At 44.2% G+C, this 71,897-nt stretch overlaps 4 protein-coding genes across 4 annotated transcripts in view; 3 read left to right on the top strand and 1 right to left on the bottom strand.

Annotated features, from left to right (window-relative positions):
- The window catches only part of LOC116976788 (EEF1A lysine methyltransferase 3-like), a 16,250-nt gene extending 9,027 nt beyond the window's left edge, over window positions 1–7,223 (top strand). Inside the window, exon 4 of the mRNA XM_033026694.1 lies at window positions 5,358–7,223. Coding sequence (XP_032882585.1) covers window positions 5,358–5,737 — 380 coding nt within the window. The 3' untranslated portion in view covers window positions 5,738–7,223. The remainder of the gene's footprint in view (window positions 1–5,357) is intronic.
- Window positions 7,224–10,745: 3,522 nt separating this feature from the next.
- LOC116977296 (EEF1A lysine methyltransferase 3-like) lies at window positions 10,746–18,610 on the bottom strand. The gene is made up of 3 exons (XM_033027794.1): window positions 18,479–18,610; window positions 16,664–16,775; window positions 10,746–11,143 (listed from the first exon to the last, which is right to left on the bottom strand). The coding sequence occupies exons 1-3, from the start codon at window positions 18,608–18,610 to the stop codon at window positions 10,746–10,748; spliced, it is 642 nt and encodes a 213-aa protein (XP_032883685.1).
- Window positions 18,611–27,875: 9,265 nt separating this feature from the next.
- Window positions 27,876–35,845, top strand: LOC116977311 (EEF1A lysine methyltransferase 3-like). The gene is made up of 3 exons (XM_033027803.1): window positions 27,876–28,065; window positions 29,274–29,385; window positions 34,019–35,845. Exons 1-3 carry the CDS (start codon window positions 27,898–27,900, stop codon window positions 34,411–34,413), a joined length of 675 nt encoding a protein of 224 aa, XP_032883694.1. The 5' UTR covers window positions 27,876–27,897; the 3' UTR covers window positions 34,414–35,845.
- Window positions 35,846–44,307: 8,462 nt separating this feature from the next.
- On the top strand, window positions 44,308–69,829 carry LOC116977295 (EEF1A lysine methyltransferase 3-like). The gene is made up of 5 exons (XM_033027793.1): window positions 44,308–44,352; window positions 45,431–45,542; window positions 48,607–48,935; window positions 66,462–66,573; window positions 69,435–69,829. Exons 1-5 carry the CDS (start codon window positions 44,308–44,310, stop codon window positions 69,827–69,829), a joined length of 993 nt encoding a protein of 330 aa, XP_032883684.1.
- Window positions 69,830–71,897: the final 2,068 nt, after the last annotated feature.

Here is a 71,897-nt window from a genome sequence, read left to right as displayed (position 1 = left end):
GAAATTAGAAATGCGTGCGACAAAGGCAAAACCGTTATAATGGGTGACTTCAATCTACATATAGATTGGGTGAATCAAATTGGCAGGGGTGCTGAGGAAGAGGATTTCTTGGAATGTATGCGGGATAGTTATCTAAATCAACATGTAGAGGAACCAACGAGAGAGCAGGCTATTTTAGACTGGGTATTGAGTAATGAGGAAGGGTTAGTTAGCAGTCTTGTTGTACGTGCCCCCTTGGGCAAGAGTGACCATAATATGGTTGAGTTCTTCATTAGGATGGAGAGTGACATTGTTAATTCAGAAACAATGGTTCTGAACTTAAAGAAAGGTAACTTTGAGGGTATGAAACGTGAATTGGCCAAGATTGACTGGCAATAAATTCTAAAAGGGTTGACAGTGGATATGCAATGGAAGACATTTAAAGACTGCATGGATGAACTACAAAAATTGTTCATCCCAGTTTGGCAAAAGAATAAATCAGGGAAGGTAGTACATCCGTGGATAACAAGGGAAATCAGGGATAGTATCAAAGCGAAGGATGATGCGTACAAATTAGCCAGAAAAAGCAGCATACCGGAGGACTGGGAGAAATTCAGAGACCAGCAGAGGAGGACAAAGGGCTAAATTAGGAAAGGAAAAATAGATTATGAAAGAAAACTGGCAGGGAACATAAAAACTGACTGCAAAAGTTTTTATAGATATGTGAAAAGAAAGAGATTAGTTAAAACAAATGTAGGTCCCTTGCAGTCAGAAACAGGTGAGTTGATCATGGGGAACAAGGATATGGCGGACCAATTGAATAACTACGTTGGTTCCGTCTTCACTAAGGAAGACATAAATAATCTGCCGGAAATAGCAGGGGACCGCGGGTCAAATGAGTTGGAGGAATTGAGTGAAACCCAGGTTAGCCGGGAAGTGGTGTTGGGTAAATTGAATGGATTAAAGGCCGATAAATCTCCAGGGCCAGATAGGCTGCATCCCAGAGTACTTAAGGAAGTAGCTCCAGAAATAGTGGATGCATTAGTAATAATCTTTCAAAACTCTTTAGATTCTGGGGTAGTTCCTGAGGATTGGCGGGTAGCAAACGTAACCCCACTTTTTAAGAAGGGAGGGAGAGAGAAAACGGGGAATTACAGACCAGTTAGTCTAACATCGGAAGTGGGGAAACTACTAGAGTCAATTATTAAAGATGGGATAGCAGCACATTTGGAAAGTGGTGAAATCATTGGACAAAGTCAGCATGGATTTACAAAAGGTAAATCATGTCTGACGAATCTTATAGAATGTTTCGAGGATGTAACTAGTAGCGTGGATAGGGGAGAACCAGTGGATGTGGTGTATCTGGACTTCCAGAAGGCTTTCGACAAGGTCCCACATAAGAGATTAGTATACAAACTTAAAGCACACGGCATTGGGGGTTCAGTATTGATGTGGATAGAGAACTGGCTGGCAAACAGGAAGCAAAGAGTAGGAGTAAACGGGTCATTTTCACAATGGCAGGCAGTGACTAGTGGGGTACCGCAAGGCTCAGTGCTGGGACCCCAGCTATTTACAATATATATTAATGATCTGGATGAGGGAATTGAAGGCAATATCTCCAAGTTTGCGGATGACACTAAGCTGGGGGGCAGTGTTAGCTGTGAGGAGGATGCTAGGAGACTGCAAGGTGACTTGGATAGGCTGGGTGAGTGGGCAAATGTTTGGCAGATGCAGTATAATGTGGATAAATGTGAAGTTATCCATTTTGGTGGCAAAAACAGGAAAGCAGACTATTATCTAAATGGTGGCCGACTAGGAAAAGGGGAGATGCAGCGAGACCTGGGTGTCATGGTACACCAGTCATTGAAACTAGGCATGCAGGTGCAGCAGGCAGTGAAGAAAGCGAATTGTGTGTTAGCTTTCATAGCAAAAGGATTTGAGTATAGGAGCAGGGAGGTTCTACTGCAGTTGTACAGGGTCTTGGTGAGACCACACCTGGAGTATTGCGTACAGTTTTGGTCTCCAAATCTGAGAAAGGACATTATTGCCCTAGAGGGAGTGCAGAGAAGGTTCACCAGACTGATTCCTGGGATGTCAGGACTGTCTTATGAAGAAAGACTGGATAGACTTGGTTTATACTCTCTAGAATTTAGGAGATTGAGAGGGGATCTTATAGAAACTTATAAAATTCTTAAGGGGTTGGACAGGCTAGATGCAGGAAGATTGCTCCCGATGTTGGGGAAGTTCAGGACAAGGGGTCACAGCTTAAGGATAAGGGGGTAATCCTTTAAAACCGAGATGAGAAGAACTTTTTTTCACACAGAGAGTGGTGAATCTCTGGAACTCTCTGCCACAGAGGGTAGTCGAGGCCAGTTCATTGGCTATATTTAAGAGGGAGTTAGATGTGGCCCTTGTGGCTAAGGGGATCAGAGGGTATGGAGAGAAGGCAGGTACGGGATACTGAGTTGGATGATCAGCCATGATCATATTGAATGGCGGTGCAGGCTCGAAGGGCCGAATGGCCTACTCCTGCACCTAATTTCTATGTTTCTATGTTTCTATGTCATGTGTACCGAGATACAGTGAACGTTTTTTGTTTCCGCGCTATCCCGTCAAAGGATAGACTAAGCACGAATGCAATCAAGCAGACGACAGTGCACATATAAAGGATAATGGTACATCATTTAGTGTAAGACACAAAACATTTAAGTATTAAAGATAGTTAAAAGATCTCCAATAAGGTAGATGGAAGGCCAAGATCGCACCCTAGCCTGATAATTGATGGGAAGAAACTGTGCCTGAGTCGGGAGAGGGACACAAAGTGCTGGAGTAACTCCGCGGGTCAAGCAGCATCTCCGGGGGAAAAGGATAGAATCTGGAGGTATGCGTTTTCAAACTCTGTACCTCTTTCCTGATGGTAAAGAGGAGAAGAAGGGGTGACATAATTAATTAATTCCTTAATTATGTCACCCCTTCTTCTCCTCTTAGTGCATATTTATCCTCTATCAGTGTATGCTTAGTAAACCGATTATTACCAATATAATAATATTATGGAGTCACTGGAAGGGAGGTTGTTTTGTTTAATTGTCTGGGCTACGTCTGGGCTACGTCTGGGCTACGTCCACAACATTGCAATTTCTTGCTGCCTTAGATGGAGCTGTTCCCAAACCAGGCTGCGATGCATCCTGATAAAATGCTTTCTACGGCGCATTGGTAGAAGTTGGTGAGGGTTGTTGCTGACATGCCGAACTTTCTAAGCCTTGTAAGGAAGTAGAGAGGTTGCCGTGCTTTCTTGGCTACAGCATCGATGTGGCTGGTCCAGGACAAATGACTAGTGGTATTTATCACTATATCATATTGGTCATATCACCATATTATTATATTGGTAATAATCGGTTTACTAAGCATACACTGATAGAGGATAAATATGCAATGACCATTTTCAACAAATTTAAAAAAAGATTATCTATCCTTGTGACCTTGCCACCAACATCAACATCAAGTGGAGACAGCCAACATCAATATTCTGCAGTTCACAATTGCCCGGAAGGTCCCTTACAATAAGCACCAGTTCCTAATACAGAGACAGGGATAGACAGCAATATATTATTCAACCGGATGAGTTCTTAGCGTTCATTACATTTTGTGAAGCTTCATCTTTCACTCTTTTTTTTTCCTCTTCCGCGTTTTCTTAAATATTAGATCAATTTCACCCTTTGCTACAATACCTCAAATAGTTCACAACTGATTTTTTTTTTTACATTCAAGGGTGTTTAATCCGAGACTATTTAATAATCCGAATTTTTAAACCGCGGCATTTGCTAGGATACTCCACTGTTAACCGCACCAAAGGTAAAAATATCTTTCGGAATTGAAAGTGTCCAACACCGTAGAACGTGTTGAACCTGATCGTTCTGCCATACCTTGTACCCCTTGATATTCCAGCCTTCTTGAAATGGAGGGAAACGTTCCAGAAGCCCTCGAAGTTATTTTTTAGAATCTGTTCGTTGAGCTTTAATGATTATTGAGCATGAATTATTCAATCACTTTCCCAGTTGACAATTCCAAACTTGTTAATATCATTCCATATAATTACCCACATCTTTCTTGGATTCGGGTTGACGTCATACCGCCGAAAATGTTAACTATGTTTCTCTTTTCTTGGATGCTGTCTGACGAGTGTGCTAATATTTTCTCTTTTTCTTAATTCAATTGCATTCACGGCAACCTCAGTTGAAATGAATCTCCCAAGGTCGTGGCTACTCAATCTACATTCAGTTATATTGTTTACCAGAATATTCGTTCTTGGTTTTCTCTGATCTATTAATGTTTGTCTATTTGCTCTTACAGTCAATACTTTCATATCGAATGTTCATCGCAGCTGACCTTATAATTATTAATCACTGATTGAAACCAGTAGCATTGTAGTACAGCTGGTAGACTTGCTTGCCTCACAGCGCCAGAGAATCGGGTTCCTTCCTAACTTCCGATGCTGCCAGTGTGGCGTTTGCACGCTCCATTTATAAACCCGTGGGTTTCCTCCGTGTCCTCCAGATCCCTCCCATGTCACAAAGAAGTGAGGGATTGTAGGTTAATCGGCCGCTGTAAATTGACTCGTATGTTTCGGGAGTGGATGAGAAAATGGAATAACACAGAACTAGTCTGGAAGAGTGATGGATGGCCGTCGTGGGCACGGTGGTAGTTTCAACGCCGTATGTCCATAGCTAAAACTAAAACTAAAAACTAAATGGTATCTTTCTATTCGTGTCGCAAATTATATCAATTCGCTGCTGTAGTTGTTATTTGTTCTGCATACGCTCACAATTCTACTAACTGAGCACATTCCTCTAGTTACCCTTCCTCGTACACCCGTGTGCTTTCATTTCAGCCAACTACGGCCCCGAGTGATCGTATTTATGGGGATACTGGTGGCCTTCCCTCGCATGTTACACTGCCAGCAGTGGAAACCCAGATGCACGTTCTCTTTGCTTCGGGCATTCAAATTAATTGTAATGTCTATTTCATCACCGATAAAAATGTCTCTTCTTAATCAAACGTCAACGATGACAGGTACACAAAATTGCTGGGGAAACTCAGCGGGTGCAGCAGCATCTATGGAGCGAAGGAAATAGGCGACGTTTCGGGCCGAAACCCATATTTGCCGTATTGACAGTCATCTGCTAACAAATCTCACATACACACTGAATGATACGGTATTGGTTTATTATGGAGACGTTATTTTCCCTCCAAATGCCCTTGCAAGAATAATGCCACTTGAGGAACAGCATTTATACATGTATTATGTTGCGACGTTATGAAAAGTAACGACTAAAAAAGCATGATCAGTAATGATGTTTACGATGTTATTATTTTGCCAGGCGGGGATGTCACTCTGACGGACAAACCGTACGTTATGAAGCAACTCGAATACAATGTCTCTGCCAACATTCCTCCCGATGCCAAACACCGGATCAAAATCAGCCCTTTGCTTTGGGGGACTGATCAGAAAAATTACCCAAACGATTTTGATTTCATCCTGGGCTCAGATCTCGTGTACTGCCCAGTGCAATTTCCCCACCTTTTACAGACACTGAGAGACCTCTGCGGCCCCAACACGGTCATTTACTTGTCTACTGATATGAAGTACAGAGAGGGGTCGGTCGACTTCCACGAGACCCTGTTGCCAGAGCAGTTTAACAGCGAGGTCGTCAATACCAACAGAAGTAATTGCATTTACAAAGTGACCAAAAAGCACTGAGCACCAGTTTCTGGAAGCACACAAAGTTCACTATTTTGCTTCAAAGCAACTTTCCGCTCCGTCCTATTCCCCTTCGTTGATCAGGTTTTCCCAAATATTTATGATTCTTTTTGTTATAATCTATTAATATATTTAAACAACCCGTTTTTAATAAGAGGATGGGAATACAATTAGAGCAATCCACAAAGAGTCGTGTTCCGAGTAACCACTAACACACCATTTCACCAGAGCCATGTAATTCTCAGATGCTACCGCGACTGGGTTACCGCAATAGTATAAGATGCCAAAGTAGATATCATTCTAAGGTAGACACAAAATGCTGGAGTAACTCAGCGGGACAGGCATTATCTCTGGGGAGAAGGAATGGGTGACGTTTCGGGTCGAGACCCTTCTCCCTTGTGTCTACCTTCGATTTAAACCAGCATCTGCAGATCTTTCCTGCATGTAGATATCATTTTGTTCCATATCAATCCCGAACTGACACCAGGACTGTGAGAAAGTGTATCTTACCAACTAACGTAAGGTGTACATTATGTATGCTATTATTAATGTATGCTACTATTCTCACTAAACGGCGCGTGGGTGGATTTCCATCATGGTTAATATCGGAAAGGTATCTTTAATTATCGAGTAATGTATTTAATTCTGGCCCGTTATGACCCCCGCGGATTTAAACCTTCAAGACATTATGTTCGTTTCATTTACACATAGATACATAGATACATAGAAAATAGGTGCAGGAGTAGGCCATTCGGCCCTTCGAGCCTGCACCGCCATTCAATATGATCATGGCTGATCATCCAACTCAGTATCCCGTACCTGCCTTCTCTCCATACCCCCTGATCCCTTTAGCCACAAGGGCCACATCTAACTCCCTCTTAAATATAGCCAATGAACTGGCCTCAACTACCCTCTGTGGCAGAGAGTTCCAGAGATTCACCACTCTCTGTGTGAATAGTCGTTTGAACGTCCTTAGTGGAAAGTGGAATCGATAAAACCAATCAGGCTAGAAATTGACCTGGCAGTGGCTGGCGATGCATTAAACTCACGGGAGTTTGCAGTTTCTGGACACTCGGCCAGCGTCCTTTCACCCACTGCCTCTGCCGAAACTCGCTGAAGTGAAAGCAACAGATCTAGTTCTACAAAGGCGATACACTCTGATTATGTTTATTTCTAAAGAGCAGCATGGGATGTTTACGTTTGTCCAGGGGATAACTATCCTGAGGGGGCGGGGGGTCATTTTGATCGAAGGAAATCGTATAACTGGGATGGAAGTGAACTGGTTGACCTCAGATTATGGCTACAACACCATATAATTCAGTTACACCCCACACGGGACAATCCGAACAAAATGGACCTGGAAGCGCGGAATAAATCATTATTACTTTGCATTTCTTTTTCCAAAAGATACGCGGTTTCGTATGAACCATTGCCCGTAAAATGTGAACTATATGAATCCAATAAATTGTCACAATATACAAATTGATGTAAAGAGTTCCTCGTTTATTTTATCGCTTTAATCGTTTATCAGTTATCGGAGAACAGACTCGTGCAATCGCCAGAAAGAGTACTATGATCTCGTATATCCGTAATGATATGAATCTAAATATCTACGTGCGCAACTACTGAAAATTCTCGTAATAGATTGAATTACGCAGAACGTTGAATAGATCAGCACAGGAACAGTGTGCAGTGTTCATGCCGCATATGATACCAAATTAAATTAATCTCTTCTGCCTGCACTTAATCCATATTCCTCCAGTCCCTGCCTACCATGTGCCTACATAAAACCCCCTTCAACGTTACAATCGTCTCTGCTTCCACCACCACCCCTGAGCAATGTGTTACAGGCACCCAGTACCCCCTTGCCCGCATGTCTCCTTCAAACTATGTCAATCTCATAATGAAGCTACGCCCTTTAGTCTTTGACATATCGACCATAGGAAATAATATTCTGTGTGTCCGATTTATGCCTCCCATCATTTTATATACTTCTATCAGGTTTCCCTCAACCTCTGGGTTCCAGAAAGAAACCAATGCAAGTCTGTCCAACCTTTCCTTAAAACTAGTACCCTCTAATCCAAGGTAGACAAAAATGCTGGAGAAACTCAGCCGGTGAGGCAGCATCTACGGAGCGAAGGAAATAGGCGACGTTTCGGGTCGAGACTCTTCTTCAGACTCTAATCCAAAATGCGTAAAATACAATTTGGTCATACGGCAGGTAAATTTGAAAGACATATAAATCGCGGGGTTAAATATGCCTAGACATATTTTCCACTAAGGTTCACATTACGATGGTCATACAGTTCTGTTTCAACTATGTTTATATTCATTTATCTGCCCTAGACTGAAAGAATATATAGTGGACGGAGCAGGTGCAACTGAAATCTGCAAAATTAATTTTTAGATTTTAAAGGATTAATCCAAATGCAAAACACCACAGAAAAGGAGTAGGCGACGTTTCGGGTCGAGCCCCTTGAGACTAAGAGACCCTTCATTAGACGTCGTCTATTCCTTTTCTCCAGAGATGCCCCCAGACTCGCTGAGCTACTCCAGCATTTTGTGCCTTTAATTGGAAAAGCTACCTGGTGCAAACGCCAGCTGCAATGATGAAGAGTGATTTCTCTAGAATTAATAATGCTTCTCCCAGTCCATCAGCGGTAGGACTGTGGGGCTTCCACATAATATGGGCGCACTTTGCTCTGCTTTCGGATGATCAAGGTACACGTTAATGCACACACTTCTGATGAAGCTTTTCTTCTTTCCACAGATGCTGACTGAGCATTTGTATCATTTTCTATGTTATAATAAATCACAAATGCTGGCAAGCAACGAGAAAAGTGTGCATCATTGGTTTTGTGGGAAGAGGCAAAGGCGCCACTAGTTATTCTCTGAGACCACATCCAAAGATCCAGGCCAATAAAACAAAAACAAAACCAAAGACAAAAACAAGCAACGCCAGTCCGCACTACTACAGTTTAAGATTTATTATTTGCATTACAACGCAATTAATATTTACAAATAACAAACGAGCAATAGACTGTGGCTATTTCGGATATTCTACAGAACAATCAAAACTGAATTAGTACACAGTATTGGTTCATAAATAACGTCCCACTTTTAGCAGGCGATGTTTGTGTGGTAATGAGCTTTGGCAGAACGACCCACTGCTTGGAAACATATCGCTCGCATCTTCTAGTGCTTGTACAATAGAGGGAAAGGAGCAGGCCGGCAGATATTTAATCTCCAGGCATCTCTGGAAGGACCTGCAAATAGCTGTGCATCGACGCTCCCCATCCAACCTGACAGAGCTTGAGAGAATCTGCAGAGAAGAATGGGAGAAATTACCTAAATACAGGTGTGCCAAGCTTGTAGCGTCATACCCAAGAAGACGTGTGGATGTGATCGCTGCCAAAGGCGCTTCAACAAAGTACTGAGTTAAGGGTCTGAATACTTAAGTAAATGTGATATTTCAGTTATTTATTTTGAATTACTTTGCAAAAATGTCTAAACACCTGTTTTCGCTTTTTTAATTAGATGGGGTATTGTGTGCGGATTGATGATAAAAAATGAATTTAGTCAATTTTAGAATAAAGTTGTAACACAAAATGTGGAAAAAGTGAAGGGGTCTGAATACTTTCTGAATGCACTGTATAATAGAAAAATAAGTCAACGGGAACTTCCGTTTGTCGTATTCAGTGTTAACATGGACAGATTCATTCGAGGCACCCAATTACACTTTATGTCATTGCATTCGATAACAAACCATATTGTAGTCAGAATTCAGGGAATTAGCAGTAATCGGTATTTATTTTAGACCAAACAATTGCAACTCCAATCACAAAGCTACCGGGTCTATCAGATGCTTCGTCAAACAAGCAGCTTCATCGTCACATCTTGCAATGAGTGAAATAATAGACTAATGTTTAGAATTAGGAGAAAGCGTAGAAGTCGGGATGGGGGGAAGAGATGAAGGCGAAAGAGGATTAGTTGGTCCGCCTAGTGGCCGCACCTTGTCTAATAATGAATTTGGGTTAAGTTATAACGGCCAGTTGCAACATTTTGAAACCCATGTGAAAATGTTCCGGGTGCTTTTAATCTACGGGGCCTTCATAAGTTTTGTTAAATATTTTAGCTTTGGCAGCATAAATAACTGTCGACGCAAATCTGAGTCAATGGCATAGTGAGAAGTGTCATTAATATTGCAACAGGGTAAGGTGAGAATTTAAGATTGACACAAAAAGCTGGAGTAACTCAGCGGGCCCGGCATCATTTCTGGAGAAAAGAAATAGGTGGCGTTTCGGGTCGAGGGGCTTTTTCGGACCGAGAGTCAGGGGAAAGGGAAACGAGAGATATAGACGGCGATATAGAGAGAGAGATAGAACAAATGAATTAAATATATGCAAAAAAGTAACGATGATCAAGGAACGGTGGAGCCCACAATGGTCCCTTGTTGGCTGTGGGCTAGGTGATAACGAGTTAAGCAGACAGTGAAACTCAACAGGACGTCAGTGATACTAGTACAACGACTAGAGTGGGGGAGGGACTGAGAGATAATTTAAATTGTGTCTTTGTAGACGTGAGCATTTGCTTGACACTGAAACGTAACTCACTTGCTCTTATTGAATCAAAGAATGGTGTATTTTAAAGGAAGCTTATCTGTATAGAACGCAAATTAATGTAAAGCCCCGCTATGAAACGTCAGATTACGGCCAACCCGGGGCGGAATTGAAGAATAATAATGGACATAGTTACATAGTTTTCATTTCGATGACCCACCCCAAATGTTAGCAAAGAATAGCAGATACGGTAAATGTAAAATAAAAAGAGAAAATTCTGGAAACGCTCATGAGATCGGGCAGCATCCGTGGGAAAATGTACATAAACTCTGTTTCTCTTTCCTCAAAAAGATGACCGACCCATCGATCGTTACCAGCATTTTCCCTTTTTATATCTAGCTTCAATATTGCTGGTAAGCTGTTTGCCCATCCCTCTATCTGAAATGATCTCATACCGCCTCAGGGCGTTCTTTTTTTTTGGTCAATTTGTAAATGTTATTGTTCCCGCTTATGTGAATTAACTCGCAATTAAACTGCCCCGGCAGCATTTCTTGGTGGAAGTTGGTGGCTCCATCTCTGGCTGTCATGTTAGAACACATGTAAACTATAGTTTGCTCGTTGCAAAGGTGCTGAAGTGTTTGCAAAAGATCTACAAAATGGGCAGGGTTGTACACAATGTCCGATCCCAGAATGAAATCGAAGTCGGATGGATAGTTGTTCTGATCAGTGCCCCATGCAAGAGCACTGATTTTGGAGCGGTGCCTTGAGCTGGGTGGGATGTTTGCAGATACGTTGTATTCTATTTGTTTCAAAACGTATGGTCTGTCCGTCAGGGTGACATCACCGCCTGAGGAAGGAAAACATCAAACAGCGGTCATCGTTTGATTCCAGTATGAATGCGCGGGACAGTTAGAATGTCGCTCCACTCCCCTGACATCAATCTGAAGAAGGGTCTCGACCCGAAACCTCACCCATTCCTTCTCTCCAGAGATGCTGCCTGTCCCGTTGAGTTATTCCAGCATTCTGTGTCTACCTTCGATTTAAACCAGCATCTGCAGTTCTTTCCTACACGAACCCTGAAGGCTTGGTGAGATGTAAGGGTGTAGTTACCGAATTTCAATAAGATATAGACAGGCTGGTGGAAGGGGAAAATGGGAAACAGATGAAATTTACTGCTGAGCGTTTAAGAAGGAACTGCAGATGCTGGAAAATCGAAGGTACACAAAAATGCTGGAGAAACTCAGCGGGTGCAGCAGCATCTATGGAGCGAAGGAAATAGGCAACGTTTCGGGCCGAAACCCTTCTTCAGACTCAATTTACTGCTGAGATAGGTGAAGGTTGCATTTTGGTGGGAAGAGTGGAAAGTGGTAATCTCAACGTAGCGATTTCAATACAAACAAGCCGGTAGAACTAAACGGTGTACAAGAACGGCGAGATATGGGTGCATATTTGTAAAGGAAGCTGGTTGAGAATATGGAAAAAAGTCTTATTGCTGATGATGGAGGGGGCTCAAGATTTATAGGGTACAGAACGGTATGATTGGCAACCGTGATTCTTCACCAAGCAAGAAGTAAATAACTTCACGATGACTGAAATAGTTAATTGTTTTTAGAACATTTAAGCAATTATTTAGGAAGATCCCTCATACTATTCGTCAATCCAGTTGGCATGTTCTACAGACTGCGCTTTGGGGTATCTCATTGAGCTATTTGAGTTTCTGCCTCACAGCGTCAGAGACCAGGGTACGACCCTGACATCGGATGTTGTGTGTATGGAGTTTGCATGTTCTCCCTGTGACCGCGTGGATTTCGTCCGAGTGCTGCGGTTTCTTCTTATATCCCAAATACGCGCGGGTTTGTAGGTTAATTAGTCTCTGTAAATTGTCCCGAATATGTAGGGGGTGTTTGCGAAAGTGCGATAGCATACAACTGATGTGAATGGCATGGTCGGCCTGGACTCGGTGTGCCGGAGAGCCTGTTTCCATGCGGTAGGTTTCAATCAGACAAGGACGTGGAGCTGTGGTTTGTGACTGGGTTGGTGAGATATATATGGTGGTTGCTCAGCCTATGCAGTGGTACGGTGGCGTAGCGATAGAGCTGCTGTCTTACAGCGCCAGAGACCCGAGTTCGATCCTGACTTCAGGTACGGAGTTACGAAGTGTGTACGTTCTCGCCGGGACCGCGTGGGGTTTCCCCGGGTGCTCTGGTTTCCTCCCACACACCATGGACGTACATGTTTGTAGGTTAATTGGGCTTTGGTAAAAAATTGTAAATTCTCCCTAGTGTGTAGGATTGTGCTGGTGTACTGGGATCGCTGGTCCGAAGGGTCTGTTTCCTCGCAGTATCTTTAAACTAAAGTAACTGAATTTACATAAATCTAAATATTATTAAATATTATAAATGTAATGCTCCGTGGGTCATTCCTGATGTATGTTGCAGAAGTAAGAAGATCACAATTTTCGTGAGCTTAAACAAATCTTCCAGTAATCACCTTGATTGCTGTCGTGCTAGTTGCAAAAATGTATTGTCTATGCACACAGTAGATCATGTATACGACAAGAGATGTTTTTAAAATTATTCTTCTCATTGTGTTTGCTGCTTGCATTTGCTCATTTAATATATGTGTCTAAACGGGTCCAAGAAATCCTGAAATGGGAGGGAGAGGAGCCTGAGGTTGTGGTACATATAGGTACCAACGACATAGGTAAAAAAAGAGAAGAGGTCCTGAAAGAAGAATTTAGGGAGTTAGGTAGAGAGTTAAGGAGAAGGACTGCAAAGGTAACAATCTCAGGATTACTGCCTGTGCCACGCGACAGTGAGAGTAGGAATGGAGCGAGGTGGAGGATAAATGAGTGGACGAGGGACTGGTGCAGTGGGTATGGATTCAGGTTTCTGGCTCATTGGGACCTCTTTTGGGGAAGGTGCGACCTGTACAAAAAGGACGGGTTGCACTTGAACTCGAGGGGGACCAATATCCTGGCGGGGAGATTTGCAAAGGCTACTGGGGAGACTTTAAACTAGTATGGTTGGGTGGAGGGACTCAAATTGGGAAAGCTAGCAGTCAGTGTGTGAGGCAGGAGGCAGAGAATGGTAGCACTCTGACCCAAAATGTAGGGGAGAGAGAAGAAAAAGACAATAAACAGAGAATAAGAGAGGGTGGGTTTCTTAAATGTGTATATTTTAATGCTAGGAGCATTGTAAGAAAGGTGGATGAACTTAGAGCCTGGATTGACACCTGGAAGTATGATGTTGTGGCGATCAGTGAAACATGGTTGCAGGAGGGCTGTGATTGGAAACTAAATATTCCAGGATTTCGTTGCTTCAGGTGTGATAGAATTGGAGGGGCAAGAGGTGGAGGTCTTGCATTGCTTATCAGGGAAGATATTACAGCAGTGCTTTGGCAGGATAGATTAGAGGGCTCGTCTAGGTAAGGTAAGGGAAACAAGTAGAGTAGCTATGGAAACTATGAGGCTATTTGGGTGGAACTGAGAAGTGGGAAAGGGGTAGCAACACTTATAGGGGTGTATTATAGACCGCCAAATGGGGAGCGAGAATTGGAAGAGCAAATATGTAAGGAGATTGCAGATATTAGTAGTAAGCACAAGGTAGTGATTGTGGGAGGTTTCAATTTTCCACACATGGACTGGGAAACACATTATGTAAATGGGCTGGATGGGTTGGAGTTTGTAAAATGTGTGCAGGATAGTTTTTTGCAGCAATACATAGAAGTACCTACTAGAGAAGGGGCGGTGCTGGACCTCCTGTTAGGAAATGAGACGGGTCAGGTGGCAGAGGTATGCGTTGGGGAACAGTTCGGGACCAGTGATCACAATACCATTAGTTTCAATATAATTATGGAGAGGGTCTGAACTGGACCTAGGGTTGAGTTATTTGATTGGAGAAAGGCTAACTTTGAGGAGATGCGAAAGGATTTAAAAGGAGTAAATTGGGACAATTTGTTTTATGGGAAAGATGTGGAAGAGAAATGGAATACATTTAAAGGTGAAATTTTAAGAGTACAGAGTCTTTATGTCCCTGTTCGGTTGAAAGGAAATAGTAAAAATTGGAAAGAGCCATGGTTTTCAAGGGAAATTGGACACTTGGTTCGGAAAAAGAGGGTGATCTACAATAATTATAGGCAGCATGGAGTAAATGAGGTGCTTGAGGAGTATAAAGAATGTAAAAAGAATCTTAAGAAAGAAATTAGAAAAGCTAAAAGAAGATATGAGGTTGCTTTGGCAAGTAAGGTGAAAGTAAATCCAAAGGGGTTCTACAGCTATATTAGTAGCAAAAGGATAACGAGGGATAAAGTTGGTCCATTAGAGTCAGAGTGGACAGCTATCTGCAGAGCCAAAAGAGATGGGGGAGATATTGAACAATTTCTTTTCTTCGGTATTCACCAAGGAGAAGGATATTGAATTATGTGAGGTAAGGGAAACAAATAGAGTAGCTATGGAAACTATGAGGATCAAAGAAGAGGAAGTACTGACACTTTTGAGAAATATAAAAGTGGATAAGTCTCCAGGTCCGGACAGGCTATTCCCTAGGACATTGAGGGAAGTTAGTGTAGAAATAGCAGGGGCTATGACAGAGATATTTCAAATGTCATTAGAAACGGGAATAGTGCCGGAGGATTGGCGTACTGCGCATGTTGTTCCATTGTTTAAAAAGGGGTCTAAGAGTAAACCTAGCAATTATAGACCTGTTAGTTTGACGTCAGTGGTGGGCAAATTAATGGAAAGGATACTTAGAGATAATATGTATAAGCATCTGGATAAACAGGGTCTGATTAGGAACAGTCAACATGGATTTGTGCCTGGAAGGTCATGTTTGACTAATCTTCTTGAATTTTTTGAACAGGTTACTCGGGAAATTGATGAGGGTAAAGCAGTGGATGTTGTATATATGGACTTCAGTAAGGCCTTTGACAAGGTTCCTCATGGAAGGTTGGTTAAGAAGGTTCAATGGTTGGGTATTAATGGTGGAGTAGCAAGATGGATTCAACAGTGGCTGAATGGGAGATGCCAGAGAGTAATGGTGGATGGTTGTTTGTCAGGTTGGAGGCCAGTGACTAGTGGGGTGCCACAGGGATCTGTGTTGGGTCCACTGTTGTTTGTCGTGTACATCAATGATCTGGATGATGGTGTGGTAAATTGGATTAGTAAGTATGCAGATGATACTAAGATAGGTGGGGTTGTGGATAATGAAGTAGATTTTCAAAGTCTACAGAGAGATTTATGCCAGTTGGAAGAGTGGGCTGAAAGATGGCAGATGGAGTTTAATGCTGATAAGCGTGAGGTGCTACATCTTGGCAGGACAAATCAAAATAGGACGTACATGGTAAATGGTAGGGAATTGAAGAATGCAGGTGAACAGAGGGATCTGGGAATAACTGTGCACAGTTCCCTGAAAGTGGAATCTCATGTAGATAGGGTGGCAAAGAAAGCTTTTGGTGTGCTGGCCTTTATAAATCAGAGCATTGAGTATAGAAGTTGGGATGTAATGTTAAAATTGTACAAGGCATTGGTGAGGCCAATTCTGGAGTATGGTGTACAATTTTGGTCGCCTAATTATAGGAAGGATGTCAACAAAATAGAGAGAGTACAGAGGAGATTTACTAGAATGTTGCCTGGGTTTCAGCAACTAAGTTACAGAGAAAGGTTGAACAAGTTAGGGCTTTATTCTTTGGAGCGCAGAAGGTTAAGGGGGGACTTGATAGAGGTCTTTAAAATGATGAGAGGGATAGACAGAGTTGACGTGGATAAGCTTTTCCCACTGAGAGTAGGGAAGATTCAAACAAGGGGACATGACTTGAGAATTAAGGGACTGAAGTTTAGGGGTAACATGAGGGGGAACTTCATTACTCAGAGAGTGGTGGCTGTGTGGAATGAGCTTCCAGTGAAGGTGGTGGAGGCAGGTTCGTTTTTATCATTTAAAAATAAATTGGATAGTTATATGGACGGGAAAGGAATGGAGGGTTATGGTCTGAGCGCAGGTATGGGGAGAATACGTGTTCGGCACGGACTAGAAGGGTCGAGATGACCTGTTTCCGTGCTGTAATTGTTATATGGTTATATGGTTATACCGTTTGTGTATAAAACCGTGCACAGGGTATGAAACGGAAGCGCACACTCAGAAATTGACATTTATATCTCGGAATATGGATAAAAACCACGCCACGAGTGCAGCCACTTTCTTTACAGAAGTAGACTCGCTGACAGCACAACACATAAGGGAAATGTATGTTGGAGATCTAAGCGGACCTGTAACTTTGTAGACACTATGGGCTTTTCCTTATTCAAATCGAAGTACATTGTTCCCGATATCATCTCTATCTTGGAGTGAAACTGTGGCATGAATTAACTTACCCAGCAGTGCGGCTAAAATGCCCACGATCCCAGTTCCGGACCCCAGCTCAATCATCTTCTTCCCTGTAAAATTAATCTTTTCATCTTCGAAATAACGACAGAGTACGAGTCCCTGAAAAACAAAACAACACAGTCGCGTTAATTGTAATCCGTTTACGTTCAAAAAGCACAAAGGAGAATAGGATGGTTAGTGGGGCCCCAATCAACTGGTATGGAGTCGCGTAAATATAATCCTGTGCACATTGCCTTTCATATGGGTTATGAGCGTGGTCCTTATGAAGTGGTCCTAGTGGTGGTAAATGCAGGTTTAATTAGGATAATCAAGTGAAGATAATCTCAAGGTGGACACAACATGCTGGAGTAACTCAATGGGCGAGGCAGCATCTATGGAGAGAATGAATTGGCGACGTTTCGGGTCGAGACCCTTCTTCAGACTGATGTCAGGGGAGGGGGCGGGACAAGGAAAGAATGTAGGCGGAGAAATAAGACTAGTGGGAGAACTGGGAAGGGGAGGGGATGGAGAGAGAAAGCAAGGGCTATCTGAAGTTAGAGAAGTCAACGTTCATACAGTTGGGGTGCAAACTACCCAAGTGAAATAGTCCTCACCCCCTAGTGAGGACCCCTTCTCCCGTCTCCAACGGACCCCCTCCTCTTGGCCATCTATCTGCTCTTGACCGTTTTATTTTAAACTGCCGGAGGGACATCAACCACCTCAACTTCTCCACTCTCCTTTCTCACTCTAACCCCCCCCCCCCCCCCCCCCCCCCCCAGCGTACAGTCCTCCACTCACTCTGCAACAACCCCAACTGGGTGATCAAACCGCCGACAAGGGAGGTGCCGTGGTAGTCTGGCGCGTTGATTTCTGCCGTTGTGGCCAGGCGCCAACACTCAGACACCTCCTCCTACCTATCCTTGGATCAGGACCCCCACAGATAAGCACGAGGCCATTATCTCAAACACCATCACGGCTTCATCTCTTCAGGCTCCCGGCCCTCCCAAGCCTCCAACCTCATCGTTCCCCAGCCCCGCACGGCCCGATTTTACCTTCTCCCCAAAATCCACAAACCTGACTGTGCTGGCACACCCATTGTTTCTGCTTGTTCTTGTCCCACCGAACATATTTCCACATACCTCGACTACATCCTATCCTCCTTGGTCAAATCCTTCCCTACCTATGTCCAAGACACCTCTCACGCTCTTAGTTTCCTCCATGACTTCTGTTTTCCAGGTCTGCATTCTCTCATCTTCACCATGGATGTCCAGTCACTCTACACCTCCATCCCCAATCAGGAGGGGCTTAAAGCCCCCCGTTCCTTCCTCGACCGCAGAACCAACCAATCCCCATCTACAAATACTCTCCTCCGCCTCGGGTGACAGGAGGGTGAAAGGGCGGATAACGATTCCCGGCTTTTGTGACCCCGACATGGGCATGGAAGTAAGGATTAAGGGCACTGTGGCGCGGAATTACGAAGTGAAATGTGTGTTAATGGACAGAGCGCGTTGACATGTTGGATGTGAATTGAGAGAAGAATATGGATGGCGAAGATCCATTTGATGAAACACAGCAGTGCAGCTATAATGCGCTCCCTTTCCTTGCTAAGATCCACGGGGGATATTTTTTTTAAGGTACCACTCAGCTCAGGTCCGGTTCCTGCAGAAAGGATAAATTGAGGGTTGCGAATAGCATTTTAACCGCGAAACATTTGGGGAGGGCGGCGGAGATAGGTTATGCAACTACCGAGGTCCGAGTGTTGTTAAAATACGTCTGTGGAAGGGATTGCACACAGTGCATTTGTTACAGGCTGCTAGACTTACGGGTTCCCAGACAAAACCAGAGACGCCGAGATACGCTCCTTTGAACGTCGTGATCTTTAAAGGGTGTCCACTGAATTCATATTGCTTCTCTTCCTTTTCCCACGAGGGGGTAGTATCCTCAGAGCTGTTCATCCTCTTTGGTTTTCAGTTGACTAGCTGATCCACAGGCAGGATGACTCCGGTCTTGGATATAAGTTTCTACCACATTGAGAACTACAAGTCTGGTAGAGTTACTCTGAAGCAGAGATGCGTCGAATGTATTTCTTAAACCACTGTGCTGCATATTGGGGCTTGCGGAAAAAACACATTGTGTCTACTGTGATAAAAAAGATACAAATGGCAAGTGAAATAATTCAGAACGGGTTCCTAGCCTGGTCGTGTTATAAATGTTACATGTACTTTACAAAGTATCCACGTAAATCCACCAGTTATAGCTGAGTGACGTACTCGTATGCTGAGCACATTGGTAATTATAGTAACATTAACCTATCAGATTTTAATAACACTTTTCTATCATAATCATATATTGGAGCTGCAGGAAGTTAATCTCCGAAAATAACCTAACATATTCATGTTTTTATTTCCAATGTTGAAGAAGTTGTATCTCGTTGTTCGCTCTCTTTTAGTTGGAACACACTAGTTACAACTTAACTTGGAATTTTTCTTTTATAGAAAATGGATGAGATATCGAAATACCTTGACTGACATCCCCCCAAGTTCTGTATTTACGTGTTTATTGTGAGGCAAGTCCTTCGATATAATATTTTTTAAAAGTATTATGTAATGACAAATTTCCAAATGGCATTTTAGTTTCAACCTTTAACCCTGCACTGCTACATCCACTACAGCTCAAAATAACGCAAGGGAACACATTCCCAGCGTAAACCACGAGATCCTGGAATAATCCAGCGGGTCATGTAACATCCCTGGAAGACATGGATAGGTGGCGATTCGGATCGGGGCCAGAACGTAGCGCACTGGTAGTTCCCTCGTGTCTGATGAAAACGGTTCCCTTTATCCTAAGAACATTATTCTGGCAGGGGATGAAGAATCGCTGGAATTCTCTGCCCCATGGAATTGTGGAGGCTAGATCATTGGCAGTAATTAAAGTTATGGTAGATTTTTTTTTAAGATCGATCAATTGAGGGATAGGGAATTGCCACTGAGATGGAGTTGAGGCCCGGGGTAGTTCAACCATGTTCACAAGGTTGAGCGGGTCAGGTGGCTTATTCATGCTGTTATCTTTTTTATGTTCATGTGCACTGTGCTACTAATTTAGAGAAGAGCATGGCTGGTGCCCGCATCTCCGGACTGGATATTAGAAGATTGAGGGCTGATTTCATTGAAATATAGAATATTTTGAGAGGGAGAATGACGGTGCAGATATCACGATGGCGTGCCGGCAGACGAGAGATTCGAGGACTGGGTCACATATTGGGACAGAAATGAGAGGAAAATCAAAATTAAGATGCTAGAAATCTGAAATAAAATAGAATGTCGGAGTTACTCAGCGGAACAGTCAACGCCAATGGAAAGAGAAACAGAATCCGTGCCGGGTTTAGGGGGCTGCTTCCGAACGGGAAAGCGAGAAAACACGTTGGTTTTATTTGCTAGAGAAGGTGGGTGGGGGAATAAATGCAGGAAAAAAACTATATTTATGATACAGCGAGACCAAGTGACATAACGCGACAGTGAAATAGAAGTTAAGATCGATTACCCTTATTTATCTCTACAATGCGTCTCTAATGGAGTTTTGGGATGTTCCCAGCAGGCCGGACTATTCAGCAAATGAACAACCGAGTTACAATTATGAAAGGTGGAAATGATCAGTTCTGATGAAGCAGAAGGAAAGAATGAGTTTCCTCAAGTTCGATGATTCGGTATTGTCTAGAAGACCCGTCTCTACTGTTTATTTCATTCCGCTTACATGTTTTTCCTCTACATGCAAAATGTTTGTAAGGTGTCCTTGAGGCTCTTGAAAAGCGCCCATAAATAAAATTTATTATTATTATTATTATTATTGTCTGCAAGGTGGTCCCATGGATGTTTGGCTGCCGAGTACATTCAAGGCGAAGAGATAATTCGCTTGCTGTCTGCACCCCTAGATTAGTTGTGGATTCGGGACGTTGTGGGATATAAATCTTAGAGAATAGGTTATGGGGAAATGAGTGGGAACATGGAAATAAGGCTAGTGCTCACAGATTTGCAAGGATATTTAGCGTCCTGCGATCGTTTTAAAATTGGCACAGGGATGGAGATGAGGCCTGGGATGGATAGACCATGATCACTGACCATAGTTGATCCACGTCAGGCCTCAACTTCATATACGATGGATTGACATTTGAACACTGATCAAGAGACATGGGGATTCGATGGGAAATGGATTAGAGGTGCAGAATGAACAGTTACCTGGGTCGTATCATATTGCTGTTTAAGAAGGAACTGCAGATGCTGGAAAATCGAAGGTACACAAAAATGCTGGAGAAACTCAGCGGGTGCAGCAGCATCTATGGATCGAAGGAAATAGGCAACGTTTCGGGCCGAAACCCGAGTCTGAAGTCTGAAGAAGGGGTTCGGCCCGAAGCGTTGCCTATTTCCTTCGCTCCATAGATGCTGCTGCACCCGCTGAATTTCTCCAGCATTTTTATGTACCTTCGTATCATATTGTTGTCTGTGGGAGCTTGCTGTGCTCAACTTCATTCCCTTCTTTCCAACATTACAACAACGACTACAATGAAAAACATTTGGTTGAAGGTAACTCGCGAGTGGCTCTGATCAGCACCCATTAATATATTCGAATAACTGGAACAAGAAAGTCAGAATTTTACGAATTCTGTAGAACTAGGGACGCCAGCCATGACGTTAGAAAACTCACCATTCTACTAACAACTGAATAACAATGACAATAATATTCCTAACGTTAAAGATAATAACGATAAAGTCATAAATACCACTACGGTGACCTAGATGTAATCCGTCATATGGATTTGTATTTTTTTTAACTGTTCTTGAGATCGGCAATATAGATAGGAGATGCGCGCAGGACTAACAATCAAAATCACGGAAGACCAAGGACACTACACACCGCAAAACGCGCTGGAAATGCCTTTCCCATTCTGCAGAAAACATCGATGTCCTTTGTTTCCGCCCGTACAACAAAGGTGGAATATTGCGCTTTAACCTTACGCTCAACGTTTAACCTGCTCACATCGGCAACACAGAACATTGCCCAATAATAACACGGTTATTATTTGGTCACCGAGTGAATGGGAGCAAGGGGTTGGGATTAGTTTTGCTTGGTCAATTTGGTCGGCATGGACGAATTGGCCAAAGGGCCAGTTTCCATTCTGTGTAGCTCTATAACTATAATCCCCGTATTTGCTCGGGCCCACCTGATACTATTCATTTGTACCCCGAAGAGAATAGAAAGTGCACCTGTTCAGTGTGTTATTGGCAGTCCACAGAGTAACACTTAATTTACGCCTGTGAGGAGGTCAGGGGATGGGTGGTCCTGGTGAAATTCAAATTGGTGATTAAGTAACTGGTGAATGAGTGCTTCTTGATAGCTTTGTTGATGATGCGCTTGATCGTCCCGTCAACGGAAGGTTAGAGGTCCTCGACCGCTGGAGGACAAAAAAGGGAGAGATTTATCTTTTTTTCGCCTTCCATCACAGTGAGGAATGCGGAGGAGCCACTGTTGTGGATGATCATGTTAAAATGTATTTTGTGTGTTCTGCTGCTTTTTATTGGTATGCCTGTATGACAAATCAAATTCTTCACATGTTGCAAAATATACTTGGCCAATAAAGTATGATTATGATTATGATTATTATGATGACAGCTCCCAGCACTATGCTGGTGATCTAGAGCAGACTGAATGGGCAGTAAATTGTCATATATGGACGCACGGGCGCGGTACTACAATCCATCCACTGGGTGGTTTCAAAGCTCTCAAAGCTCCGCCAACAATCCTCTGAGCCATTTGATAATATCTATGGAGAGAATGAAATTGGCGGGAGACCGATTTATGTGAGGGCGGATACCTCAAGAGGAAGCTGAGAGCTTCTCACAGTAGCCGTTTCAATTCCACCACCATTTACGACCACGCCATTGGTGATGAGGCCGATTAGCTCTGCACGCTGACGTTGCTGTTTTGTAGCCATCATTTTTGCGCTGCTCCCGACCATTCTGGCAACAGATGTACCTGACACATAGTACCCACAGTTTACATGCTGCTTACCTTTGCTTATAAGTCTTGGACATGCTTTGGGATTTTAATGAAACATGAGATTCCCATATCATCTGGAAAAAATCCCAAAATAAATATTTTGCCAAAGCCGTTCATTTTCCAGCGATATTTATCACAAGTTTCGATGTTATTCTTGCGTTTCTCTACGCTCTCTTGGTGATTTCTAGCAAAGCATATCGTCGGCTTTGGGTATTAGGCGTAATACGCATAACTAGGTTGTGGCGTATATTTATAATGGATGTTAATTGACGAAAGATTTAAAACGGAGTTTCCATCTGTTGATGCTTGGAGAGATTAGAAGGTAGAACAAACAGTAGAGGAACAGGCCCTTCGACTCATAATGACCATCCCGAACCCGATGCAAAGGCTCACTAATCTTCTCTGCCGGCACATGATCCATATTCCTGCATTTCCATGTGCTTATCTGAAAACCTCTTAAACGCCACCATTGCATCTCCTCCACCACTACCCCTGGCAACGCGTTATAGGCATCCACCATTCTCGTGTAAAATACTTGTCCCGCACATATCTGTGAAACCTTCCCAACCTGACAATGTCATGCCGTCTAGTCTGTGACATTTCCATTCTGGGAAACAGGTTGTGACCGTGTACCTTATCTATGACTCTCATAATTGTATACACTTTTGTTAGGTCTTTACTCAACCCCCGACAGAGAACATATAATTTAAATACGTCCAACATCTCCTTGTAGCTAACACTATTGAAACCAGGCAACGTTCAGGTCAACCTCTTCTGCCCCTCTCTAAAACCTCCAAATCCTTCTTCAAATGGGGGCGACCAGAACTGTACACTATACTCAAAATGCGGCCTATCCAAAGTGTATAACATGGCTTACTGACATTTACTGACATTTTACTCAATGCCCCGATCGATGAAAGCACGCATGCCACCCGCCTCTTTACCATTCTGCCTACTCGTGTTGCCACTTCCAGGGAGTTTTAAAAGTGTTGCCTTTATGCATTTTGATTGTTTTTTATTCCTGCTTGTGGGTCTAAATATAATTCAAACGTACTGTGACGCTCTCAATATAATGTTGCCTACTGAGACTTGGTGTTTCGCAAACTATTCCGCACATTCTGCTCTCCGTGGTTGTTTGAGAACAACGCAGAATTATTTTTCTTATTTCCTGGTATACGTCAGTTTCCTTATCACTGACCTCAAGAAAGCATATATTTTTAGTTTCACACTAACATTCGTCATATTTGTGCAGAACAGGAGCATATTCTTCCCGAATGTCCTACGTTCGTGTCTGTTCCCTTATTGCATGATACTGAGTAGCATAATGCGTCTCCAAGTATTTATCTCAATGGCAAGTCAAATCGAGCATGACGAAGCCGCTTGTAATTTAATAACCTTCATTGTATAACTATTGAACCCTTGATAAAAACAAAACAATTGTGTTGCAATATTCCTTTACGCAAGTTCCTTAATTTGTTTATATTCACTTTGACGAAATGTGGTTCAAAATGTTACAACGAATACTTTACGAGGCCGGGCTTTCTTTCTAAATTAGTCTCGGGTTTATTCAAAGTGTCCAGCTGCTGGGGCAGTGGAAAGCAGGGTTTTGACTTCATTGAAGACCCGTCTCAGGCAAGCTATGATAGAAATGTTTTTTTTAAAAGCCTTGCCAAAAATCCTCTTTGAACCTATCCCTTGTGTGCCTAATTTTTTTTTAATGGCACAACATTGGATGTGGAAACATGAAATCTAGAAAATTGACGGGTTGTGGGAATGGGTTATAGAAAAATTAAATGGGCCAATCTGGTTGTTCTTTGAGTCTCCATAAACTTGATGGACCAAATGACCTCCTTTCCGTTTCGTAAAGAAATGTGTAAATAAGTCAACAGGACCAGTCCCTCTTCACATAACTACAGTCTGCTGCACGTTATATGTACGAGATAGCATCGCTTCATTGTACGATTAGTCCTCTTACAGTATGTACACCCCATCCCCAGCGTGACGTCCACAACTGCAAGACCCGGAGTGTTAAAGTTAGATAATAACTTTGCATTTCATTATTAACCAACGGCATAAGTGCAGTACAATTTTACCTAGTCTGTCAAGAACCAAATGGCTCTACTTTATAGTAACTAGTTGACTTCATCGTCACATGATCATTTTCCTCAATGGTACACCCACACAGACCATATCACATTTCACACATGTCACAACAAAATATTGCGAGATTAACCGAGAGTTTTTCTAAATATATTTAAAAGATTGAAGCTACTATGTTGGTAGCCAAGTTAGAATTATCTGGGTAGCAACTGAGTCAGTTAAGACAATGTCCGTGCAAAGAGAAACAGTGTCAGCATTTCAAGTCCAGGATCTTTCATCAGAATGAGACAAACCCCGAGATAAATGTATCGAAATGCAGAGATAATGGGATAGAAAGGTGGAAAAAAATGAAGTAAATGACTGGACAGATTATGTTGACAGAACATAGAAAAGTACAGTACTGGAACAGGTTGTGCCGAACATAATGCCAAGACCGACATGTATCTGCCTACATAAAATCAATACCCCTTCATTCTCAGCAAATCGATGTCGCTATCCAAAATTCTCTTAAATCCCACTATCGTATCGGCCTTGACCATCTCCCTGACAGCGCGTTCCAGGCACTATGTAATAATTTGCCGCAAACAACTCCTTTAAACTTTGTCCCTTCATTTAAAAAAAAAACCCACACGGTCTTCTCTATTTGTGGATCTCCTAATTTTATCATCTCATAAGGCGGCACCGTGGCACATTGGTAGAGTTGCTGTCTTACAGCGCTAGAGACCCGGGTTCGATCCTGACTACGGGTGCTGTCCCTATAACCGCATGGGGTTTCTCCGGGTGCTCCAGTTTCATCCCACATTGCAAAGACGGATATGTGTGCAGGTCTGAAGAAGGATCTCGACGCGAAATGTCACCCATTCATTTTCTCCAGAGATGCTGCCTGTCCCGCTGAGTTACTCCAGCTTTTTGTGTCTATCTTAGGTGCCCCCAGGGTTCTGCGAATTGTCCCTAGTACGTAGGATAGAAATAATGTAATCGTTGGTGGACTGGGTCTCGGTGGATCGACGCGTCTGTTTCCAGGCTGTACCGCTATACTAAACTAATTTTATATACTTCTACTAGGCCTCCCCTCAACCTCAGTGGAAGCAATCGAAGTGTATCCAACCTCTCCCTGTAGCTAATGCCACATATTCTGGTAAATGTCCTCTGCACCCTCTCCAAAGCCTTCACATCATTTATGTAATGGGACAACCAGAACTGCACGCAATACTCCAAATGCGGCATAACCAAAATCCGATAAACCTGTATCATGACTTCCCGCCCCATACTCATTGCCTGGAACAATGAAGGCAAGAATGACATAAGCTTTCTTCACCACTCTATCTACCTGTGTTGCCATTTTCAGGGAGTTAAGGACTTGGGCCATATGATCCCTATGTACATCAAGGTTGTTGTCTACTATTTGTGTATTTTCTCCTTACTTTCAAAGTGTAACACCTCACACTTGCTCGGATTAAACGCCATGTGTAATTTCTCCGCTTGTTTTTCTAGCTTGTCTATATCCCCACTGAACACTTTGACAGCCACCCTCGCAGTCCGCGACACCAGCAATCTTGTTGTGGTCTGCAAACTTACTAATCAGTCCATCTATGTTTACCTCTAAGCACAAACAACAGCGATCCTAGAACAGATCCCAGCCGAACACCGCTGGTCACTGAGCCCCAGCATGAATATCTATCCAAACCCCAGTGGCCAGCACATGGTATGTGGCCTTTCAAGGGGAGATGTTAATCACGTTGACAGAAATGATACCAATTACATTACATGCTTGAAATTGTCAATAAAAACATAAATGCAGGAAATTCTCATTAACTAAAACTGCTGAGATTATTATTGATAGACACAAAATGCTGAAGTAACTCAGCGGGTCAGACAGCATTTCTGGAGAAAAGGAATATGTGACCTTTCATGTTGAGACCCTTCAGACGAAAGGTCATCCATCCTTCCCCACACTCCAGCTTTGTGTGCCTATCTTCGGTTTAAACCAGCATCTGCAGTTCCTTCCTCCAGAGTATTATCGAGGCGAGAAGGTTGTTAAATGTGGTCGGAAGATTTGGCATGCTTACTAATTCCTCTACTCAGACATTGAGAGAGGGGTAGAATATGGGCAACACGGTCGAGTTAGAACGGAGTTCAGAATTATAGTGAGCCGACGATATGATCACGCTTAAGACTGATGAGAGTGAGGGCTGAGGCTTGGAAAGGGTGTTGGGCAGAGCTGTCTCCTATATGTTTTTAGCCTGCCTGGCACCAGGAAAGCTCGGTTGAGCCGCGGGACTGACTTACCATCGCCCGGTGGGGTAACAACAACGGAGGCCTGGATCGCCTCAGCGCAGAAGGAGAATAAGGAGGGGAAGAGACAGTGACTTTAAGACTTTTGCCTCCATCACAGTGAGGAGGTGCCTGGTGAACTCACTGTGATGGATGTTAATTTGTGTTTATTGTGTGTTTTTGTTGTCTATTATTATATGTATGACTGCAGGCAACGAAATTTCGTTCAGACCGAAAGGTCTGAATGACAAATAAAGGAATCTAATCTAATCTAATCTAATCTAATCTAATCTAATCTAATCTAATCTGAAAGACAGGGCATGAACAGCGAGGGCAATGCAGCCGTCCAAACAGGTTACAAGTAAATCGCCGTTTCACCGGGAGAGGGGCAGTGTAAACTGTGAAAGTTGCAGAGACATGCATCACCCGGCGGGGAACAGTTGGACGGCGGGGAACAGTTTGTAGGTGGAGATGGGGATATAAACCAGGGCGGGATCGGTCCCAGGCGATGTAATATTGCCGAAAAGGATCGCATTGATGCAGAAACTGGGCAGTGAACTCAGTCAGCTGCACGGGGACTTTTAAAATTAAAGTTCATGGTTCTGGAGAGAGTTTCTTTGACTGTCAGCTTAAACTAATGTATCCGGGCTTCCGTGCCTCTGGCTGATCACGCATTTCGCTATCCCCGCATAGCGCAAGAGTCGGCATTATCTGATTGGTCGCTCGGGAGTTTGCGAGTGTGGGCGGACGTGTGGGCGCCATATAAACGCTGCCTCCACGCACCGCAACTCACCAGGAGCGCATCGTACTGGCGAGGATGACGACAGTCGCAATCTCTGAACATCCCGGAGACAGTGAGAAGGAGGAGCGTGCTGCCCCTGGCGGCTACATCACCTACAGCAACTTTGTGTTTAGCGGATACAACTTAAAGATCGCTCGAATGGTGGATGATACCATGGGCGTGTCTGCTTATGTCTGGGAGGCTGTAAGTCCGCGGAATGATTGGACTAACGGAAAGCCCATCTCTTATAACTTGCTTACTTTTTGAAACTGCCCCTGTCCCACTTAGGAAACCTGAACGGAAACCTCTGGAGACTTTGCGCCCCACCCAAGGTTTCCATACGGTTCCCGGAGGTTGCAGGTGGTTGCCGGAGGTTGCAGGTAGTGGAAGCGGGTAGGGAGACTGACAAAAACCTCCGGGAACCGCACGGAAACCTTGGGTGGGGCGCAACGTCTCCAGAGGTTTCCATTCAGGTTTCCTAAGTGGGACAGGGGTTAGTAATCACTTCCTTTCCGATGAACTGTCTCCCAACCGAAACGTTCACTGGGTCCCTCTCCGCAGATGCCGCCTGACCCGCCGGGTCTTTCCAGTATTTTATTTTGTTTTATTTTATGTAATCATCTCCTCTTCTTTCCTTTGCCCTTTGCACGGATTTGACAATCCTTTAATTACAGAAAAAAACATTCAAATTGATTAGCACGGTTAGAACGGGGGGGGGGGGGTTAACATTAAATAAACATGGGAGATCCAGTCAAGCGGAGTAAATAATCTGACCTCGAGATGGTGATAATTACCTTGCCTCGTTGTTGGGTCTCATTTCCTCGCCCTAAGTGGCCAAATGTCGGAGATAGACACGATATGCTGGTGTAACTCAGCGGGTCAGGCAGCGTCTCTGGTGGGAAGGAATGGGCGGCGTTTCGGGTCGCGACCCATCTTCAGACTATGAGGACAGGTCCGGGAAAGGTAGTGGTGTAGCCCTGGCGACGAGGGTCATGGTGGCAGTGGGTACCGTTGGGCATTGCGTCTGACTATTTTCTTATGAAGGGTTCAGCAGTGCTTTCGCCACCAGCAAAATCAACCGGAGGGAACAAGACCTGCGATGCATGCAATGCAGGAGAATCTCAGCAGGTCGGACAGCAGCTTTATAGTGAGAGACGGAAATGATTTTGTAATCCAATGCCCTGCCATCAGAACAGATCAGGTCTGATCTGATGGAGAAATGTCCAGTGAGGTATCCTCTTCCTTAACAATTGGCATCTGCTCCACAATGATCAGATTAGAACACTATCGGCCATGTTCACAATGAATGGCCGTGCTGGCTCGAAGGGCAGAATGGCCTCCTCCTGCACCTAGTTTCTATGTTTCTCGTTCTCTTTCCAGTGCGTTTCATTTTCTCTTCCACGTCTTTGCAGGGGATCGCTCTCTGTCGGTACATTGAGAAGGAGGACATCAATTTCACAGGGAAGAAAGTGATTGAGCTGGGATCAGGCACGGGAACTGTTGGGATTTTAGCCTCCCTTCTCGGTGAGTGAAAAGATTGTGAACTGAATGGAACAATCACATGCGAAATAATTAGGGGAATCTAAATCGGGGAAAGTGACCAAGAGCAATGTGGAAACAAAGAATCGCAAATGCTGGTTTATACCAATGATGGATCCAAAGTGCTGGAGTAACTCAGCGGGTCAGGCAGCATCTCTGGAGAAAAGGGGCAGTTGACGTTTCGGCTAGGGACCATTCTTTAGATTGAAAGTGGGAGGTGGTGGTGGGGTTGGGGGGGGGGGGGGTGCTGTGTGTGTGTGTGGGGGGGGGGGGGGGGGGGGGGGGAGCTGGAAGTGAGAAAAGACTAAGATCGCGTCCGGCAACAAATGACCTCAGGCAGGATGGTGCCCTGATAGACCAATTGTTGGCTACGGAATGTGTGACCTCAAGAGGGATAGCCTGTGGTGAACTGTGGAACTGGTTAAATGACTAGCGCGGGAAATGGGGCAAATACGGGAGGGGAGGGGAGTGTTAGTAGAAGCGACTTAAAATTAGACAATTCAACGTTCATCCCGCTGGGTTGCACCCAACCCAAGCAAATATGAAGTGCTTTTCCTCCAATTTGTGTGTGGCCTCACTCTGGCAATGGAGGAGGCCAGGGGCTGAATGGTTATTATGGGAAGGGAAGTTGGCAACCGGGAGATTCAGTAGGCCTGCACAGTAAGTTGTATGTGTTCAGGGAAACGGTCACCTAGTCTATCTTTTTTCTCGCCGATGGACAGCAGCCCACGGAAGTTCACATGTACTTCCTCTAACCTCATTTACCGTATCGGGTGTTTCAGATGTGGTTTCCTGTACATTGGCGAAACCATACGTACAGAGGTTCACGTGTACATCTCCTGTACATCGGTGAGACCAAATGAATACCCGGCGACCGTTTCGCTGAACACTTTATATTTCGCTTGGGCAGCTTACAACCTAGCGGTATGAACGTTGAATTATCTATTTTTTATCTTATACTAACGCCCCCCCCCCCCCCCCCCCCCCCCGGCCCCATTCCTACAACCTAGTGGTTTAACCAGTTCCACAGTTGACCACATTGTATCCCTCTTGACACCACACCTCCCTTAGCCAACAAATGGCCTACCAAATGGTCTGTCATTTGTTGCCGGCCCTGGTTGGTCTTGGTTTTTTCTTGCCTGAAGCTCTCCACGCTCCTCACCTCCCACTTTCAGTCTGAAGAAGGGTCCCGACTCGAAACGTCACCTATCCTTTCCCCCCAGAGATGCTGTCTAATCCACAGTTACTTTAGCATTGTGTGCCCATCTTTGCCCAAGAGTAATATTTGATTTAAGTTTTCTCACGCTTGGAAGCCACGCATTGAGAGGAACTAATTCTTCTTGCTGCAGATATCTGCAGTGTTTATAGAATTTAATTATATATTTGTGTTCAACTGTAAGGAAAGGCAAACTTTCACAATGAGCCACAACATTTCCCGAAATTCTCTCTCTCTCTCTCTCTATAGATAGATGCAATATTTTTGTACAGTTGATGTCCAATCGTCCGGCGGTATTAGTTAAAGAAGAGTAAACGGTTTGTTTTGGTTTAACTCACATCACCATAACCAGGCTTGGTCGTTTGGAATCAAACACAGTGGCGGAGAATTCAGAAGGCGGATTCTGTCAGTAAACAAGACTTCCTCCAGGATGGCCAAGAGGGCAGATTAATGCAATACAACACAGACAATGCTGGAAACGCTCCGAATCAGAGGGGGGGGGGGGGGGGGGGGGGGGGGGGGGGGGGGGGGGGGGGGGGGGGGGGGGTGAAGGTGGACGTTTTAAACCTAATTCCGTTCCCTAGTCCCGGAAAGTGAGAATAGAGGTGTGATTTAAGCATGGTGGTGTGGGTGGCTGGCTGGGGGTGAAGGCAGCAAACATACTGAGAATTACTGTTTGAAGGTGCAATTAAAGGTAGCCAATTGCCTTGACACCAGCGGTTAGAGATAATACAATCAATTGAGTCAGAAGGATGAAGCCACAGCGGTGAGAGAGAGAGAGAGAGAGAGAGTGGAGAGAGATCGGAGTAGAAGCGGAGGTAGAACGAGAGAGTTTCATATAACGTGCAGTTTGATTAACAAGTAAATTAATAATCGGATTGGAACATCTACTATTTGAATTATCATTAAATGGAACCAACATCAGTCGCTAATGATGAAAGTCAAGTGTGTTAGCAAAGAATTAGTTTTCCGTCTTGAGATGGCCATTGAATCTTCAGGTACTACTGGCCGTGACCGGACATCAAATGATAAACACCGATACATGGTATAAGACATCAAGGTGGCAATGATTCAGGTCTGTGCAGTAAATACTTATAGTGCCTTAATTGGGGATTAAAGGTTAATCATCACTTCAAACCGTATTTTTATAAGGTAAAATGTAAAAGCCGTTTAAAAGGTAAAATATCCCAAGGCGCATTCCGGGGATGTGATAATTCACGCCGACATTGTTGGAAACTAATGATGTTGTGAATTCCTGGATTCGGGTTTGAAATGCTCCAGCGTGTGTTGCTGAAGCACCCACACGACACTTCATTGTTGACGGGAATGTTGAGTCCCGTGCGCTCAGCGAGATCAGCTGCTGGCCCAGGGCTCTTTGTGTTATTAACAAGATTGATTGGGTATTTTCAGGCTCGAAGGATCCTCGTCGCATTAGCTGGTTAGTTATTTAAGTTCTGAGATCGGAGCGATCTCTTCGTGGTGAATGAAACGAATTGCGGTGGCGTTCGGGGGGGATTCAGCGAATAATCACTTTATGATCAATTGTAGAACCGAACGACGGAAGAACGTTGGTGCCTTCATCGAGGACGTCAATGCGCCGACGAAACCGAGTTCAAATTGAAAGGACATTTTGAATGTTGAATCAAAGTCTATAGCCCAGATTCTGCGATAGTTGCGTTCTATTCATTTTACCGATGGATATAACGTGTTCCATATTCATAAAAACATGGAAACATGTAAAATAGGTACAGGAGTAGGCCATTCGGCCCTTCGTGCCAGCACCGCTAGTCAATATGATCATGGCAGATCATCCAAAATCAGTACCCCGTTCCTGCTTTTCCACGATATCCCTTGAATTCGTTAGCCACAGGAGCTAAGTCTAACTCTATCTTGATAACATCCAGTGAATTGCCCCACTGCCTTCTGTGGCAGAGAATTCCACAGATTCACAACTCTCTGGGTGAATAAGTCTTTACTCATCTGAGTCCCAAATGGCCTGCCCTTTATTCTTAAACTGTGACCCCTGGTTCTGGACTCTCCCAAAATCGCGAACATTGTTCCTGCATGTAGTCTGTCCAATCCCTTAAGAATTTTATGTTTCTATAAGATCCCCTCTCATTCTTCTGAATTCCAGTGAATACAAGCCCAGTCGATCAATTCTTTCATACGTCAGCCGCCATCCAGGGAATTAACCTCGTGAACCTGCGCTGCACTCCCTCAATAGCAAGAATCTCCTTTCTCAAATTAGACCAAAACGGCACACAATACTCCAGATGTGGTCTCACCAGGGCCCTGTACAACTGCGGTAAGACCTATTTGCTCCTATACTCAAACCCTCTCACAATGAAGGCCAACATGCCATTAGCTTTCTTCATTGCCAGCTGTACCTGCATGCTTACTTTCAGTGACTGATGTACAAGGACACCCAGGTTACGTTGCACCTCCCCTTTATCATAATCTGCCGCAATTCAGATAATTTCTGCCTTCTTGTTCTTGCCACCAAGGGGGATAACCTCACATTTATCCACATTATACTGCATCTGCCAAGCATCTGACCACTCGCCCAACCTATCCAGGTCACTCTGCAGCCTCATAGCATCCTCCTCCACTGCCACTCAGCTTTGTGTCATCCGCAAACTTGGAGATGTTACATTTAATTCCCTCGTCTAAATCGATAATATTCCTGGAACCTCCCCTATTCATCCACTTCCCTTAATGGAAGGTAATTTTACCTGCTTTCCAAAACATTGGTTACATATGGAGTGCTGTGTGCGGCCTGGTCGCTACACTGAAGGAAAGATGTGATTCCACTGGAGAAGCTGCAGAGGGAACTCACCAAGATGAGGAATGAGGCATTGCAGTTTTAAGAGAAGTAGTCCTTTCCCCTGACTCGGTTGAGGCGGAGGAAAGATCTGTTGGATTGAAAATTAAGAGTGAGGTAGATAGTAAACTTGCTTTTCCCATGATGGGTGTGCCCATAATAAGAGGGCGCTGGTTTAAGTAAGACGGAGGAGGTCCAGAGGTAGGTTGCGGGGTCTGGGATGAACGTGTTTTAAACAGAGCGTGGTTGGATTCTGAATTGCCAGTTCCGGTGGATATGGTGGAGGCAGGTGCACTCAGAATATTGAGGAAGCGCATAGAAAGATAACTGAGTCGCCTAGGCATAGTTGGATTAGTGTACATCGGTACAATGGGCAGCGTGGCCATGGTGGGTCGAGCTGCCTGTTTCTCTGTTCTACTCCTCGGTCACCCTCTGATCATTTCTGAAATCCTCCATCAAAGACAGATGGTGCAAGCACTGTACGGGGAGGCTTTGGGGCACGGTTCTCACTCGGGTGTGCCTTTGGTTGCTTAAATAGGACAGTCAAACAAAATGGGCACGATTTTGTTTTCTCTCGTTAGGTGGAGAGGTCACCATGACCGATAAGCCGAAAATCCTGAGGCAAATAGAAAACAATATCGGCATCAACATCCCCTTTGCCTGCAGGCACCGTGTAAAAGTCCAGACCCTGGTATGGGGTGAAGACCACACCAGCTTTCCCTCGGATTATGACTATATTCTGGGTTCAGATATTGTTTATAGCTCAGTTTGCTACCCGGCACTTGTGGAGACATTGCGCCATCTCGCCAATCAAGGAACCACAATTTACCTCTCTTCCGAATTACGAGCGAGGAATCGCTCGCCTGCCTTTCACAAGGAGGTGTTACCGCAGCACTTTGAATGCCAAGTGGTTGAAACGGTGGAGGACAAGGACATTGTTGTATATAAAATGACAAAAATGTGTACAAGTCGTTAACATGGGCTGCCAAACAAATAATGTCTGGGTTGGTGAGCGAATACGTGGGTTCTAACCAGCCTCCCACTCATTATCTCAGTGAAAGATGACAGAAAAAATGCTTAGCATCTCTTTGAAAATGTATATTCAGTTTTGTCCCGAGGTTGGAAAGGTTTTTAAGATATTAATCAAGCGCCTATTTTCCCTACGCGAGCATCCAGTGTTGCAAGCCTATTTACCGGTCTCTGATTGCCTCCTTGCACACACCGGCTGCATCATACTCACGCACTGAAGTCAGGCAATGTCTAACGGACTTGCTTGGGATTTGCTACTATTCGCCTACTAGCATCTATTAAATGGCAGCTTTTATATCTAACGATCTGATTTCGTCCATTACTTTAAAGCATTGCAAGGCAGCATTAGCCGTAAATCCGAATACTTCAAGATAAACAACCCTCAGTTTAGTGTATTCTTCAGATTAGTTCATTGTCACGTGTACCGAGGTACAGTGGGCAGCTTTTATTGAGTGCTAACCAGTCAGCGGAGAGACAATACGTGATTACAATCGACCCATTCGCAGTGTACAGATAGATACATGATATGGGAATAAAGTTTAGTGCAAGGTAAAGTCTTTAAAATCCGATCAAAGATGTCATCATCCATCTCCTATTGCTAAGTTCGTTAACCAACTTTATTTTTATTGTGGAATGAGGCCATCGCTAGCAACCCCCAGAAAATATGGTTTATTTTTAATTGCCCCTAATGGATGGCTTCCGGAGCCTGTTCAGAAATTCCAAGGGCCTTTCGAGCGAGGCACATTTTCATAGGCATTGAGTGCTCATTTGGAATGCTAGCTTCACTTTAAACAAATCTTTTTATGTATCTTTAAAAAAATATATCGCTTGAAGATATCGCCAAAGCCGACTGAAAATGCTCCATAAAATGTAATCTCATCCCCTTTGCTTAATGTTCCAATTGTTTGCATGGTATTATTAAGTAAAACGTTTACATTTTAACTGACCTCAAATGCAAGGTATAAAACGCACCGAGTACGTTCTGATATTTATATCGAAGCATAACGTCGAGATTCTAGATTCTCTAAGCGAGTTTTCAAAAAGATTGCAATTATCTTTCTTTCATTAAGTACAATTATGAAATCTATCAGATACAGTGTGTGCGCAGTTCTAAACAAAACCATCAGCTCGTTGGGAACCGGTGACGCGATTGTTTAAGCAATTAGTTCGATAATATAAAGATTTTGAGCGATGTTTTTAATGGTTTTAAGCAGTGTTTAGGCTTGCAAACTTACTGCTCGCTTTTTTTCGTTTCTTGGTGGAATTATAAGCATGAGTATTATACTTAAGTAGTTGCTGAAAAATGGAGCAAACTGTAAACTAAACGCGGTGCGCAATTGTCTGTGCATATAGATCAGTTTTAATAAAACCAGTGACTTAAACCGTGTCGGTTTCACTTTTTTACTCCTGACTTGGATTTCTGTTGGACAACGCTAATTTGCAAGCAGAGCGAGGTTGCGACACGAGCCACCGAAAACCATCAAATGGGCTGGCATGTGGGCGGAGCTGTTGGAAAGGAAAATGTTGGTGCTTCCTTTCGTAGTGTCAAATTTAAAATGGAATACTGTAAGCAACCCAGGGGATGAATTGATTAGCAAGCGAGGGTATGGTAAAACAGCGTTCCATTGCATGTAACCTTATGACCAAGGGAAGAGATGATTACTTGGGCTGGTTTTATGTCAAATCATCATGCAACGGGAAAGGGCAAACAAAATGTTATTCTACGAAATTGAAAAGATGGGGGGGGGGGGGGGGGGGGGGGGGGGGGGGGGGTGGTTCATTGACGTTTTACTTAATAATACCATGCAAACAATTGGAACATTAAGCAAAGGGGATGCGATTACATTTTATGGAGCATTTTCAGTCGGCTTTGGCGATATCTTCAAGCCATATATATTTTTAAAGATACATAAAAAGATTTGTTTAAAATGAAGCTAGCATTCCAAATGAGCACTCAATGCCTATGAAAATGTGCCTCGCTCGAAAGGCCCTTGGAATTTCTGAACAGGCTCCGGAAGCCATCCATTAGGGGCAATTAAAAATAAACCATATTTTCTGGGGTTGCTAGCGATGGCCTCATTCCACAATAAAAATAAAGTTGGTTAACGAACCTAGCAATAGGAGATGGATGATGACATCTTTGATCGGATTTTAAAGACTTTACCTTGCACTAAACTTTATTCCCATATCATGTATCTATCTGTACACTGCGAATGGGTCGATTGTAATCACGTATTGTCTCTCCGCTGACAATCTCCTGGCTGCGGAGAGGAACGGGGCTGTTTCGGGTCGTGACCCTCAATCGGATTCCGGGGCAGCCTGCGTGCCGCGGACCTTGGGCACGCCTCTTGTTTTTACTTTCTCAGGCCCAGTTGTAGAGGGTGGTGAGAGAGTGCAGGAGCCTGGCCATTCACTGGTCGGCTCATTGTTGACAGAGGTGTCGGGATCCTCCCTCGAGACTGATCCCGGGGGTGGGATCATGCCACATGCTACATGCATGATGTAGCCAGTTTATGCCGTGGGGCGAGCGAGCTGCAGTCCCCCGAACTCAGACGATGACCTTGAGCGTAGTGAGGGGGAAGATGTTGCTTCAGGTGTCAGTGGGTTGGCAGAATGCCCGGATTCCAGTGCTGTGTCTCGAGGGGCCGGTATCTGGGAGATTCAGGAGTTTCAAGTAAACAAGGGCAGAAGTTGCAGAGTCCAGTCAGCTGGCAAACGGTGGCAGGACCTGTCGGGATTCATCCGGACACTTGGTGCTATCCTTCGCAGTAAAGATAGTGGTCTTCTGGAGTCTGAGAACCGTCAGTTCGGGGACGTTTTGAAGCTCCTAAGAGAGAGAGGGGCCAAACTCCTACGAGGAGTGCGAGGAAAAACCCCTAGTGTGTCTTCAACATGAAGATCGCGGTTGCTATGGCGAAAGGAGGGGGGGGGGGGGAGAAAAAAGAGAGAGGGAGAGCGAGTATGAGAGTGGAGAGGATAGTAGAGACCGATCATAGAGAGCGAGAGCGAGCTGTGAACGTGATGATAGATCTAGTGTGGATCGAAGGAGAGAGATCTCTCGTATTGGTCTACTCACTAGAAATCGCTCTCCGTCTCTCTTCTCTCTCTCTCGCTCTCTCTTCTCTCGTCTCTCTCTGCTCTGCTCTCTCATCATCTCTCTCTCCTCGTCTTCAGCTTCTCTCCTCTCTCTCTCTCTCGCTCGCTCCATTTCTCTCGCTCTCTCTCTTCCGTCTCTCTCTCTCCTCATTCCTCTCTCTCTCAGTCTCTCTCTCTCAGCGCTCTCTCTCTTCCTCCTCTCTTCTCTCTCTTCTCTCTCCTCTACTCGATATTATCTCTTCGTCGAGCGCGCTCCGCGCGACGCTCCGAGCGATCGGCCACTCCCCACGCAACGGAGAGCGAGGCTCGGTTGTACTTGTGTTGGGTGCTCAGAGAAAGATCAGGCATTAGATTGTTGGGAAAGACCCAACATACAAATGGATGGCCATTTCAGCACCGGAATCGCAGAGGTTTGTTGGATTGCAACGCCCTTATTGGAGAGATACAGCTTGATTTATTAGACCTACCACTCCAGTGTGAGTTTGAAAAAATCTTTTCCAGGCCTCAATATATCAAGCGATGAAATACTGTCAGTTAATTCAACTTTCAATTAAGTCAATGACGCCAATATTTCATTGTCACGGACACATGCCGCCAATGTGCAACATCGGCAAAGCCGTTTTGAAATATGTTTCCAGTGCCACCTAACTTACACAGATCACATCGCAGATCTACCATTAATTAAAAATCACAAATTATTTATCATTAACTGCATCCAGTCTGACATTGACACATAGGGTTGAAGGCGTTTGGATCTGAACTGATGTCCCCTATCATTCTCCCTTTGACTCTGATGCTTTAATCGTTTGCAAGAGATATTTATTACATACACTCGCGTAGTCTGCTTGGCCTGAAGCGGTGGTGATGTGATTACTGGAGACGTCACGCCCAAGTAGGCAACAACAGAGTGACGAGTCCTGAGTGGTCCTACCTTCTCTCTGGTTATACTCTAGTTTTTATTGTAGGTGTAAAAGGAATTCGGGTTTTCGTTAATCTGACACGCCAAAGCCGTTTAATGTCCCATTTTGGCCTTTATAATCGCCTGCTGAAATTCTTTCCCCTTTGCTTTATATTCCTCAAATACCCTGTCTACTTTCATCTTCGTAAACCGTGCACACACTTTTGTTTTAATTTTGACCACGTTTACAACGTCTTTGGTCCCTTCTTTCTCATTCTTATCCCCCCTCCTTACTGGGCCATTCTGGTCATCAACTTGATCAACTGGGCGTTAAACGGCTCCACTGATGCGGGTTTATCCAATAACATCTCCTTTGAACGTTCCTTTCCGAGCTGCTGCCCAATAATGTTGTAATTTACATTATTCCAATTCAGTGCCTTCCGGATTGATCCCTTTCAAATAAATCTAAACACTTATGGAGTTGTGATCAATATATCCCAAAAGGTCTTCCACTGAAACACTAGTTTCCTGTTCAGGTTTATTTCCCAACACAAAATCCAGTATATTCCCTTCTCGGGTTGGACTACCCACGCACTGTTTCAGGAAAACATGTGCTGTATGTCGCTCATATGCCACTATCCAACCTGAATAGTGAAAGGCAGCATCAATAATGTTATGGTTAACCGTAAGGAAGATCCCTTAACACACTGGGGCAGAAGGGCACAACAGGCCCTACTAAAATAACGAAGGTGCGGTTAGGTATACTAGGTAACATGAATCTCATATTGAATATCAAAGAACATTTCAGATGCTAGAAATCTAAAATAAAAACATAAAATGCTTGAAATACTCAACAGGTCGTACGATGTCTGGGGACAATGAAACAGAGATAGCGTTTCAAGTCAAAACGCTCACTTCTCTTTCGTGATCTCATCGTCCATACAGGCTCAATGGGTTGGCTGGCCATGCTTGCCCCAGTTTATCCGCTATATGTTATTGAGGGGGATGTTATTAATGTTTTTTTTATAAAGAATCATCTTTATGTTTTAACATGTTTATGGGTGTCTTTTCCGCAAACCGCCGTTATGCACATTATTTATTTCCAGTTTTGCTTTACCATCGTATTCAAATAGGGCCGTTGCACGTAAGGTCATCAGGTCAAATGGCGTGATGCACGGAGTAGCTCAATCCTTCTGGAGTACAAGGCAGCTTCCAGCATACACTAGTAACACACGCAACACAGACGTTCTTACCCGTTAAAAACCGCACAAATGGTCAATTTTTTTGCGCTGTAAAAAGTAGTGGAATTAGAGGTAACCGTGAGTGAAAACCGCCAAAATCACTGCAGCTCACTGACTTGCGAAAGAGCAGCGTGCCGGCGGATAGAGGCTAAGTCCCAGCCCACGACAGCCCGGGGCTGGAGGGTTACTGAGCGCTCTGAACAAAATGCTCTAGTATCTCTGCTCTGAATCCGAGCACCAAGGTGTAAGCGGCCGAAGGAGCGCATCCCTCGGGACAGCCCCCACTCTCTCCCCGGGGGTCAGCGCTGTGCGGACACGGCCGCCCTCCGCCCCATCTCCCCCTGTGCGGCCGCACTGTCACGGGCTGTGGATCGGCAGCGCCCACACACCGGGCCGGGTGGAGCGGGACGGCGGCTCCGGGCAGTGGACATACGGGGACGAAAACCCGGCAACGTCCCCGTCAGCTGCTGCAGAGTTGACGACAGTCTGGTCCCTCCGCCCACCCAGAGTCACTGACCGCGCTGCACCGGCACCGGCACCCTGACCCCCCCTCCCCGACCACCTCCCCGCCCCCCACACCCACCACCCGGCAACGTAACCCGTCAGCTGCAGCAGAGTTGACGACAGTCTGGTTCCTCCGCCCACCCAGAGTCACTGACCGCGCTGCACCGGCACCGGCCCCTGACCCCCACTCCCCGACCACCTCCCCGCCCCCCACACCCATCACCCGGCAACGTAACCCGTCAGCTGCAGCAGAGTTGAGGACAGTCTGGTCCCTCCGCCCAACCAGAGTCACTGACCGCGCTGCACCGGTACCGGCACCAGCTCCCCCGGCGAAACCAGACCTGCAGCCGCACATGGCCGTTTGGGGGAAGGGTTAGTGGGAAGGTGGGATGCAATTGGCGTTTCACATTAACTCAGTTTCACAGTTTCACGTTAACTCTGTTTTCAGTGAAGAACACGTGTAACGCGCTTGTACAAAGTGACTTTGTTTCATTAGTAGTCTGGCAAAGCGAAGACAGTTCAAACATTACAATGCCAGTGACGTCCGGGAAACAAGACAATGAAATGTCGTCGTTTGTTTAAGGGTACTAAGTTTCCCATAAAATAACGTCAGTAGAATGCCTACTGACGAGCGTAATATTTACCAGTAACATATTACTGAAAAAATACTGCGTAGATCAAAATAACTTTAATTAAACGGTAAATACGTTTTGTTTTGATTTGCGTATTGCTTCAATGTATTCAATTCCATTTCGTTTACGCTTCCTTTGATAAAACAAAAACAAAATAGTTACTTAATTGGATTTGATGCCTTGCTTGCTCTGCAACACAGATCATACAATTACGTCACCCTTTAACAAGGCTCGACTTTGCTCATTGCTAATTACATCGGCTATTTAATAGTTAACGATATTAATCACAATGTTTTTATTGAGGGCATCTTAGATTACCCAAGTAACGGATCAAGTAATGACAATCAATATGACATATTTCTTGGCATCTTATAAGGAGCAAACTGAGAAGGTTTGTTCCCAATGGAAAGGTAGTTAATAATTATAAGAACTGCGAGAGTCGGTTGTGTATTGAACATTCCAGATCACTGGGTTTAACTGTAAAAAATCAGAGCTAGGCCGCACGCTAAATAGTTGTTCCACACAAAACAAATGAAAGTTTGGAGTTTCTATTCTAAAAAGAAAAACTGATAACTGGGTAGTCGAACATTTCACGATTAAGATCGTCAAGGTAAGGGATATTAAATGTCCATCGGAGGACAGGGTTACCAATTAAATATCTAGAATGCTAGAGCAAATTAGCAGGCGGAATGCTGGACAGAAATTGTGCGCCTAGATTGTTTATAGGTACGGGAAGACCCCTCGTTCCATTCCGAACGTATGACATGGCAATTAACATTGTTCAATGGCTATTATTGAATCATCTTCCACTGTTACCTTTGGCAGAAACTGGGAGCCAAATTGGAAAGATATGAGCGTGAGATATGACTTGTTACTTTACACGAAATTTTGCATCCGTGCATAAACTATGTTTTGCATCACTTCGTGTGATCAGCTTTACATAGACCAAACTTCCCACCATTGACTCCACATACACTTCACGCTTCATTGGAATAGCGACCAACATAATCAAAGACGTGTCTCAACCCGGTTACTCGTCCTTCTCCGGTTCCCATCCGACAAAAGTTAGAGAAGCTTGAAAGCGCGCACCTTCAGACTCATGGTCACCTTTTCCCCCTCTATTATCAGGCTTCTAGCCGGTCCTTCTATGAGGCGGGGTACTGTCCGATTCACCTCTACCCTATTAAGGATATCGGACTTTGTTTATGGAACTGATGCGCTACAATACCGAGAATTATATTCCACAATCCGTGTCTTCTCTTTTGATCTATTTATTGTGTCTTAGTTTGACTTGATTGGGTTAATATAGATATATCTGATCTGTTTGGATATGACGCAAGACAAAACTTTTCACGATACCTCGGTACACGTGACACTAATATACCTAAACCGTCTCTGGCACACCAAGCTGCTGGGGGTTCTCCCGACGCCGGAGTACCATCACCCGGCGAGAACATCGGGCGCCGTGGCGGCGACTGTGGAGGCCTCAATAGGCCCGACTATGGGTGGACAAGAGGATGGGGACTGGACTTTGTGCCTTCCCCCACAGTGGGAATCACTGTGGGGGGATGTTTTGATGTTGAATTTCTTTATGAATACTGTGTTGTATTTTTACTAGTGTGCTGCAAGGACATCAGAATTTCCCCGGAAGAAGGGGAGTAAGAAAGGAGCGAGCGAGCGAGCGAGCGAGCGAGCGAGCGAGCGAGCGAGCGAGCGAGCGAGCGAGCGAGCGAGCGAGCGAGCGAGCGAGCGAGCGAGCGAGCGAGCGAGCGAGCGAGCGAGCGAGCGAGCGAGCGAGCGAGCGAGCGAGCGAGCGAGCGAGCGAGCGAGCGAGCGAGCGAGCGAGCGAGCGAGCGAGCGAGCGAGCGAGCGAGCGAGCGAGCGAGCGAGCGAGCGAGCGAGCGAGCGAGCGAGCGAGCGAGCGAGCGAGCGAGCGAGCGAGCGAGCGAGCGAGCGAGCGAGCGAGCGAGCGAGCGAGCGAGCGAGCGAGCGAGCGAGCGAGCGAGCGAGCGAGCGAGCGAGCGAGCGAGCGAGCGAGCGAGCGAGCGAGCGAGCGAGCGAGCGAGCGAGCGAGCGAGCGAGCGAGCGAGCGAGCGAGCGAGCGAGCGAGCGAGCGAGCGAGCGAGCGAGCGAGCGAGCGAGCGAGCGAGCGAGCGAGCGAGCGAGCGAGCGAGCGAGCGAGCGAGCGAGCGAGCGAGCGAGCGAGCGAGCGAGCGAGCGAGCGAGCGAGCGAGCGAGCGAGCGAGCGAGCGAGCTAGCGAGCGAGAGAGCGAGCGATGCGACGAGCTAGAGCGAGCTATCTATCTATCTATCTATCTATCTATCTATCTATCTATCTATCTATCTACTTCGATCTATCTAATCTATCTATCTATCTATCTATCTATCTATCTATCTATCTATCTATCTATCTCTATCTTATCTATCTATCTATCTATCTATCTATCTATCTATCTATCTATCTATCTATCCCTAAGATTCAAGACCCAAAAAGTCGTCTGTCCATCTCCCTCCACAGATGCTACCTGGCCCCCTGAGTTCATCCGGCACTTTGTTTTTTTCCCATGGTTTTGCTCAACTCTTCCTGAAACCCTCATCGCTCGACACAATTCACCATTCCAATGTTCTGCCCCTCCTCAATCCCACATGCACCTGTTGCACATCAGCGCTGTTGCATAACAGGTTCCAAGAATCTTTCGTCACCAAGGCTGGCTCACCTGAAGCAGTGCAGCTCTCGCAATGGTAAATCTGATGCTCAATCGTGTCGACAAACGACCTATAACTTGGACGAGTGACGGAATCTTTCGGCAACCACCCTCCTCCCCTTTCACCCCCGCTACCTTCCAGTATCTGGACAACCTCCCCCAAGCCCGACCACCCGTATCCATTAGCTCTGTCCTTAAACCTCATTGCATTTTCACCCCTCTCTGCTCATTTAATATTTCCGGGAATATACACTCTTTTATTTGACCAGGGATAGTCTGTCCCGACAATTCCCAGTCATATTCTTGAATTTGTACCACCGGAGTTCCTATACGAATGAAAATTGCCTTGTGAGCTACTGATAGAAAATAAAATATGTTGGCTGCGTGGGAAGACTCCTGATCGGTGGAACTATACTCCCGCTTTCCTGTCAACATTATTGCAATGACTAATCAACGAGCACATCCCCAATTTATGCTGCTGCATGCGATTGCCCAATAAATTTGGACGCGCGATTGTCTGTGAGATGTTTCGATACACCACAAGGTTACATAACCGGAAGTTTAACTCTTCTCTCAGATTCGACTCCGAGCTCGCCACGAAGGTTCACATAGGTCGAACAAGAGGGGAGACTAGAACAAATGGCAACCACACAGTATGGCCAACGTCCCAAGTACGACAGCGGAGAGAATGATGATCATGAATCGACGACTTTAATCCGCTGGAACAACTTCGAATTTTGTGGATTTAGTTTGAAGATCGCTCGAATGATGGATTCAAGATTGGGTATCTCCTCGTATATTTGGGACGCGGTAAGTCCATTGCGTTAGTCGTGTAGAGAAACAAGCTAAATATAATGCCACATATCTTATCAGTTTAGCGGATTCATGTTATCCTTTTCTTCCTGTTTTCAGTTACTGTGAAATACATTTCCTGAAAAAAAGTCTAACAAACACATCAGAGATAAGATACCGCGCATACGTCCCACGAATTATAAAAACACATTATTTTTAACCTATCAAGTGCCTTATGTTGAGGGTCTTTTCTGCAGGAAAAAAAGGTGAAATTATCGATCAACCTGATAATCACATATCATCATGCCTAGCCTGCATTTCCACCCGTTACGTCCCCGCCGACCCCCCTTACGATTTCACGCATGTGATCCCAGCTGCTAATTGAACATCAAGCCCCAGCCCCACACTAATTTCCGACGCTCGCCGTTTAACAAAAACACATCATATTAGTAAACATCGTCGATGCACAGGTCACGCTAAGAATAGGGCAAGGACGATGACCCTTGCATCTCTGTATCGCGATGTGCAGCTGAGTCAGATGTGCGGCTTCAATTGATCGAGCCGCCCCTTCATTGACGAAAGGTGGGAGCGAGATGCTCCCAATTGTTTTAAGCGTGTTATGGAGATATTCAGCCTAACTCCATCCTAAATTGTAGGCGGGCGAACCAATCCTCCCTCCTCAGAATCTATCACAGTCAACCACTGAAAGCTATCACAAAGATGAACCGGAATTGCGCTCCATTCTCTGAGTTGGACATTTATTTCCTCCCTGCATTATTTGCATATGTTAGATAGATTCCGATTGCCCTGGCCAACCCCCTTCCGTTTAACCTAAACTGGCTGCTGAAATGTCCTTACATCATTCAGGGGGATTAAACTTTGAATGATCTGAATTGGTGAGACGCTTTGAGATATCCTTGTGCTGTGGAATGTTCTCTGCAAACAGAGTTTAAAAAGTCAGCCCCACACTCATTTGTCTGGATTAGGAAGTAATCGGAGTTCCTCTTTCAACTGTCTTCTTTAATCTCTGCAAATCGTTATTTGATCTAACTCCCACAATCTAATAGTTGAGCCTTCATGTTTCCAACCTTTTCAGGGCATTTCTCTTTGCCAGTACTTTGAGAAGGAGGACGTCAGTTTCACTGGGAAGAAAGTGATTGAGCTGGGATCCGGCACTGGAATCGTAGGCATATTAGCAGCTCTGTTAGGTGAGTGTCAGCTTTACGTTGAATCAGATGTTATTGCTGAATGGGAGATCTGTCAATGGCTCGACGGGATGATTTCGTATGTGACAATAAAGTCTGCGATTAATCCCTTTTACGCGTTCAATTTCTTTCCGATTTGGGAAAAATAATTTCCTTATTGTAAGCCTTTCTTTGTTCAAAAGACGTTGACGCGTCGGTTAATCTGTAGCAAAAATGTCACGATGTAACTGTTGATATTCGGCAACAGTTCACTGGAAAGGGAATACCTCCGGGTTTATATTTGAAACATTGCAGTTTTGTAAAGCTGCTGCCAAATGATTCGGTTCTGAATTCCACCGGTACTTGCCTTTGATTAGGATGCTGCTTAATCTGGTCATATTTCAAATATAAAACAAGATAACTTATCTATACGATTGAATCGATTACCATAGAAACAGGCCACTTGGCCAAACTCGTTCATGCCGACCATTGGGCACCTATTGCCCAGCACCTGGTGCATAGCCCATCACAAACTATACGATTCAATGTTCATTCAGCCACTCCATTAGTCAGTGCAGGCGAGATACGCACTGTCATCTGGGTGGTGATGGTCCTTCTCATATCTCTTTTGAAACTCTTCCCCCTTCGCCCATGTATTCGAGTTTTATCTACCTCTGCTAAGGGGACACTTTTCCTGCAGTCTTCTCTCTACACTATGTTTAGAGATCCAGCTGAGAAACAGGTCCTCCGGCAGTTCGGCCCACCGAGTCCATGCCGACCATCGATCGCCCGTTCACACCAGCTCTATGTTATCCATTCCCTAACACTAGGGGCAATTCAACCTGTATATCACACATATTTTTATTTTTAATCTCTTTCTTTTTAGGGTCAACGACAAAACTTCTCGAGTTTTTCCTCACAACTGAACTGCTTCACCCTAATCAATATCCCGTGAATCTCCGCAATACCCGTTCCAGCGCTATCAACCCCTTCTTAACTCATGGTGAACAGAAATGCACGCAGTAACCCATCTGAGGTCTGACCAAGATGGTAAAAGTAGGAGTGTAACCTCCTACTGTTGCATTCAATTCACCAACTAATGAAGGCGAGTACTCGGTATGCTATCCAAACCACGTTGTCAATCTGCATTGGATCGAAGGTCCCTCTGTTCCGCAAAATTCTCCAAGACCCTGCCATGGTGTATATCCCAGCTTCATTAATGCTCGTAAAATCCATCACATCACATTTATCTAAATTGAACACCAACTGTTATTTATCTACCAATTTCGCACTGTCTCTCCACAGACTTAGACTATCTTGTGTAAGATCGACAACCCGATCAGTTTCGCACCAGCAATACCCACTACCAGCAATCATAGAAACATAGAAAATAGGTGCATGAGGAGGTCATTCGCCCCTTCGAGCCAGCACCGCCATTCATTGTGATCATGGCTGATCGTCCCCTATCAATAACCCGTGCCTGCCTTCTCCCCATATCCCTTGACTCCACTAACCCCTAGAGCTCTATCCAACTCTCTCTTAAATCCATCCAGTGATTGAGCCTCCACTGCCCTATGTGGCAGGGAATTCCATAAATTCACAATTCTCTGGGTGAAAAAGTTTTTCCTCACCTCAGTCTTAAATGACCTCCCCTTTATTCTAAGACTGTGGCCCCTGGTTTTGGACTCGCCCAACATTGGGAACATTTTTCCTGCATCTAGCTTGTCCAGTCATTTTATAATTTTATATGTTTCTATAGGATACCCCCTCATCCTTCTAAACTCCAGTGAATACAAGCCTAGTCTTTTCAATCTTTCCTCATATGACAGTCCCGTCATCCCAGGGATCACACTGCACTGCCTCAATCACAAGGATGTCATTCCTCAAATTAGGAGACTAAAACTGTACACAAACTCCAGATGTGGTCTCACCAGAGCCCTATACAACTGCAGAAGAACCTCTTTACTCCTGTACTGAAATCCTCTTGTTATGAAGGCCAACATTCCATTAGCTTTCTTCACTGCCTGCTGTACCTGCGCGTCAACTTTCAGTGACCGGTGTACAAGGACACCCAGGTCTCGCTGCACCTCCCCCTTACCTAACCTAACCCCTATGATCATGGCTGATCATCCTAAATCAGTACCCTGTTCCTTCTTTCACCCCATATCCCTTGATCTAACTCTCTCCTGAATATATTCAGTACCCGCATGCTTACTTTCAGTGACTGATGTACAAGGGCACCCAGGTCTCGTTGCACCTCCCCTTTTCATAATCTGACACCATTCAGGGAATAATCTGCCTTCTTGTTCTTGCCACCAAAGTGGATAACCTCACATATATCCACATGCACGATATTGATTTTCTTTTTTCTCATTGTCTGACGCATCCATGCATGGTATGATCTGCATGGTAGACACAAAATGCTGGAGTAACTCAACAGGTGAGGCAGCATCTCTGGAGAGAAGGAATGGGTGACGTTTCGGGTCGAGACCCTTCTTCAGACTGACGTCACCCATTCCTTCTCTCCAGAGATGCTGCCTGTCCCGTTGGGGTTCTGCAGCATTTTGTGCCCACCTTCGATTTAAACCAGCATCTGCAGTTCTTTCCTACAAATTTAAACGCGATCTGAGCGGTCCGTTTTTCACACAAGATGGTGACGAATATCTGGAGTTCAGGAGACATTTGGGCCAGATACTATTTACAACGTTTGAAAGTCTTCCGGCAGGTACCCTGGCAGAGAATGAGCAGAAGGACAGGGCCCGAACGTGGGCAGATGGGTTAAAGTCGATGGGTATAAAAATCGACAAGGATGACATGGGTGGCAGGCGCCAATTTTAGTGCCGCGCGTTTCTGATTCTGGTCCTCTAGTTTTATTTTTCCCAATCTCTCGCCAGTTGTTTCTGGGAGAGGGCTCCCATCAGCAGAATCCGAGGTTTGCAAACCCAGGGGTATTCGCGATTCTATTGACATATTTATTCCATTCTTCCTCGGCGAGAGGTAATATTTCGTTTCTACAAACCCAGCCCAAGTGCCGATGTTTTCCAAGGATAACCGTGAATTAAACACCGACTTATTCTTTTGTTCTCAGGTGGCAATGTTACAATGACGGACAAACCGGATACCTTGAAGCAAATAAACAGCAATATAGCTGTCAACATCCCTATTGCATGCCGACACCGTTTAAATGTTAGTTCGCTGATTTGGGGAGAAGATCAAACTAAATTTCCCAACGACTACGACTTCATTCTGGGCTCGGATATCGTCTACAGTTCGATCTGCTACCCGGCGCTGTTGGAAACGCTGCGTTATCTCTGCAATCAAGGGACAACGATCTATCTTTCCTCCGAACTCCGATCCGGGAATGGGTCCATTCCTTTCCATGACGTCATCCTGCCTGACTACTTTAACTGCGAAGTCGTGACCAAATTAGAGCCTAAATGCATAGTTGTGTACAAATTGACTAAAATTAGTTCAGGGCAAGTTAAGAAATAGGGATCTCAAACGGATGTATTTGTCTTTCGCTTAATAACGCATACATCATATGTAGCAAGTATATACATTTCCACTAACACGTTAAGCATTATGCAGATCCTCTAATATGCATTACTACATTATCTATGACAAAGATTTATCTGTAAACCTAACTATGAGACAAGGGGAACTGTAGACGCTGGAATGTTGAGTGAACCACAACATGCTCCAATAACTCCGCGGGTCAGGCAGCATTTCTGGAGAGAATGAATAGGTGTAGCAATGTTACAAAATTTTGAGATTAAAAAAATAAAGTCTGTAATTTATCCCATCAGATAAAGCATAAAAAATAAGTTTAATTTGACACCTAATTCACTTTCATATCTCAAGTATTTAAAAAGTTATGGCCATTTTCATACTCGGAAATTAGCATCTTGTTCCCTATTGATTTTCTATGGACATAACAAAAAAGCTGTGATCGTGTGCAGTCAAAAGCCCATAAACTTCTTAAAAATTAAGAGAACTGAATGAAATTTTCAGTTATCGTAGATTGAACCATTCTGAAACAAATATAAAATAATCTTACTTGGATGACCTGAAATTAAAGCATATAATTAGTTAGTTACCCAAATGTAGCTAATTTCAAACTTCAATTACTAGATTTAAACTTCTATCCATTTCTTAATAAATGATTAACATTTTTAAATAGCCTAAGTGTCCAAATAATATTCATAAATAATTCACAATAAAACATGATTTTTAAATCTCATTTACATTAATTTATAGGCCAAATGGAAGGAATTTAGTGTTCAATTGCTGTAAATTAAAGTCCATTTTAAATCAGCTTTCTAGTGGGATCCTGTGAACGCGCTGGTTTAGAACGTTCACATTGCGGTAGATTTGTGCCCTCAAATGCCCAGAAAAATACTGCGGGATATAATGGGCCCAAAATTAGCTACTCGCAATATTAAACTTTGTATAAAGGGATCTTAAGAAGCCCTTTTTAATGTAAAAATAAGCAGCCTACCTTCTATTATTTGCTCTATGCGACCCTGACAGCTGCCGGTGGTCGCGGGTTTAGAGATTGATTTTTAAACTACTATAACTATTATACGAGGCCTTTAAAACTAATAATAGCTTTTGCGACGGGGTCTTCCAGCGATTTTTCGTTAATAATTAACTAGGCTGAACATCTTCGATTTGAACAGCCTAGAGAAAATCACGTTTTAAACCCGCCCCCCTCTAAACAGCGCCAAAATCGCGCACACCCGCAGCGACAGATTTTCAGCGACGCTTCAGGCAGGCTTTGCAACATACCTAATAGGTGGCGTTTTGGGTCGGGACCCTTCTTTATACCACAAACATCGCTTGTCCATGCTGCTTGACCCGCTGAGGTACTTCAACATTTTGTGTTTCACTAAGAAAAACATTTCACATTTTTTTCAATGATAAATTGAATATGTTTGGTGCCATTATTTGTTATAGAATTCCCTGATGCATATCCATAAGCGCAGGAAGACCAGCAGAACTTATAAGTCAAGTTCAATTCGACTGCTTACAAATAACCCTGGATATGAAATCTAAGGTACTCTGTATTTTACATACATGAAAGTAGGCATGTTACTGCGACGTTACTAGAGCAATAAACTCTGCGTAAATAAGCAAGCCCAACGTGCGATGTTTTTTTCAAAAATCATTTATCAACGCGATAATAAACATTGTTTTAAATAAACCAGAACGTGTCAGTGAGAATGGTTGGCGGTGAAGTTCACGACGGATTACGGTAAACTATCTGATGTGATTGGAATCTACAGTCTTTATTTGATGAAAATGATTTTCAGGTATCTCGGCAACGTGACTGGTCTTGAAAGCCACTCTGCTCTCAGACCGCTCACGGATTGGCGAATTAAGCGGAGAGCAAGCCCGCGTCCGTAGATCCTCCAGGAACTAATACCGAAAACTAGTATTACATTTGGTAGATCTGCCCGCGATATGTCCGTGAGGGGACGGTCCTGTTTTCTATCGCCACCCCGGGGTTTCTCCAGTCCAATAGAAGGTTGAGAACCACTTGTACATTCTGGGAAAAGAAAAGGAGCTTTCGTAAACATTCATCCCAGAAGCAAGAAGAGGCGAGCAATCTTCCATGAAGTCCTGCCGTCCACGTGGCGTCATCCGACGAAACAGTTATCCTTAAATGAAAAAAACATTGGACGTAATTAGATTACGGCCTGGTTGGGGACTTCCGTGTACTCGTCAAAGATGGTTGACAGTAATGCCAAACTGCTCCATCGAAAATAACTGCCAGATATGCACTGAAGAACGAAACTTCCACCCTTTTCAATATCGTTGGTGGTTCATCCCAGCCAAAACCTATTGAAACCAGGTTATTCTACCCGGAGCAGAATGGGTCGTGTTACACGGCAGCATTCCTGTGCTAAGTCTGATAGAATACTGTAATGACTAACTTTGTCGCTTAATGGTGACTCAAAGACGGCAGGCAGGAGGAATTTCACCACCACAATTGGTAACCTCTGACAATAATATTGTTCTCTCTGCTTCCATTATCAAGGTAGATTACCCTACCAACGCTGTTTGAACGTCAGCTGTATCAATGATTCCTCGAGCAGCTGCAATGGGCCATGGAGCTGTACAGCACAGAACGGAATCTTCAGCCCATCGCTTCTAAATTAACCATCATGCCTATATATACTGATGGCAATTGCTGTTTCCCTCTTTGCCCTGCTCATTTATGTGCCTGTCCAGATGTTTTTCAAAATCATACTACTCTACCTGTTTCCATCACCTTCACCGACTCGCCCTCAGAACTCATTTAACCCCGCCCTGACATTAATCTGTTCTCTCTTTGACACTGTTACCATGGCAAACGTTAGCTATCTACCACATCTATGCGTCACGTAGCTTTATACAATTTCATCATGTCACCACTCAGACGCCTTCGCTCCAGGGAATACACAGCCCAGCGGCTCTAGTTTCTCCTAATAATTCCAGCCATCGAATCCAGGCAACATTCTTGTGAAGGCACAAGGGATTGCAGACGTTGGGAGCAAAACGCAAAGTGGTGAAGGGCGTCAGGCAGCATCTTTGGAGGGAATGTGTAGATAACGTTCTGGTCTAACGAAGGGTCTCGGCCGAAACATGCTTGTGAATCTTTTCTGCACCCTCTCTAGCTTAATCGCGAGGTTCCTATATTGTTCCTATATCGTATATAGGTTCCTATATTGTGGCGATCTGAAATGCACACGATACTTCCAGTGCAGCCAAACAACTGTTACACGACGTCCCAACTTTATACCACTTGTTTTCGCCGATGAAGGTAAGTTTTACCATCTCAAAATACATCGCTTTGCACTTGTCCCCAATGAAGTCCATCTACCATTCCTTTGCCCTCGTTTCCAGTTGATCAATATCCAGTTGTCACTTTCGCCCCCATTTTTCACTGTGCACCATGCCATCGATCTGGGTGTCATCTGCAAACTAAATAATCACCAACCTCATACTCAACAAAACCATTAACATATATGACATACAACAGGGGAGCCAGCACTGATCCCTGTAGTGGACCATTGGCTACATGCCTCCAATCTCAACAAAATGACCCTCCATTACTTGTCTTTGTTTCCTATATCAAGTCAATTGCGGGTCCAATGTGTTCTCAGCTTCTGGCCAGTCTGCCACCCGGGTCTTATTGAACTCCTGCCCACATCAATCTTGTTGGTCACCTCTTAAAAGATCAAATAAATTCGTGAGACGTTACTTCCCATGCACAAAGCCATGCTGCCTATCCTTAATCTATTCTTGATTTTCCAAATGCAAGTTATCCTGGCCCTCAGATTCCCTTCCAACAATCTTTCCAACACCGATGTAGGGCCCACTGATCTAACATTCTCTGCCTTATCTCTGCTACCCTTCTTAAATAAATGAACGGCATTAGTTATCCTCCAGCCGTGGCTGGTAAATCGCCAATGGCGGACATAGACACAAAAATCTCTGCCCTTGCCTTGGCGATCTCCTTTCACGGTGAAGAATAATAGGACGTTGGCCCTTATTTACAAAAGCAGTAGCATTACGGCAGTTGTGCAGAGGGAATTGAGAACAATTAACTCCCTATATTTGAGATTTCATATTTCATTGAAGGTGATTCAGAGAAGGTTGATCCCGCAAAATCTCGGATTTAAAAGAGTTGTCCGACGTGGAATGGTTAAACAGGTTGGGACTTCCTGACTGGAAGAATGAAAGGTGATGATATTGAAACACTTAACATTCTTAGGGAGTACGGCAGAAGACATGCTGAGAGGATGCTTCAACTCACCAAGGTCTGGGAGGTCAGCAACCAGAAAGCAGGGTCTCAGAATAAGAGGGCACCCGTTTCAAACTGAGTGAGAAAGAATTTCATAAATCACAGGGCTGTGTCTCTTAGGATCTCCTTGCCTGGAGAGCCGTGGAAACAGAGTCCTCGTGTATATGCATACAAGGCTGAAGTGGATGACCGCTCAGTCAGATAACAAGGACCCACTGGGTTATTTTTTTCAATCAGTTAGTTCACCTGTATCCTGTCGCCCGCTGTTTGCCGCGGTTCCCCGTGCCTTAATGGTTCTGCTAGAAAGCATCGGCTTAAATATCCTTGGTCCAAGTTAAAACAACGCAGAAATTGTGTTTCCGTACATCTTAACACTGTGCATCATAAACGGCGGAGGATATTTAGGTGCACTCAAATAAATCAAGATATTGGTATTCGGAAACTACCGTCAAGTGAGTTATAAAGAAGAAGGAACACCGATGGGAGACAGAAAACAAGAAAATAAAAACGGTGACAGATATTTTCATGTTGGGCAAAGCTTTACGTGCGTAAACGAAAGGATTTTCGAGTCAATTATACAAATCAGATTAAAGGTCTTTGTATGACAATAATTGTGGCTAAGGCATCTTTCTATGAGGGCTGACCAAAATATGCTCTTACATAAACTATTATATCCAATGCCAAATCTCTTTCCTTTTCGCCCACAAAGGTCACCCTGCACCCCCGTTACTGCGCACCAACCAACAAACGCCCAGCATTGCTGGCCTGCACCAATAATGGGAGAACAATTGCCTTCGGCCAAGCCAACTACTGGCCTTGAACGTAATTGACAAAAATACAAAAATGCATGGCAGATGCAGTATAATGTGGATAAATGTGAGGTAATCCACTTTGGTGGCAAAAACAGGAAAGTAGACTATTATCTGAATGGTGGCAGATTAGGAAAAGGGGAGATGCAACGAGACCTGGGTGTCATGGTACACCAGTCATTGAAAGTAGGCATGCAAGTGCAGCAGACAGTGAAGAAAGCGAATGGTATGTTGGCATTCATAGCAAGAGGATTTGAGTATTGGAGCAGGGAGGTTCTACTGCAGTTGTACAGGGTCTTGGTGAGACCACACCTGGAGTATTGCGTACAGTTTTGGTCTCCTAATCTGAGGAAAGACATTCGTGCCATAGAGGGATGTCAGGACTTTCATATGAAGAAAGACTGGATAGACTCGACTTGTACTCGCTAGAATTTAAAAGATTGAGGGGGGATTTTATAGAAACGTACAAAATTCTTAAGGGGTTGGACAGGCTAGATGCAGGAAGATTGTTCCCGATGTTGGGGAAGTCCAGAACAAGGGGTCAAAGTTTAAGGATAAGGGGGAAGTCTTTTAGGACCGAGATGAGAAAAACTGTTTTCACACAGTGGTGAATCTGTGGAATTCTCTGCCACAGAAGGTAGTTGAGGCCAGTTCATTGGCTATATTTAAGAGGGAGTTAGATGTGGCCCTTGTGGCTAAAGGGATCAGGGGGTATGGAGAGAAGGCAGGTACAGGATACTGAGTTGGATGATCAGCCATGATCATATTGAATGGCGGTGCAGGCTCGAAGGGCCGAATGGCCTACTCCTGCACCGATTTTCTATGTTTCTATGTTTACACCTGGCCTGCAGATGTTCATTTTGAATGCACTTACTCTCTGTTTGATTATTGTTTAAATACCCCATTCTGAATCATATGTCAGCCTTTCTTGAACCGGCATGAATGGTACTTTATTTGTCACATGTACCGATGTATAGTGAAATTAATTTTTGGATACAGTTCGTAACAAGTATCATAAGCACTTAGAATAGATTTTAGATAAACATCTCAGATACAGCACTGGCGTCTAGCAGTAGCACACTGAGGCAGTACAGAGAATCGCCAGTTCATGGCGTCAATTCCGAGTCCCAAATGCAGGGATCTTGACCTGACCGTGTGATGCCCGTTGCCCCGGCGGCGTTGCAGGGTCCCCGGCTAAGCGTGGCCGTTGTGTCCTCCACCGCCCCGCTGTCCCTGCTCCACCGGTGTAGGCCGCGTTTTGTCCACGTGCTCGTCTCTTTTGAAGCGGCGCCCAATCCTGCCGACCACATGCTGTTGCAGGGCCTCTCCAATGTTTCCAGGAGGCTTTTATGTTGTTCCCCAAATTACGCCCACTTTAAAGAAGTTCCCCACTTCTCACAGGAGTGCTGTGAGACCCTCCCTCATCGATCCCCATCGGTGATCCTTGTTGCTCGCCTACTTTTCGACCATGTTCTGACACATTCTCGTCATCGCAGCCACATAGTTTCCACAATACTTGCAGCGTTTGTCATTTACCCAACTTCAATCACCCCCCCCCTCCCGCCCGTCTTCATGCCGCCTATCAATTATCTCCACGGTTGATGTCTGATTGGCTGATTTCCTCCAGATTTCAGCAGCAGCAGTTCCTTGTCTCGTCAATTTTTATTTGAGATTTATCTTTTCTGTATTTTTTTGTTTTTCTTTTTTTTTAATTTTTTTTAAATTTGTTTATTTTATTAGAAGTTAATACAGTACAAAACTATACAGTGGCACCTAATTTTAGGTGCCAACTATGTCATACCGTAATCCATTCCATATACAACCTCTATTTTATGTTATGAGAAGGAAGTAAGCAAGACAAAAAAAAGAAAACAATAGAAAGGGGAAAAAGTGGAAAAAAGTGTTTTTCAATTGACTCCAATTATCATGCCGAGCGGTGCACTTTCTCCATTCGCGCTTTACGATAGGTGACCGATTGCCAATACATCGAGGAGCAAATTCCAGATCTCATCGCTAACAATGTTATTAAAGAACAGCACAATTTTATTAAAGAACATGTTGACTTAACGCCCTCACATTGCCGTAATTTAGCCGGTAATTTTATACCGAATCAATCTGACCATGCCGGACGCTGTGGTACTAGACCTGTTAGTTTGACGTCAGTGGTGGGCAAATTAATGGAAAGGATACTTAGAGATAATATATATAAGCATCTGGATAAACAGGGTCTGATTAGGAACAGTCAACATGGATTTGTGCCTGGAAGGTCATGTTTGACTAATCTTCTTGAATTTTTTGAAGAGGTTACTCGGGAAATTGATGAGGGTAAAGCAGTGGATGTTGTATATATGGACTTCAGTAAGGCCTTTGACAAGGTTCCTCATGGAAGGTTGGTTAAGAAGGTTCAATGGTTGGGTATTAATGGTGGAGTAGCAAGATGGATTCAACAGTGGCTGAATGGGAGATGCCAGAGAGTAATGGTGGATGGTTGTTTGTCAGGTTGGAGGCCAGTGACTAGCGGGGTGCCACAGGGATCTGTGTTGGGTCCACTGTTGTTTGTCATGTACATCAATGATCTGGATGATGGTGTGGTAAATTGGATTAGTAAGTATGCAGATGATACTAAGATAGGTGGGGTTGTGGATAATGAAGTAGATTTTCCAAGTCTACAGAGAGATTTATGCCAGTTGGAAGAGTGGACTGAAATATGGCAGATGGAGTTTAATGCTGATAAGTGTGAGGTGGTACATCTTGGCAGGACAAATTAAAATAGGACGTACATGGTAAATGGTAGGGAATTGAAGAATGCAGGTGAACAGAGGGATCTGGGAATAACTGTGCACAGTTCCCTGAAAGTGGAAACTCATGTAGATAGGGTGGTAAAGAAAGCTTTTGGTGTGCTGGCCTTTATAAATCAGAGCATTGAGTATAGAAGTTGGGATGCAATGTTAAAATTGTACAAGGCATTGATGAGGCCAATTCTGGAGTATGGGGTACAATTTTGGTCACCTAATTATAGGAAGGCTGTCAACAAAATAGAGAGTGTACAGATGAGATTTACTAGAATGTTGCCTGGGTTTCAGCAACTAAGTTACAGAGAAAGGTTGAACAAGTTGGGGCTTTATTCTTTGGAGCGCAGAAGGTTAAGGGGGGACTTGATAGAGGTCTTTAAAATGATGAGAGGGATAGACCGAGTTGTCGTGGATAAGCTTTTCCCATTGAGAGTAGGGAAGATTCAAACAAGGGGACATGACTTGAGAATTAAGGGACAGAAGTTTAGGGGTAACATGAGGGGGAACTTCTTTACTCAGAGAGCGGTGGCTGTGTGGAATGAGCTTCCAGTGAAGGTAGTGGAGGCAGGTTCGTTTTTATCATTTAAAAATAAATTGGATAGTTATATGGACGGGAAAGGAATGGAGGGTTATGGTCTGAGCGCAGGTATATGGGACTAGTGGAGAATACGTGTTCGGCACGGACTAGAAGGGTCGAGATGGCCTGTTTCCGTGCTGTAATTGTTATATGGTTATATGGTTATATGGTACGTCCTATGTTCGACATTCCGTGCTTTGTGATCTTCTTTTTGGGGTAGGCCTTAGAATTCAGAAAAACATAAATTGGAAATAACCTGTAAATACCTGCTTAATCAGGACCGTGGCGCCCTGCTGGTGCGAATATCAGCTTCCTTCTCCTCTCTAACCTGACAATTCGCAGAGGCTGCATCTCTTTGTTGTAAAGACAACATGAAGTTGTGCATTAGTGGCACCCTCTGGGGCTCACGACCGGCGATGCAACTCATCAATCCAGAAGAAGAGAAAATTTGTCTCAGGAACTCCGCTTCAGCAATGTTTTGTTGTTGTTAAACGTCTACCAGTACCCCGCGTTAAATAAAGCCTGAAAGTAATCAGTGACAATCTTTATAACCAATTCATACTTCTCTTTGTCTTTGATTGTGTGTTTTTCTTTGTCATACGCGCGGATCGTCTTGTTATTATTTAGCCTTGTGGTCACACAAGACACAAGTATATTCAAGGAGGTAGATACGATCGTTTTGCGCGAAAGGGATCAAGGCAAATGGTAGGAAATCGGAAACAAATTAAAGAAGAGGATGATCAGCCTTGATCATTTTGAAGAGCTGAACGCCCTGCACCTGTTCATGTTTTCTATATTTCTAAGTTGCTAGTTTCCTCACAATTACTTGGTTAATATAAGAGTGCTGCTCTATTGGGGCGACATATGATCTTCGGAGATTGCTAGAAGCAACGAACTGCGGTCCTTGTTCATCAGTCACTGAAAGTAAGCATGCAGGTACAGCAGGCAGTGAAGATAGCGAATTGCATGTTGGCCTTCATAACAAGAGGAGCTGAGCATAACAGCAAAGAGGTCCTTCTGCAGTTGTACAGATCCCTAGTGAGACCACACCTGGAGCATTGTGTGCAGTTTGGGTCTCCAAATTTGAGGAAGGACATTCTTACTATTGAGGTACTGCAGCGTAGGTTTACGAGGTTAATTCCCGGGATGGCGGGAGTGTCATATGTTGATAGAATGGAGCGGCTGGGCGTGTATACTCTGGAATATTAGAAGGATGAGAGGCGATCTTATTGAAACATATACGATTATTAAGTGTTTGGACACGCTAGAGGCAAGAAACATGTTCCTCATGTTGAGAGAGTCCAGAACCAGGCGCCACAGTTTAAGAATAAGGGGTAAGCCATTTAGAACGGAGATGAGGAAAAACCTTTTCCCATAAAGAGTTGTGAATCTGTGGAATTCTCAGCCTCAGAGGCCAATTCTCTGGAGGCTTGCAAGATAAATTTAGATAGAGTTCTTAAAGATAGCGGGGTCAAGGGATATGGGGAGAAGGCAGGAACGAGGTACTGATTGTGGGTGATCAGCCAATGAAATGGCGGTGCTGGCTCGAGGGCCGAATGGCCTACTCCTGCACCTATTGTCTATTGTCTATTGTCTATTGACTCTTAACAACACCCGTGTGGCTTATGTCGGCGATTATTTCCCTCTCACTGTTAACTTCAGGGAAAAGTCCCACGCTTCCACCTCACAGCTGAGTTTGGAGAATCGGTGTTTGGTGGTGTCATGCGAGAAACCCTTTTGTTTACTCTACCGTCTTCACATTTTCCACGTCTCCTCATCAGTCAGGTAGCTGCCGACGAGGAAGACTTTAGATTGCGTTCACACGGGTCAGGTTTTCCCACAAAACATAGGATTGAAAGGTTGTTTTCAGAAGACTTTGCATAAAGTGCTGCACATGAGGCTGCACAACAAATTAGCCCGCAATATTAAAGGCCAGATACCAGCATGGATAACCGATTGACTGACTGTTAGAAGACCAAGAGTGGGAATAAATGGGGCTGTCTGTGACTAGTGGTGTTCTGCAGGGGGCGGTTTCGCGTCCGCACATGTTACACGTTATATATTAATGATCTGGAATTCATGGGTTTGTGGTTAAGTTTGCAAATGACAGGAAGACAGGTGGAGGGTCAGGTAGTGTTGAGGAAGAAAGAAGGGTGGACATATTGTGAGTGTGGGCAAAGTAGTGCAACTGGAATAGAGCGTAGCAAAGCGTAAGGTAATGCACTTTGGTAGAAGGAGTAAAGGCGTAGACTATTTTTTAAATGGGGAAAGGATTCCGAAATCAGAGGTGCAAAGGAGACTTGGGAGTGCTGGTGCAGGATTCCTGAAAAGTTGAGTCTGTATTAAATAACACAAATGCAATATTAGCGTTCATTTCGAAAGGACTGGAATATAAAATAATGGGTGTGATGCTGAGGATTTATAAGATGCTGGTCAGACCATATTTGGAACATTGAGAGCCGTTTTTGGGTCCCATGTCTGAGAAAGGATGTGCTGGTGTTGGAGAGGGTCCAGCGGAGGTTTACCAGAATTATCTGGGGAAGATAAGGTTAATTTTGGGGAACATTTGATGGCTCTGGGCCTGCACTTGCTGGTGTTTAAACGGATGAGGGAGGGAGGGGGGGGGGGGGGGGGGGGGGGGGGGGGGGGGGGGGGGGGGGGGGGGGGGAGGAGTGGAGATGGAAACTGACGGAATAATGAAATATCTATACAGCCGTAGGTGGAGCGAGAATGTTTCTAGTAGTGGGGGAGTTTGGGACCCAGACCCAAGGGAACAGTGTCAGAATAAAAGGACATCTTCAGAATTGAGCAGAAGGGATATTTCTCTTAAGGAATCTTAAGGATTAAGGAATCCTCTGCTCTACAACACTCCCTAGAGGACTACCATTCACTGTATAGTTCCTGCCCTTGTTAGACGTCCACACATTTCCTGTATGAAATTCCATCAACCATTCCTCAGCCTACCTGGCCAATCGATCCAGCTCCTGCTGCAATCTTTCACAACCATCTTCACTATCTGCTAAACCACCCACTTTTATATTAACAGGAAACTTGCTAATCTTGCCCTGAATGTTCTCATCCAAATCATTGATGTAGATGACAAACAGTAACGGGCCCAGCACCGAACCCTGAGGCTCACCACGAGCCACAGGCCTCCAGTCCGAGAAGCAACCTTCCACCATCACCCTTCCACGGAGCCAACTTGCTATCCATTCAGCTATCTCTCCTTGTATCCCATGCGATCTAATCTTCCAGAACAGCCTACAATGCGGAACCTTGTCGAACGCCTTACTGAAATCCATGGATACAACATCTACAGCTCTGCCCTCATCGACCTTTTTGGTCACGTCTTCAAAAAACGCAATCAGATTTGTGAGACACGACGTCCCACGTACAATACCATGCTGACTATCCCTAATCAGCCCTTGCCCATCCTATTGACTGTATAACCTATCCCTCAGAATACTCTCAAGTAAAGTTCCAACCACAGATGTTAACCTCACCGGTCTATAGTTCCCAGCATTTTTCCTGCAGCCCTTCTTGAATAGATGCACATCATTTGCCATCCTCCAGTCTTCCGGCACCTCTCCTGTATTTAAGGACGACTCGTAAATGTTCAACCAGGGCTCCTGCAATTTCCTCCACAGTTTCCCACAATGTCCTCTGATATGTCTGCTCAGGCCCTGGAGATTTGCCTACCTTCATCGATCTTTAGAGATGTTCGGTTTCCTCCCACACTCTAAAGACGTTTGTTGGTTAATTAGCTTGGTATAACTGTAAATTGTCCCCAATGTGTGTAGGGTAGCGCTAGTGTGCGGGGATCGCTGATAGGCGCGGACTTGGCGGGCCGAAGGGCCTGTTTCCGCGTTGTATCTCTAAGCTAAACTTAAAGTAAGGGCGACAAATGTTACCGGGGGAAGGCTGGAGTATGGGGTTGATAGGGAAACATAGGTCAACCACGATCGAATGGTGGAGCGGCCTCGATAGGCCGAATGGCCTTTTCCGGCGCCTGTATGACCTTTGCAGCATTCCGAGGTGACATTTTCCATACACGCAAGTGCCAAAAGAAACTTGGCTGCAGAGATTAACGTTGTTGGGAGATGTGACCTGCACCTTCCGTGTGTGTGGTGGTACTCTGGTTGTCAAAACTGGTTTTCACTGTACACGTGACAATATCCCAAACTAAACAAAAACTGAACACTCCGTTAAACCTGCTCACCGCAGACACGTGTGGTGACTGGTAACCCGTGCAGAGGATCCACTTTGGTATAGGCGGAGCTATTACAGGAGATAGACACAAAAAACTGGAGTAACTCAGCGGGTCAGAGAGCATCTCTGGAGAAAAGGAATAGGCCATGTTGCGGGTAAAGACCCTTCTTCGGACTGAGAGTCGGTGGAAAGGAAATTCTAGTGGTTTACTGAGAATTCTAGTGGTTTACTGCCCGTGAGCACAACTGCTTTCACCAGTATCAGTCACTGTCGTTTGACTATGACCAGAGGCTCCATTGTCAGTGTGAATTACATAGTAGCATGATTGCAACGAACACAATGATCACAGTCCTTGGGCGATTGCCTTGGCAAATCCAAAATTAACACTTCGTTGACAAGGAACAAGTTGAGTGGAAACGGTGAAAACACATAAAATCCAGAACAACCCGTACCAGAACCAAAGAACATTTAGTGCAGAAGGCATTACTTGGTAATTTTAATTCGGAAGAATGTCTTCGTCACTCTCGGAAACTGTGAGCGATAGAAGCAATGAGGCGTCATATCAATGTGCGAATGGCCTATGTGGTCATTTGTATAAATCGAGCTATCTATTAAACATCAAACAATAACTCAGAGGATTATTCTTCACGATTACCTTGAAACCCAGCGTGAAAGTTCAAAGAGGGGTTTCTGCCTCCAGTCTAACTGATTTATGCATGGGAAAGCGACGGAAATTGGAATTACGATGCACTGAGGTCATTTCAATAAACAATAGACAATAACAATAGACAATAGACAATAGGTGCAGGAGTAGGCCATTCGGCCCTTCGAGCCAGCACCGCCATTCAATATGATCATGGCTGATCATCCACAATCAGTACCCCGTTCCTGCCTTCTCTCCATAATCCCTTAACTCCGCTATCCCTAAGAGCTTTTATCAACTCTCTTGAAAGCATCGAGAGAACCAGCCTCCACGGCCCTCTGAGGCAGAGAATTGCACACACTCACAACTCTCTGTGTGAAAACGTTTTTCCTCATCTCCGTTCTAAATGGCTTACCCCTTATTCTTAAACAGTGGCCCCTGGTTCTGGACTCCCCCAACATTGGGAACATGTTTCCTGTCTCTAGCGTGTCCAAACCCTTAATAGTCTTAAATGTCTCAATAAGATCCCCTCTAACCCTTTTAAACTCCAGAGTATGCAAGCCCAGCCGCACCAATCCATCAACATATGACAGTCCCGCCATCCCGGGAATTAACCTCGTGAACCTACGCTGCACTCCCCCGATAGTAATTACAGTGGCAAGGATGGGAATGTTCACATAATTGATTTATTGTAGATTCAGGATTGTTTCGCCTCGGTGTCACACCATGAAGCGACATGTTTCGTTTTGATGTGGGCATGAGCTAATTCCAGCTGCCAATATGGTTGTAAATTAGACAATTCGTCAATTTACATCCATTTATTTTTTAAACGAATGCCACTTGCCTGATTTGACCTTTGGGTTGGCTATATTGGACATAATCGCTTGACACCACCTGGGATAGGACAATTGGGTAGAGTGGAGCACAAAATCACATTTATCCTACACATATGTTGCTGAGAAAGCAGTGTTGATTTCATAAGCGACCAATTTTACCAAATATATGGCGCCAGAAATGACTAGTCCCCGTTTGCTCAAAACTCTTCAATGTTAACCGCAACTCAGATGTTGTACACGATAACGCAGACATACCCCTTCTCTCACATCCCTATCCAACATGACAGAAAAGTACCGAACGTTTTTAAAATCACATGAGTAAAATATTAAAGTTAGTTGTCCTTCCTCTTTCATTGTCGGATTATTTAATGGGAAGATCGACGACAACCGGAATTCTTAAAGGCATAGAAATAAAGTAATTTCATTTTAATACAGTGCGGCGAGACTGCAAATGTTTCCAGTATTGACAATGCAGTTTAAGGCTGCGAATGGAACGTTAAAAACCCCGGGAATCCTTGTGAGGGGGTCATTATCCAAACTCGCTCGATCAATAATAGGGAGATTTCTTGGAATACATTTCAGTAAATCGTGTCCTGGTCCCACACGTGACACCGATGTTACATCCGCATCTTCTCTCCTTGACCCACATGCGAGGATTGCAAAATGAGACCAAGGCCGCGCAACATTAAATCTTGCGACATGTTGGCAGGTTAAAGCCTGAGCACAAGTGCACCACACGTACCTCCAAGAAGAGCGGAAGTAAACGCAGTTTGTCACCATTGCCGTGACAGAGAAGCAGCTTAGCGTGAGTTTTATGTCTTTTTTATCACTGTTGAATTCGCTTATGCTTCATTTTTATTTTTATTGAGAGGGACAATGGCATTTCTGAGCCGTCACAGTCACCGTGCACTAAAATAGTGAGCATTCTTTAATGATAATGTTTTATAATTAAAGGAAACCGATTCCTGAGCATGCTAGATTTTAGATTGAGTGTATTTGAGTGTATAAACTGTCCATTATCTGAACCAACCTGAGGAGGAATTCGTGTTTATTATTAGAGTCGCAGCGTCCTAAAGATACAACAGGGAAACACACCACCGAGTCGGCACCGAGCACCAACACCCATTCTTACACTAATTCCTACACTGGCCCATTTTATTCTCCCCACATTCCATCATCTCCCCTCCATCCTCAGATTTTCTCTCACTGAGCTAGATATTTGGGGCAATTTACAGCGGCCAATTAATCCACTTGGAGTGCGCGTCCCTCCGGCAGTGTGTGACAGCGCTGTGATTAGCCCCGGCATCGTGCGCCCGACTATATTGATCCGGTGTATAATATACTTAATGTTCCAGTCCTTGGAATTGCAGTATTACCAAAATGAATATTCTGCATTAGTGACCTGCTGGCGTGTGGCATCTGAGAACTGACAAAATGCCCAAAAGGCACCAATAAACTCGGGGATCGCAGATACATCTTAGCAAGAGAATAGGCGTAAATGTAGGTAGGAAGTTTGGTCCCTACAGTTGGTGCTCATTTTAGTTCCTGGATGATCACCTTTCATAAGAAGGCTAGAATTAAAAAAAACAGGAGCAGGCTGCCGCCTCCTTGTAATCCTGTAATCCAATTACATCCTGATGTTTTGCATCAGCACCATATTCTGAGACTAACCCTAAATTATTTTAGCGCACAGTCATTTTTTTCTGAGGATCTTACAGACAACGATTTGTTTTCGTACATAATAGTGTAACTGCAACTTCTCGACATTTGATTTGTTCTGAATTATGTGAATGATTCTATATTTAATTGTAGTAACTGTTGTGATGGTGGCGCGCTGTATCTTGCTGTGGGTCTTCCTGCAATCATTAGGAACGAGATTTAAATGGCGCATTTAACTTTCTGCACCGCGTTTTCTTTGATTTCCTTCCTTCCATTAGACCAAAACCTTGGAGTAGAAGTGGGTCCAGGACTGAATGATATAGCCGTCTATAGTCTGGGAAGATTTTTTTTTGAGGGTCCGTTCAAAATCAGCAAGGATGAGCGACACCGATGACAAACGTATGGAGACATCGGAGAGCAAATACGAATTCAGTGGACACACATTAACGATTACATTGTTTAAATACCCTAAATTGGGCGTCGCTTCTTTTGTCTGGGCCCCTGTAAGTAGAGAGTCTAATAGCGCATATGTGACTGGGGGATTAAACCTTGCTTGCGAATTCTTGGTAATATTTTGCAAATTGTCACTACTAGCATGGATTATCAGGAAATGTTGCACTGTCTACCCGCCCAGGCTTAGCGTGTGCTTTGATTCCGAGAGCGAATAGTGCTGGACGTTAAGTCATTGGGTAAATGGCTGCCAAGGGAAAATTAAATACTGTATAATGACCTGGGAGAGTCCTTAAATGTTTGAATTCCAACAGTCACGTACCCGTAATCGCATCTGAGCTACCTTCTACCGCTGTCCATTGCAAATACTGCCAGGACATCGTTCAAGTCCCACTGGGAGTTATTCAATCACTCCGCAAATGCAACTGTCTCTCCTACCAATATGCGGACTAGTGTTATTTTATTTGTGTGCGCTTGCTTTCAAATCCGAGCCTTGCCCCGGCCCTGCTTCCCTTTCTTCTAACTTCTAAGTCGTACAAAACCTCCGTTCTCTCTGCGCTCTTTCATTTTTACCATGCGCACCCGTGTTTCGTTTGAATCACTTCCCCTATTGAAATTCTTGACTTGGGGAGACTGGGACCCGGGGTCTTGATAATAGCAACTCCGCTATCAGGCGCCTCTCACCCCACCGCCGCCGCAGTCTTCCAGACTCTCAAATTCCCCATCAATTCTTTCTTCTTCAACGCTGGTCGTTCTTGGTAACGCCACCTAACAGTAGCAGGGGCGACAGTTCGCGGTAGAACGAGGTTCGGACTGAGAGACACGAAGTTTATTCATAGAGCAGAGAGTAATGATTCCGATGCCAGTTCGGTTTGTGATACTATACCAGAAATCTGTGCAGCATCCAATTGTGCACCAAGGCAGCCGGATAATGTAACGCATTTATTTAATTGGAAATATGGGAATTTAGGTGAACGGGAGTTACCTATTTGCGTGTGCTGATCTAATGTGACGATATTCACAGCAAGACGATTTAGAATAGCTGCTCAGAGCTGGCCATTGACGATCTTTGAATGAATTCCCACCATCTGGCACGCCTCCCTGTTCCCACTCTGTCCCAGAATCTGGCGCGTCATGTAACGTCGTCGGCATTAACACTGAGCTCATTTTTCCCCCGAGGGCCTCGTGCTTTGTCAGTACTTCCACGATGAGAAGATCAACTTTGCTGGGAAGAAAATAATTGAACTGGGATCTGGCACGGGAATTGTGGGAATTATGGCGGTACTGCTTGGTAAGTTAACGCACCCCTCCCGTTTTACTTTAAACCTATGTGCGGTAAGGACCAATGCTTGTTAAATTTAACATTAATATTAATCACTTCTACAGGGTGGCATAGTTACGCAGTTCAGATGGCCTCAGAGCGCCTCAGAGCGCCGAAGACGCAGGTTCAATCTTGACCTCAATTCCTTACACGCACGTTTTCATAGTTATATATTCCTTTCTTGAGCACCAGCCAACGTCAATTCTATTCAAAGTATCTAGGTGACTGGCTATTAGTTGGCTATTAATGAGCGAAAATAAGTAATTACACTGAATTGTGCTTAACGCAATAGTTATAATTAGCTTTGCTCCGTAATTATTATTTATAGGGCTGAACTATGTAATACCTCCCCCTATGCGTCGCTACAGCTCTATGTACATTATCGATTACTATTACGATGAATATTCACCACGCTTAAATCTACAATAACTATTCATAGCGTAAATTATTATAAATATTGGTTCTGCTAGTTGCCTAGATGCTACTTGTTGCTCGTTCACTAGTTATTAGACTTTGTATCTAAAGCACATCTGGAATTGTCATTTATACTTTAACCTGCCGTTTCGTTTCCTGGGAAGATACGTTTTCGTAAAATTCGCAAACATGCAATGAGCGCTTCCATTTGTCAACCCTCGCTCTATCTAGCGAAATAATCTTCCAGACTTTACCTTCATTGCAAAATTGCATAATTTGTTCTTTCCTAAACTATGGACAATACTTCGTTGGTCAGTTGGGTTGCATCCTGCAAAAACATCGTAAACTAGTCGCTCGTTGGATGTTCGGTAAAGAAAATGTGATGCCAACATTTTCACTGGTAACGTTAAAGCGAGCTGCAGTATGGTTACAGCGCTTGTCCCTATTTCGAACTGTTTTACCCCATAATTGACAATCCCATAAACTCCTCGTCCTACCTGGAACTGAGACTGTTGTTTCGATAACAAGGTGCCCGAGAAGGTGGCGAGAGGGTTACTTGGGGTTAGGGTGAGAACCAGAAACACAGTAGTGGAATTACGATGCACAGATTATCCTTGCTTACTCAGTTGGTGAAAAATGCATGTCACTTGTTCATTAGTAATGTTGAAGCGCGCAGAAGTAACTTAAAAGCAATGGGAATTAAACACATAATTGCATTTCAAAAATTAAAAGAAACCAAATTACCAATAATCCTTAATGTAATTAATCATTGAACAAAACAAGTTATTCGGCGGGTGTAGACAACATCTTTACTATCTGCTCAAAGCCGCATAAAATATTCAGCGCAGCAACAGGCCCTTCGGCCCCAGATTTCTGTGGCGACCATGTTGCCAAATTAATCAAAATCCCATCTGCAAGCACAGGATCCATATTCTTTCATTTCCTACCTGTTCATGAGCTAGTCAGAAAACCTCGCTACAATATCTGCTTGGTAAAAAACGAGCTTCTTTAATCTAATTTAATAATTTCCCCTTCGTCTTAAAGCTATGCCCTTCACCCTGTCAATATCACCCTGGGAAACTAATGCTAAGTATCTACCATATCGACGTCTATCATCATTTTATATAGTTAGCTTCTCAGCTAAAGCTTTATACTGCTGCAACATGGTTTGCCAAGTTTTATATTCAATGTCCCAATGCAATAGTCCCAATGCAACCTGCCCGAGTTAATAGAAGTACACCGAGACTGCCGCAGGCATTTTCAGGCATTTAGGAATGCGGAATTGCGGGACTGACAGATGATGAAAGAATAGGGCGACTGGGCTTGTATTCACAGGAATTTAGTAGGATGAGAGGGAATCTTATAGAAACATATAACATTCTTAAAGGATTGGACAGCAAAAATGTTCCCGATTTTGGGGGAGTCCAGAACCAGGAGTCACAGTTTAAGAATAAGGGGTAGGCCATTTAGGACCGAGATGTGGGAAAAACTTCTTCACCCAGATGGTTGCGAATCTGTGGAATTATCTGCCACAGAAGGCAGTGGAGGCCAATTCGCTGGATGTTTTCAAGAGAGAGAATTAGCGCAGAGTTAAAGGAATCAAGGGATATGAGGAAAAAACGCATGAACGGGATACTGATTTTAGATCATCAGCCATGATCATATTGAATGGCTGTGCTGACTCGAAGGGCCGAATGGCCTACTCCTGCACCTATTTTTTCATGTTTCTATTTTTCTATGGTCGGTGAGTTTGTATGAATGTGTGTTTATCTCAGGTATGTTTGGGGAAAGTGTGTGGGTGAATGTGAGTATGGATGCTTTAGTGTCTATGTGCGTGAGTGTATACACCAGATAGGTTGTTGATACGTTACTCTGGTCTCTGAACTAGAAGGCCCACGCTCGGGTTAATCGGTTTAAACCGCTAATAATCGAGCGCTGAAAAATATCTATTCCAAAGTGGTCTCGACCCGAAACGTCACCCATTCCTTCTCTCCAGAGATACTGCCTGTCCCGCTGTGTTACTTCAGCATTTTGTGTCTACCTTCGATTTAAACCAGCATCTGCAGTTCTTTCCTACACATGAATTTCAAAGTGCGTCCGCGCCCGATCCATATGGAAAGGGATGTGGATAAAGCAATATAAAATATAAAATAGAAAATTAGAGCGAAGAGTGCATTTTAAAAACAGTAATACCATTCTACCTGACAAATCGCCAGGGTACAATCGGAGGCGAGAATTGATAGAGTGCTCGGTAGTTTAGGCTTGCTTACAGTTGGGTCCGTCCGTGGCACAAGGACACTGGGCGAAATGGCCCAGCGTGTAACTTTTCTTTCTAGACTTTTAATCTTTATCTTTCCTGAATATGGTCTAACTCGTGCTGGGTGGAATCCTACATTATTTTATTTTTTTTCTTTCAGGCGGAGATGTCACTTTGACGGACAAACCATATGTTTTGCAGCAAATTGAACGGAACATCGCTGACAACATCCCGCCTGACTCCAGGCACAGGGCAAAGGTCGGTGCCCTGATGTGGGGCACTGATCAGGAAAACTACCCAGCAGACTTCGACATCGTTCTTGGTTCCGACATCATCTACAGCCCAACACAAGTTCCTATTCTTTTGAAAACATTGACGCATCTCTGCGGCGAAAACACAAGCATTTATTTGTGTTCTAACTTTCCCGCCAGGGTGGGATCAGAGAATTTCCACAAGGAGGTATTACCAAAGCAGTTCAACAGCGAATTCATTCATTCAAGCAAGGGAAATCACATTTACAAACTAACCAAAAAATCTCCAGAACACGGGGACTAGTTGTCTTTGTACTGGGAGAAGAGGGGCGTATATTTGTAACTTATGAAAACTCTGAGATTCACAGGGTTTACTAATTATTTCAAAAGTTGGGTGAATAGGAGTTGATGTTTTGTTCCTCTATACATTTCCTCTCGTCCACACATTACTGATACACGTTGACATACGTTCTCATTCTTAGTGGAGATCACGCCGCCGTTTAAATCTAATCCTATATGAATAGATAAGTATGAAATTCTAACTATATTTAATGATAAAGGGGTTATACGGGAAGTCAGTTCGAAACCACGGTTAGTAATGCACATGTGAAATCCAAGACATTTTCCATGTCGGAGAAATTAATCTTTGCTTTCTAGTGTTCCAAATGTTTATTATATGTTCCTCTTTCGATCAATTTTCTCCCAAGATGTAACCGCCCCTGATTTTCACCGGGTGCATTCTGCTCCATTTTGCGCTGTTTATATTTGTTGAATGTCATGAATTTCGATTATCACGTTGCCCCAACGGAGATTATTTGAGAGTGCATTTTTTTGCAGATGAATGGCCACGCACTTTCACTTCCTCTTGGTGTTGCTACCACACTCCCTGTGAAATTATGAAAATATTAAACCTTGTTGAATGAAATAGAAGTGAGTTTTCAATCTGTTCACTGATCCCATGAGTCGCTGAGACTATGAGAAGTTGGAAGGATGAAATGTTCTACTTTTAAAATACTGATTAAACGATTAATATAGACACTTGAAACTCGCTAAAATCAATTAATTTAATATTTAGAAATCAATCAGAAAACACCTATCTACGCAGTGAATGAAGTCATGCAAATAAACTGAAGGAGTGAGTAGATGCACCTGCTACACGTGGTGTAAAGTTGAAAGGCCATGTGCTCTTCCTCTCAACAACTTGTCAACGATCTGAACTCAATGTTGCGACCAGAGATGGCGCTGAAGCTTAACATGCGAACTCCACCGTGTCCATCAGTCCGCGACGGTCCATTGCGGAATAATCGCTCGCCATGCACACGGTGCAGATGCTGGTTATTCGTTGTTCTCCACCCCCACCCTCAGTCCCTTTAAACTACAGCAAGTACAGACCCAGAGCCATCAAATGCTCATCCTATGTTCTCAATCACCCCTGAAATAGTTCTCCTAAACATCTTCTGGACCCCCTTCAATGTCAACACATTCTTCTTCGGAATTGGCGCCCAACACTGCTCACAATATTCCAACTCTGATCTGACTAGTGCCTTAGAAAGCCTCAGCATTATATCCGTGCGTTTATATTCTAGTCCTGTTGAAATGATGCTAACATTGTATTTACCTTCCTATTACCGATCAACATGCAAATTAAACTTTTGGGAATCTTGCACCAGCATCCCAAGTCCCTTTGCACCCCCTATTTCTAAATCCCTCCCCATTTTGAAAATATTCTACACCTTTATTCCTTCTACAAACGTGCATGGCCGTACACTTTGCTGTGCTGTATTCCATTTGCCATTTCTTTGCCCACTCTCCCAACCCGTCCGAGTCCTTCTGCAGACTTCCCGCTTCCTCAACACTACCTACCTACCCCTCCAGATATCTTTGTATCATTCGCATATTTGGCCACAAAACCATAAATTCAATCACCCAGATCATTGACATATAACATGAAAAGTAACCGACCTAACGCAGGTTTCTGTGGAACACCACTTGTCACTGGCAACCAAACATAAAAGGCCCTCTTTATTTCCACTCTGCCTTCTGCTGCTCAGGAAATGTTCTATCCTCTAACACCATGTGCTCCTATCTTGTTTAGCAGCCTCGCCAGCAACACCATATCAAAGGCCTTCTGAAAATCCAAGTAAACAACATACATTGATCTTCCTATGTATATCCCGCTTGTCGCATCCTCAAATAATTCCACCAGATATGTCATGCAAGATCTCCTTTTGGCAATATCATGCTGATTTTGGTCTATTTTATCATGTGCGTCCAACATCCTTAATAATCCTGCCAACCATTGAAGTTGAGCTAACCGGCCCAACATTTTATTTATCTTGTCTCGCTGCTTTTGTAAACGGTAGAGCTAAATT

The sequence above is a fragment of the Amblyraja radiata genome, chromosome 9 (genome assembly GCF_010909765.2).
Source record: "Amblyraja radiata isolate CabotCenter1 chromosome 9, sAmbRad1.1.pri, whole genome shotgun sequence".
NCBI lineage: Eukaryota > Metazoa > Chordata > Chondrichthyes > Rajiformes > Rajidae > Amblyraja > Amblyraja radiata.
Note: the sequence above shows the minus strand (reverse complement) of the source record. Positions and strands in the feature narration are given on the sequence as shown.

What these genes read in the sequence shown, in the direction of transcription:
- LOC116977295 (XM_033027793.1), top strand. Translation starts at nt 44,308, where the DNA reads ATGATGGATTCAAGATTGGGTATCTCCTCGTATATTTGGGACGCG. An exon ending in CCTCGTATATTTGGGACGCG is followed by an intron (nt 44,353 to 45,430) that starts GTAAGTCCATTG and finishes CAACCTTTTCAG; the next exon opens with GGCATTTCTCTTTGCCAGTA. An exon ending in CATATTAGCAGCTCTGTTAG is followed by an intron (nt 45,543 to 48,606) that starts GTGAGTGTCAGC and finishes TTTTGTTCTCAG; the next exon opens with GTGGCAATGTTACAATGACG.
- LOC116977296 (XM_033027794.1), bottom strand. Translation starts at nt 18,610, where the DNA reads ATGAACAGCTCTGAGGATACTACCCCCTCGTGGGAAAAGGAAGAGAAG. An exon ending in CTGGTTTTGTCTGGGAACCC is followed by an intron (nt 16,776 to 18,478) that starts GTAAGTCTAGCA and finishes TTTGTTTTTCAG; the next exon opens with GGACTCGTACTCTGTCGTTA. An exon ending in CATTTTAGCCGCACTGCTGG is followed by an intron (nt 11,144 to 16,663) that starts GTAAGTTAATTC and finishes TTCCTTCCTCAG; the next exon opens with GCGGTGATGTCACCCTGACG.
- LOC116977311 (XM_033027803.1), top strand. Translation starts at nt 27,898, where the DNA reads ATGACGACAGTCGCAATCTCTGAACATCCCGGAGACAGTGAGAAGGAG. An exon ending in CTGCTTATGTCTGGGAGGCT is followed by an intron (nt 28,066 to 29,273) that starts GTAAGTCCGCGG and finishes ACGTCTTTGCAG; the next exon opens with GGGATCGCTCTCTGTCGGTA. An exon ending in GATTTTAGCCTCCCTTCTCG is followed by an intron (nt 29,386 to 34,018) that starts GTGAGTGAAAAG and finishes TTCTCTCGTTAG; the next exon opens with GTGGAGAGGTCACCATGACC.